This window comes from Capra hircus, chromosome 9 (genome assembly GCF_001704415.2).
Source record: "Capra hircus breed San Clemente chromosome 9, ASM170441v1, whole genome shotgun sequence".
NCBI lineage: Eukaryota > Metazoa > Chordata > Mammalia > Artiodactyla > Bovidae > Capra > Capra hircus.
In genome coordinates, this window is record NC_030816.1 from 50,054,934 (window position 1) to 50,127,022 (window position 72,089).

Here is a 72,089-nt window from a genome sequence, read left to right on the forward strand (position 1 = left end):
AGATACTGCTTTGGCAAAGGTCCATGTGTTCTCTTACTTGCTGCAAGTGATAATAAATACTTCCTTCTCCTGATCTTCGGTTTGGTTGTGTCTAGTGGCTCGCCATCCACCAAGAGGCAAATCCAGTTTTCAGGTAACAGTCCTAGTGTCTTTAGCCAGTCTACCTCTTTGTAATGGGCACTGGGGATTTTAGCAACGGAAATGGTGTCTGGTGTTAAGGATTTTGTCCCACTTTTTGCGACTTCATGGACTGTAGCCTGCCAGGCTTCTGTCCATAGAGTTCTCCAGGCAAGAATAATGCAGTGCATTTCTATTTCCTTTTCCAGGAGATTTTCCTAACTCAGGGATTAAACCCAGGTCTCCTGCATTGCAGGTGGATTTTTTACTGCCTGAGCCACCAGAGAAGCCCCTTAGCAAATGAGAGGCAACAGTTAATGAATGAGAGATCTGGACATCTCATCCACAAGCCCTACAAGTTATCCAAAGAAGGGGGGAAATAAAGCTGCCAGGTATGGGATAGTCCTGTCAACAATATGTGGAAGCAACTACATAAAATTGTTTGACTTTAAAATGTTTTTGTTAATAGTACTTCACCCAATTATAAATAAAAATTGTATTTTCCCAGTTAACTAAAATTTAATTTCCCAAATTATAATTAAAAGTAATATGGGTTCTATACTTTAAAAAGTATAGAAAAGTATAATTTATACTATATTAACATAAAGATGTTTTTCTAAACTCTGAGGACAAAGGCAGAGTTTCCTCCAATTTTATATTCTGTTCATTATTTTAAGGAGAATTTGGGCAGGGATGGGAAGTTAATGTATTTACTCATGTATACATAGGCTATGTGTAGAAACATATATAAGGAATTGGAAACATTACTACAGAGTAGAGAAACTGGGATCTGGGGTCAGGAAGTGGTCACATGTAGACGGAATTGTTTTTTGTTTTTAAACTTATTTATTTTTAACTGGAGGATAATTACTTTAAAATATTGTGTTGGCTTCTGCCATACATCAACATGAATCAGCCATAGGTATATATATGTCCTCTCCTGCCTGTACCTACAACCCACCTCCCAGAAGGGATTATTTTTGACAACTCTGTTGTATAATTTATTTTGCCACATTGTGTTAAAAAACTATAAACTCTAAAAAGACTATAAAATGTTCATATGAATCCCCTAATATTCTTCATTCTTACATAGAAACATGTGAAATAAAAATGGAATCCATAACTAATCATAAACCAAATGAAAATACTTTTAATAAGATCACACAAGAAACATAAATTCTACTTAATTTTCCAGATACAAAAGAAAGAAGTTTTGAAAGAAGGCAAAAATGGAGGGGAGAGACTAAGATAATGGAAAGTGAAATGACTGAATGACTATAAGGGAGGGAGGGAAAAGGAATTTTTCCATAAGACATAAAAGGCTTTCTTCTCCTAAAGCTATAAAGGTTCTAAATTTCCAAAATAAGCCTGCTATTTTGAAAATACACTGCCAATCCTTTGGCATTTAAATGCAGAAATTCATGAAGAATGGTGATACCAGTCATCACCAGGAAAAGGAGAATAGGGGATTTACCTGGTGGTCCAGCGGCTAAGACTCTGCACTTCCAGGGCAGGAAACTGAGTAAATCCCTGGTCAGGGCACTAGATGACTTGCTCTGCTAAAGATCCTGCACTTCCCACAGCTGTGACCTGGCCCAGCCAAAAAATATATATATTTTAAAAGTGAATGGATAGAGTAGATACTGGAGGAAACTGTGGAAGGAGAGTATGGAAATCTGAAAAAGGTGGAAGAACTGAAAGTGAGGGAGGAAACAGACAGAAGAGGCTCCATCTTGAAAGTAGGACTCCACCTTGGGCCGGACTGTGAACTTTGAGCTGTATGCCCAGTATCAGTGGAAAAGACATACCGACTGGAAAACCAGACCCCCTGCATGGAAGAGCCCCAGGCTTGTACCTAGACTCTCCATCACCTGAATGAATACCCTAATTATCTGTGTAACTAAATGGAATCATAAGTTCTATTACGCTTATTGGGGTATGACCACAAGCCTATTGATAATTGTCCACTATTAACTACCTAGGCTTAAGGCATATGAATCATGGGTTAACTTTGATTGTATCTTCATTTTCCTTTGTTCAGACTTTTCAGGGAATTTGGGGAGGTGCGTTTGGGCACGTACACTTAGGGTATATAAGGTTTTCACAGAAACTGGTCAGGGTCCTTGGCTTAGAGGAGATTCTGCCTGGGGCCCACAGGGGTAGTAAACTTCACTCCACTCTCTGCATTGTCCTTCTGAGTGAGTTTGGTTCCCGGAATGCATGGCTACAACAAAACCAATCAACTTATTGGAGATAAGAAGCCACAGAACAACTGTTTTCTTTGGTCCATTTCTTCATGTTAAATGAGAATTGCTTTTCGTGTTTACAGGGATCTTCCCCCAGGGTAAGTATTTGGTAGTTTGTGTCTAAGTTCTTACAGAAATGGCACTAAGCAGAATAGATGGAGGCAGGAAGGTTTTTTAGGATCATAACCCTAAAGGCAGGATAGAAGCAGCCCTAATAGGAGCCAGAGGCTCTTGGTGAATTTTAGGCATACACTGTACTGGGAATCTTGGGGCAAAATGTTCCACAATTGACAAGCTGTGACATTTACGTATTTTTCTCTTTGGGAAGAAACTGAGCTTTACACAAGTAAAGTGAGGGGGAAAAGGCACAAATATTGAGAACCAATCAGTCCTTCTCAGCATCGCCTTATACCTTCTCCATGCATCCTTATTAAAACCTGATGCACGTTTAATTTTAGAAAAGTCTAAATACGTGTATGTTTTCTTTTCCTGTTTTCTGCTGGGATAATCTTGTAAGGCTAGAAATGCTCTGTAGCTAGAATCTGAATTTTACAGCTCTGCTTTTTTAAGTAAACATCAGGTACTTAGCTAATTAAATGTAATACTTGTAGGATCTTGTTTATAGGAAAGTGTCAACTTTCAGGATGTTGTGTATAAGTCTTGATACAATTATGTAGAAAATAACAGAGTACTCTTGTTTCATAGGCTGACCTTGCAGGCAACACCATCTGAAAATGGCTCAAAACAAAAAATAATCTAAAGGGCTGAAACAAGATAAGAGAAAATTGATGTCATGGTAATTATGTGAAGTACCATTCAATCATTGGGTGGAATTTACTGTTGATCCCTGGACTTAGATGTAGGTGGGAACATGCAGCTTTTATGACTCTGCTGGTATATAAGACAGGTGAGGACTTTATTAAAAGCAGTTGCTGAGACAAAGCTAAAATTCTTCTTCAGATCCACAATCAACTCTGCTGACTACATTCTGCAAAAAATCCAGAGGACGGTAATATGAATGAAATAATTTGGGGGATTTTAATTGAGGGGTAAAATATTTGAGGAAACAAGGGAGCTGGTTGTGCATAAACCCTAGTAAGAAGAGAGACAGGCATTTACGCATTCTCCTTTCAGCACTCATGATTGAATTGAGAGGAAGTCTGCAAAATAGTGGTCTGTGATCACAGGCTAAGATGTTATCTAACTGAAGCCAGAAACTAACTGTCTCCTGCTGTGATGTGTGAGTGCCTGTCAGAACTAAAAATCTTTCTCGAGAAATATTGGATGTCGTTTGAAAGGCATCCATTTCACTGGCTTCCAGGGGTCCAGTAGAGGGAGAGTAGACCTTATGTAAGTTGCTGATACTGTTTTGTCATCAGTTTTTAAATGATGCATAACTATATTCAAGCTGGTCAGTGGTAAAGCAGCTCACCTGTTCAGCTGAATGACCACAGCTTTCCATATCTTTTCAAATAGATGCTGTTGGGTAGGCTTGAATCCTAACACTGAAATCTCTTGAACAACATTGTTTCCTTTTTCTTCTTTCATAAAATGCCACGAAAATAAGTGTCAGTAGTATTTCCCACTGTTACTGATGGACTGTGAAATTCAACATCACTTGGCTAATTCAAATTTGTTTGTTCTGCTGAGAGTTTCCAGAAATGTTTGCTAAAAGTTATATTTGCATCAGTGTTACTTAGAATGGCAGCTGGTTAGGAAATTAAGACTAGAAAATAAAAGTGCTCCCCTACTCTTATTGTTTTTGAGAAACAGGATTTGGGCAAATGGAAGACTTATGAGCTGACACTACATGGGTCTCTCAGGAATACAGAAGCTCCATGTCACTTTCATGGGAACTATCTTTTCCTAAGCTCTACTATCCTCTCTCCATTCAAAAAGAAGATATTTTATTTTAGAACAGAGGAATATTTTTAAGTTTCTGAAGATGTCTTTTAAATAATTACTTGACTTAACACCAATTCAATTACTCAAAATATTGGTCACCCAATATTTTGATTCTAATACTTAGCTATAGTCTTGAGTTATTTTTAAGTGATAAGAACAATCACCATTTATGAAAAGTTTATGTGTCTTCATTTTAATTTTGACTTTGGTTTAAGTTTCTTTTTCCCCTTTTCTTTCTTTTTTTGCAGTAATAGAGTTGTTGAAATTTTGAGTCATATTTCTCACCATTTCTTGCTGAAAATAGTAGCATGTGAACAGTGTTAGAAAAGCAATTTATTATGTTCCAGAACAAATTCTCAGTTTTATTGTATATTTCTCAAATTTACATTAAAACTCAAAGTAAGAGCTAGGAGACAAAATAGTAAAATTAGAAGGTAATGTGCATTTTGTTCAAAAATAGAGCAAGATATTCTGCTTTTACAAAGAGAAAATGTACAGGAATCAATTCATATTTCCATTGAGAACAGTATGACCTATAGCACCAAACTTCTATTTTTATAGATTGTGAATCCCAGAGTAGTTTACTATCAACTTATGATCCTTGCAAATTCTGGTTTGGGTGTGTAACATTTTAGCATTACCCATTGTTGTTGTTGCTCAGTTGATAAATTGTGTCTGACTCTGCAGCCTCATGGACTGCAGCACAACAGGGTTCCCTGTCCTTCACTATCTCCTGAAGTAGGCTCAAACTCATGTTCATTGAGTGGTACCATCAAACCATCTCATTCTCTGTTGCCCCATTCTCCTCTTGCCCTCAGTCTTTCCTAGCATCAGGGTCTTTTCTAATGAGTCAGCTCTTTGCATCAGGTGGCCAAAGTATTGGAACTTCAGCTTCAGCATCAGTCTTTCCAATGAATATTCAGGGTTGATTTCCTTTAGGACTGACTGGTTTGATCTCCTTGCTGTCCAGGGTACACTCAAGAGTCTTCTCCAGCACCGCAGTTTGAAAGCATCAATTCTTTGGCATTCACATTCTATATGGTCCAGCTCTCTCATTTTTATGTGACCACCAGAAAGACCATAGCGTTGACTATACTCATTGTAATACTGTAGAAAAGAATCCAGTAATTTCTTGATTCATCAGGCTCAGAGATAACATTATAGAAATGCTCTAGCATTCTTTGTTCACTGGGGTCTGAGAAAGAGAGAGGGAGAGCGATTGAGAGTGCACTGAGGCTAGAGTGGGAGCTGAATCAAGGGCAGTGTTATGAATTGAATTTGAAAAGACAACAGCATGATCCATGCTTAAATCAGTGCTCTAAAGAGTTTGGATTACCTGTGTGCTTCTAGGCAGGTGAAGGGTACTATCTTAGGATCAGTTCACTTTCCAGATGATTTTGGCAAATCCTTTTACTTTTCTGAAATAGGTGCCATAATGCTTTCCCTATAGAACTCTAGAGAGAATGGATATGAAACTTCATGCTTGGGACTTCCCTGGTGAAACAGTGGTTAAGACTTGACCTTCCAATGCAGGGGTTATGAGTTTGGTCCCTGGTCAGGGAGCTAAGATCCCACATGCCTCAAGGCCCCAAAACAAAAAAACGTAAACCAGAAGCACTACTGTAACAAGTTCAACAAAGATTTAAACATGATCTACATAAAAAAAAAAATTTTTTTAAAAGCCAATGATTGTCCGCTTTTCCCACTCTAGTTAATCAGGCACTAGTCCTCATAACTCGATCAGGTATAGATAGTCTCTTTATCTGAATGAAATCCCTTTCTTAAGGTTGTTCTGAAGAAGGTGAAGTCAGAAACATTTGCAAAATAAAAAACTACACAAGCAAATGATCTTTAAGCTGGCACAACATAATGTTGCTCTAAATGAAAAGACGTCAGTATTTTATTTATGTGTATGGTTGTGCTAGTGGTAAAGAGTCCTCCTGCCTATGCAAGAGACATAAGAGACACGGGTTTGATCCCTGGATAGGGAAGATCTCCTGGAGAAGGAAATGGCAACCCACTCCAGTACTGTTGCCTGGAGAATGCCCATGGATAGAAGGGCCTGGTGGGCTACAGTCTGTAGGGTTGCCAAAAGTCGGACACGAATGAAGCAACCTAGCAACTGTAGCATATCACCTGATAAAACCATTTAAGAAGTCCATTGTGGAATATAAAGATTTGAAGGCAGTTTAGGAATATGGGATTCAGAGCCTGTAAAGAGTTGTAAAGAGACCTTCTAAAATCTTAGCTCTGTCAGTGATGAATTTTATAAACTTGCCTGGGTTACTTCACTTATGGAATTTCTTTATCTGCCAAAATGAGATGAATACCTCACAGTGTCACCATGAGTATTAAATACATTTGTGTGTTCAAGGTGCTCAAAAGAATACCTAGCACATACAAGTACTCAATTAATGGTAGGTTTTCTTTTTAAAGTGGAAGTTATTATTGTTACTGAATTCAGTATGGCAGATACAGTGTACGATTCTAAATCCAAGTTTTTCACACTTTTCTCCCTAATAGATTAACTGAATGTGTGTCATATAAATTACACCTCACAAAGGAAAAGTACCAGAAGAAAGAGGAGAGACAAGACGAGGGTCCCATATCTCAGACCTTGGAGGAGAGGTTTTTGTTATAAGAGAGAACAGTTGTTCTGGTTATGTATTACTGTGCATCACAGTACTGAAAAACTTAGTGGGTAAAAAGAAAGTTTTATTATCTCTCAAGTTTCTGCAGGTGGATTGGGCTCAGTTGGGCAGTTTTTATTTAAGTGTCTATTGAATTTGTTACAATAAAGTTTCTGTTTTATGTTTTGGTTTTTTGGCTGCGAGGCATGTAGGATCTTAGCTCCCTGACTAGGGATCCAGCCCGCAGCCCCTGCACTGGATCTTAACAACCAGACCATCAGGGAAGTCCTTGGGCAGTTCCTAACGTTCGTTTCTCATGCATTTGTGATCCAACGGTGACTGGGGCTGGAGTAATCTGAAAGCTTGACTGGGCTGGTCATCCAGAGGGCTTCTTTACTCATTACTTTTTGGCCTCTTTCTGTCTCACCATGTGGCGTCTCATTCTCCAGGGCTGGTCCACGTGGCTCATAGCCTCCTCACAGTGAGGTGGCCTCAGAGCAGTAGCACTTCTTGCATGGCAGCTGGCTTCTAAGACACAGGAAGCAGGAACTGCCAGCTCAGTGCAGGGCTGCTCCCGTGACTGGCTCAGTGCTGTGCTGGTGTAAGGGGTACTCTCACAGCTGCCTGATTCTCTTGGTGTCAGTAGTCACAGAGCCCACCTAGAGCAGTGGGATACAAAGACAGACACACCACTTTTTGATGTGGAAGTAGCAAGGTCATACTGCAGAGTGAAAGTAGACCGAGAGATATTTTTGTGTCCATATCTTGGGAAGTACACTTGCCATAGCAGAGGAAACTTAGGGGCAATAAACGATAAGGGAACTGCTTTTTGCAGTTCTGTTCTGTCTTTATCACAGAAAAATAATGCTTATAAAGTAAGGCACCGGGAATGAGAAATCTATAATCTCAGGGCCATATCACAGTTGAGAGGCTTTAGGGCAATGTCTGTATAACTTAGTGCTTGTAAGTGTAAATCCTAGTTGCCAAATGCATGAAAATAGCTCAAAAAATATTAAAAATGTTTTCACAAATTTTGAAAGTTACAAGGAGGATTCTTATATTGCTACAATAGTGCTCTGTGTAAAACTGTCTGGCTTCTGGATGTTTTACTTTTCTGTGTGATAAGTTGACACTATTCAATGTTTTGTTCCTGATAGCACTTATAACTGCAATAATGTTGAATTTTTTAAAAAAATGAGTATTTTTAAACAACAAATATTTGAATTTCTCATTTAAAACAGTATTTTTATGGTGCATAGAATTTGTCCCATCTAAATTTCTTGCTGATTTAGTTTGTAGACAAGTTAAAAAATGCTTATGTGCTAGAAAAGCCAGAAGGGTAATGGTAGAGCTAAGATTTTAATTACGTAATTATGACAACAGTCTAAAGTGCCTTAATATAACAATTAAAGTAGAACGTGTACATCTTATTTTAAGCCCCTTAAATTTAGTCAGTTAAGAAAAGAAGCTTCTCACATACAGATGGTCAACAAACACATGAAAAGATGCTCAACATTGCTCATTATTAGAGAAATGCAAATCAGAACTACAATGAAGCATCACCTCACACCGGTCAGAATGGCCTCATGTATACACATTACTGTATGTGGCATAGATGGCAAGTGGGAATTTACTGTGTGACACAGGGAGCTTAGCTCAGTGCTCTGTGACAACCTAGAGGGCTGGGATGGGGTGGGAGATGGGAGTGGGGGTTCAGGGCTGAGGGGATAAAAGATAAGGAGAGTATAATACAAAAAGTAAAGAAAAGAAGCTTCTCAAAATATGACTCTTACAAGAATGATCATACAGGAATTGAAATTTTTATAGTTCTATGAGCATTTCAATTCCCTTCTAAATACTGTCTGCTCTTTTCCTTTTTAAAAAAAATATTTAAAGGCCATCTTTTGTTCTTGTTTGTATGGAAACCCCTGTTTTTTTTGTTTGTTTTGGTTTGATTTTGTTTACAAAGTATAGTTGTACACATTGTACTTTGTATGTCTCTTGTCTCTGAGACCGCCCCCTTTTTTTTGCTCTTTCTCTTCATTTCATGTGGAAAATAAATTGAGTCCCTTTTAGAATTTTGCAAAGCCACAAAGCACTGTTAAGTGATTGATCAACAGAAATCCCATCCCAGATACGGTGGCAGAACTCTATGACTTCACTGACTTTCCTCTGGATGCTGGAGCAATTTGTGACCACAGTATTTGCAACCTCTGTGATTAGACTGGGGAAATTATGAGGAACAAAGCTTCAGAACAAATGTCAAAATGGTAAAATATCTATTTACTACTTTCATGGCTTTTTCCCCAGGAAGCATGTGTTCTTTATTCTCGTTAGCTCTTCACCTCTCCATTTTCCTGTCCCCAGCCTATCAAATGTTTCAACATCTACAAACGTTTTTACTGCAGCATTCGCCACTCTAATTCATCGTTATTCACCTTTGTATCTGGGTCAGAGAGCAGGAAACTTACTCGTATTTGTGTCACTCATATGTGGCCCAGTGCCTGGTGTGTAGCAGGTACCTACTCAGTCTTTAAATCTTTCAAAGGTTCAAGTTGGACCTTAAATCTTGTGTTTCACAATGTTGAACTGTCAAATCTTCCAAAACTCAGATTTTCATATATTAGAGAAAATATTAATTATCTATATCAAAGAATGGTTGAGGGGATTTGAGACAGATCTTAGGAGTATTAACCAGTTTCACTTCATTCCATCCCCCCAAACTCTCAGCCATCCTTTGACCATCAGTGATGCACTGCTGGGTCTCAAGGTCACTTTGGTGCCTAGGAGCAATTTCAATGTCTACTTGGAAGAACTGAGAACTTGGAGGATTTGGGGCTGGAGCATGGGATCGCAGAATACCCACACTGCTGGACCTGGGACTCAAAATATGTTATAAGAACAGGATGAAAAACCATTTACTGAAACTAGAGCACATGAAGAAAGAAAATGAGTAGTCAAGGCTACTCCAGCTGAGCTTCCTGAGCACTGACCAAGCCATCCAGCAAGAGACAGTGGTGGTCAGTTGATAGGAGGTAGAGGTGAGCCTGTTCAGGGATCCGTTCCCTGGAAGTTGGTGGGATAAAGGATGAAGGATGCTGAACATTCCACTTACCCCTGCGACTGTCCACCTTCTGATCTTTCATCAAGGCTGAAATATTGTTTTTCGCTGTTCCAGACACAGGTGGTGTTAGTGTTAAAGAACCCACCTGTCAAAGCAGGAGACATAAAAAAAGCGGGTTTGATCCTTGTGTCAGGAAGATTCCCCTGGAGGAGGCCATGGCAACCCACTCCAATATTCTTGCCTGGAGAATCCCATGGATAGAGGAGCCTGGTGGGCTATAGTCCATAGAGTCACAAAGGGTCAGACACAACTGAAATGACTACATGTGCACGCACTTGCCAGGCAAGATGTTGAAACTTACAGACCTCTCTTCAGTTTAACAAACATGCCTTGAATACCTATCTCATGCCAGGCAGTGTGCTGGGGATTAAAGGCTTTTCTTTCAAGGGTCCTTTTCATTAGTGATCCTTCATTGAAGGCAGCCTACTTTTCTTCTTCTTGGTTGTTAGCTGGGCTAGATGGGGCTAATGAGGTGAAACCTTAGGTTAACCCTCTAGAAATCAGTTAGATTTAATCTGTTTTGTTAACGAAGAACTATGCCTCTACTCCTAACCAGTCATCTCAAAAGTGTGCTATGAATCAGTTGTGCCTCCTTGTATGAAGAGTATGGATGAGTCACCCCATCTATTACCACCTTTAGAAAAATTGAAAACCTCACTCTCTGGCTGTGGGGGGAGAAATGACAGCATCTTTGCAGATAAATGAAGGGCAGGATGTCACCTTGAACCAAAGACTTGTCATCTTGGAACAGTGTAATGTACATATATATGTGTTCATGTACATACATGCATGTACAAACACATCCACACATACCCACATATGTATTACGTATGTAAATATACATATATAAATATATATACACACATGTGTATACATATATAAATATACATATGTAATATGTATGTATCTATGTACATTTAATTTGCCTTGAAGCCTTTTAATAATAGGATAGATAGACTAGGATGATAGATTTCTCAATCCTGGCACCTTACTTTATAGACACTTTTTTTTTTCTGATAAAAATTGAGTGGAGGAGCTGCAAGGAGAAGCCTTTCTATTGTTCATTGTCCCTAAGTTTTCACTGCTGTGGCAGGTGAACTTTTCAAAAATGGCCCCCAAAATGCATGCGGGTGTGCTAAGTCCCTTCAGAGATTAGTATATTTAATTTAGATCAAGCATGTTTGGCAAAATCGCATAAATCCCAGCTGAACCTAATTATTGTTCCTGCCCTGGATCTTAATGTTTTTTAATATATCGTTGCATAAAGTGACTCCTATCTGCAGCATATTCAACATTTACACATTCATATATTAGCCAGCTACAAATTTTACAGCCAAATGAGAATACATTGTCTCTAATGAATTTATTATCTGAAAATATTTTATGCAATTAAACATTTATTCTAAGTTGTCATTCAAGAGTTAGCTTGTTCCTCAGTATGAATGACAGCTCTACACAAGCAAGTTTTGATTGATATTATTACTGATCTAAAGTCCCAGTGGGGCTTCCCAGTTGGCGTAAGTGGTAAAGAACCTGCCTGCCAATGTAGGAGACATAAGAGATGCGAGCTTGATCCCTGGCTTGGGAAGATCCTCTGGAGGAAGCCATGGCAACCCACTCCAGTGTTCTTGCCTGGAGATTCTCATGGACAGAGGAGCCTGGCAGGCTACAGTCCATGGGTTCACAAAAACATTGAAAAGGACTGAAGCGACTTAGCATGCACGCACACAGTCATGGTACAGCAAAACCGCATCTACTCTAGGCCGTATGCTAGGAAGGGGGTGGGTTGGGGCCACAGATTTTTCCCTTAAGAAGCTTCACATGGATGGAAAGACAGACGTACATAACTGGCTAGTATTCAGGACAGATTGTGGAACTTTATCTAAAAATTATAAGCAAAGTTATAGGTAAACGCAGTGGAGAGTTATTTATTCTGCCTTTGAGGTAGGATGAAACCTTCACCATGAAGCTGGTGGCTGGCAGCTCCTTAAACTAAGTCTGAGGTGGATAGGCTGAGAAACAGGAGGAAGGCCTTACAGGTCAAGTTGAGCACACCACATTTCCTTGGCCTCATGTTACTTTGATGGGGCAGGTGGCAGGAGCGGAGGGCATGTTGAGTGGATGTTGAGATGGACTGTGGCGTTGGATGTCTAGAGTCTGTGATGCCTGCTGTGTCCTCACTCAGAATACGGAGAGGCTGAGATTAGTATATCTGATTTAGATCAAGCATTTTTTGCAAAATCACATAAATCCCAGCTGAACATAATTATTGTTCCTGCCCTGGATCTTAATGTTTTTCTTCCAAATTCCCAAACAGAAAGACCTAAGGGTGATTAGACTGATGAAAATGTTTGTTAAAATGTTTTCAGAAACACCTAGAATTTGAGAGTTAATCCGTTTTTGCTTGGTTAATCTCATCTCTTTTTAAAATAAAGACAAAGCCATTTCTGTTATTAAAAGCTAAAGCGATGGTGACTTGGTTCTGCTTTTTAAATCTTCCCCTCAGCATAAAGCAAATCCTAAAATGTGCAGCAGCTTTGTGCTCTCACTTTCTGCCATCGTTATAAATGCTTCTCTCTGAATTAATTCTGATATAATTGTTCACTGCATAATGCTGAATTTTCATAATATATGAGCTGCAATATCAAAGCATGAAAATGATACTAGTTTAAAAAGGAAACCCATTGCAATTCTGATATTTTCCCTGTGACTTTGTATATCACTTAAGAAGTTTTTCTCAAACTTTTGAATCTTAGAAACAGTTGATGGTCTTAAAAATTATTGAAGAGCTCAAAGGATTTTTAAATGAAATTATATTTATTAATAGTCTTTGATTTAGAAATTATGTTATGAGTTTTAAAATATTTATTCTTTTAAAAACAACTTAGAAAATATGTCAACATAGATAAAATATATTTATTAAAAAATGATAGTCTCCAAAACAAAAAAGTCAGTGGGAAGAATGGAATTATTTTACCTTTAAGCAAACATTTAAACAGCACTGAACTAATAGAATATGGTTACATTCTCACGTGCTTCTTTATTCAGTCTGTTACAATATCATATATTATATAGCCTCTAGAATATTTCACTGAACATTCGTGAGGGGTTAAGGGTGAAAAACCCAAACAACATCTTGGTGTTGTGAAAATAATTTTGACCCCCCAGATCCGCTAAAACTCTTTAGGATCCTCAGATCACTTGTTGAGAGCCACTGACTTAGGACAATATTTATTCAGTGTTAACCATGGATGAAGATAAATAAAACCCCTAAATACTAGGCATAAGTAGATAGATCAGGTAGAAATAATGACAGACATATGTTTTAGCCTTACCAATATGTACATAGTCTGCTTTCTGTTTTATAAACTGTTAGTTCTGCTGTCTGACAAATTACTCTTATAAAAGGTATGGGTTTATGTAAACATCTGGCAAAAACATGGTCTTATTATGGCAGTCCACATGAAAAATAACCACAAGTTTTGAATCACATGAAATTTTAAGACTCATTCTGAAAAGTCTTTTTTTTTTTTTTTAAAGAAACTTTTGGTTTTGATAAATTATAGATTTAGAGGAAGTTGCAAAAAAATACACGGGGAAGTCCTGAGTACTCTTTAGCTGGTTCCCCCAGGAGCACTTCCCAGGTGGCTCAGTGGGTAAAGAATCTGCCTTTCAATGCAGGAGACACAGGAGAGAAGGTTTTATCCCTGGGCTGGGGAGATCCCCTGGAGGAGGAAATGGCAACCCATTCCAGTATTCTTGCGTGACAAATCCCACGGACAGAGGAGCCTGGCAGGTCCATGGGGTCTCAAAGAGTTGGACACAATTGAGCACTGAGCACACACACAACAAACGCAATGATAATACCTTCCATAACTATAGTACAAAGGGAAACCCAGGAAATTGACATTGGTACAACACACAGAGCTTATCTGGATTTCATTAGTATTGTGTGTGTTTCTCTGCAGTTTCACTCGGAGCGTATTTTAATGTATCCCTATCATAATCAAGACAGGCTCCCTGATGCTATCTTTGTATGAAAGTGAAAGTGAAGTTGCTCAGTCGTGTCTGACTCTTTGCGATCCCATGGACTGTAGCCTACCAGGCTCCTCTGTCCATGGGATTTTCCAGGCAATAGTGCTGGAGTGGATTGCCACACTTATTTACTCTCATCAACTCCCTCTCCAATACTAACTTCTTAAAATTGCTAATCTATTCTACATCTCTATAATTTTATTATTTCATAAGTGTTATAAAAATGGAATCATACAGTATGCAGCCTTCACTCAGCATGATACCCTTGAGATCCATCCAAGTTGCATGTCTGTCAATAATGTGTTCCTTTGTGCTGCTACACCATGTTCTCTGGTAAGGAGGTACTGTTGTCTGCATAACCAACCATTCATCTCCATCCACTGGGGGGCATCTGGATCATTTTCAGTTTGGGGCTGTTATAAGTAAAGCTGCTCTGAACTTCTGTGTACAAATTTTACTTGAACATAGTTTTCATTTCTCTGAGACAAATGCCCAAGTGTAACTGTTGGGCTACATGATAAGTACATGTATGGTTTTATAAGAAACTTCCAAACTATTTTCCTCAGGGGTTGTACCATTTTATATTTCCACCAGCAAAGTTTGAATTATCCTGTTTGGTGTTATTTTTATTTTATCTGTTAGGTATGTAATATCTCATTGTGGTTTTAATTCACATGTCCCTAATGGTTAATGTAGAATATTTTAAATGTGCCTATTTGCCTTCTATATGGGCTTCTCTAGTAGCTCAGCTGGTAAAGAATCCACCTGCAATGCAGGAGACTCTAGTTCGAGTCCTGAGTTGGGAAGATTCATTGGAGAAGGGATAGGCTACCCACTCCAGTATCTTGGGCTTCCCTGGTGGCTCTGTTGGTAAAGAATCTGCCAGCAATGTGGGAGACCTGGGTTCAATCCCTGGGTTCTATATATATTTTCCAGGGCAATGCCCATTTTCCAATTGGATTTTTTTTTCTACTGACTTTTGAGAGTTCTTTATGTATTCCAAATGCTAGTCCTTTGTTAGATATGCAGCTTGCAAACGTTTTCTCCAAGTCTGTATCTTGTAGTTTCATCCTCCTTGAGAATTACCTCATAATTTAGATGAGGTCCAATATATCAGTTTTCTTTTTATTAATTTTTTTGACTACTCTAAAAACTCTTCACCTAGACCCTGCCCCCCTCAATTTTTTTCCTAATAATTTTATGATATCACATTTTACAGTTAAATGGATGGTCCATTTTGAATTAGTTTTCTCTTTCTTTTTTTAACTTTTTGAAAAAAATTATTTCTAATTGGAGGATAATTGCTTTACAATGTTGTGTTGATTTCTGCTCTCCAAGAACATGAATCAGCTACAAGTATACGTATATTCCTTCCCTCTTGAGCCTTCCTCCCCCACCCCAGGGAATTAATTTTCATATAAGATGTGAGATTTACATTGAGGTGTTTGTTTTATGTTTTATATGTTCTGTTTCTGTGTTTGTTTTGCCTATGGATGTCCAATTTTTATAGCAGCCATTATTGGAAAAGCTGAACTCCTCTGTTAAATTGCTCTGACATCTTTGTCAAAAGCCAACTGGATGTATTTGTGTAGAGTCTATATTTTGGTTCTCTATTCTGTTCCATTGGTCTAGGTATCTATCCTTCTGCTAATATCATGCTATTTTGATTACTGTAGTTATAATATAGTAAGATTTAACACTTAACCAGGAAGTCTGGTTCCTCCCACTTTGTTTCTAAAATTGTTTTAGCTATTCTAGATCCTCCACCATTCAGTAATCATAAACTTCTCTGCGTCTACAAAAGCTGCACTAGGATTTTGATAGACATTTCATTAAACATAGAGATGAATTTGAAGAGAACAAGAATACACAGAAGAACTGTACAAAAAAGATCTTCACGACCAAGATAATCACGATGGTGTGATCACTCACACTCACCTAGAGCCAGACATCCTGGGAATGTGAAGTCAAGTGGGCCTTAGAAAGCATCACTACGAACAAAGCTAGTGGAGGTGATGGAATTCCAGTTGAGCTGTTTCAATTCTTGAAAGATGATGTTGTGAAAGTGCTGCACTCAATATGCCAGCAAATGTGGAAAACTCTGCAGGGACCACAGGACTGGAAAAGGTCAGTTTTCATTCCAATCCCAAAGAAAGGCAATACCAAAGAATGCTTAACCTATCGCACAATTGCATTCATCTCACATGCTAGTAAAGTAATGCTCAAAATTCTCCAAGCCAGGCTTCAGCAATATGTGAACCATGAACTTCCAGATGTTCAAGCTGGTTTTAGAAAAGGCAGAGGAACCAGACATCAAATGGCCAACACCCATTGGATCATCGAAAAAACAAGAGAGTTCCAGAAAAACATCTATTTCTACTTTATTGACTATGACAAGTCTTTGACTGTGTAGATCACAATAAACTGCGGAAAATTCTGAAAGAGATGGGCATACCAGACTACCTGACCAGCCTCTTGAGAAATCTGTATACAGGTCAGGAAGCAACAGTGAGAACTGGACATGGAACAACAGACTGGTTCCAAATAGGAAAAGGGGTATTTCAAGGCTGTATATTGTCACCCTGCTTATTTAACTTATATGCAGAGTACATCATGAGAAACGCTGGGCTGGAAGAAGTACAAGCTGGAATCAAGATTGCCAGGAAAAATATCAGTAACCTCAGATATGCAGATGACACCATCCTTATGGCAGAAAGTGAAGAGAAACTAAAAAGCTTCTTGATGAAAGTGAAAGAGGAGAGTGAAAAAGCTGGCTTAAAGCTCATGGCATCTGGTCCCATCACTTCATGGGAAATAGATGGGGGAAATAGCAGAAACAGTATCAGACTTTTTTGGGCGGGGGCTCCAAAATCACTGCAGATGGTGATTGCAGCCATGAAATGAAAATACGCTTACTCCTTGGAAGAAAAGTTATGAGCAACCTAGATAGCATATTGAAAAGCATAGACATTAGTTTGCCAACAAAGGTCTGTCTAGTCAAGGCTATGGTTTTTCCAGTGGTCATGTATGGATGCGAGAGTTGGACTATGAAGAAAGCTAAGTGCCGAAGAATTGATGCTTTTGAACTACGGTGTTGGAGAAGACTCTTGAGAGTTCCTTGGACTGCAAGGAGATCCAACCAGTCCATTCTGAAGGAGATCAGTCCTGGGTGTTCTTTGGAAGGAATGATGCTAAAGCTGAAACTCCAGTACTTTGGCCACCTCATGCAAAGAGTTGACTCATTGGAGAAGACTCTGATGCTGGGAGGGATTGGGGGCAGGAGGAGAAGGAGACGACAGAGGATGAGATGGCTGGATGGCATCACCGACTCAATGGACATGAGTCTGAATGAGCTCCGGGAGTTGGTGATGGACAGGGAGGCCTGGCGTGCTGCAATTCATGGGGTCACAAAGAGTCGGACACGACTGAATGACTGAACTGAACTGAACTGACATCTGTACTATGCAGAGTCTTCCAATCCATGAACATGATTTGTCTTTCCATTTATTTAGGTCTTCTTTGATTTACTTCATTGATACTTTGTAATTTTCAGGGTACAAATTTTGTTCATATTTCATTAGATTTATACTTAAGTATTTTATTTTCTTTGGAGTGAGTATAAATAGTATTGTTTTAATTTGTTTCCACATTATTGTTTTTAGTATATGGACATATAGTTGATTTTTGTGTGTTGTTCTTGTCATTCAATCTTGCTTGCTGAACTCACTAATTAATTCCAGGACCTTTTTTTGTAGGTTCCTTGTTTTGTTTTTTTAAATGTAGATGATCATATCATCTATAAATAAGGACAGTTATACTTCTTCCTTTTAAATTAGTGTTTATGCGCTGGCTAGAATGTCTACTACTATATTGAATAAGAGTAGTGAGAATGGACATCCTCATCATGTTTCTGAGCTTAAGAGGAAAGCATTCGGTTTTTCACATTAAGTATGATATTATCTGTAGGTTACCTGTAGGTTTTTATAAATGCTGTTTATCAAGTCTTTATCAAGTTGAGAAAACTGTTTTGGTTCTTGTTTGCTGAGAGTGTTTGTTGTGAAAGAGTATTGGATTTTGTCAAATTGGTATAATCATATGGTTTTTTTCTTTATTATTTTGATATGGTGGATTACAATTAAGTGATTTTCAAGTATTGAACTGGTCTTGACTATTGCAAATTATTTCCAGTTGGTTGTGTTGAATAATTTTTCTTATACATTACTGTATTCAATTTGCTATTATTTTGTTTAGGATTTTGCCATCTAAATATCATGAGATAAAAAAATATATTTCATGAAATGTACCAATCTCTTGTTTTCTTTTTTTGTTCTGTATATTTCTGGCTTTTGTGTCAGGGTAATCCTGCCCTCTTAAATTGAGTTGGGAACTGTTCCCTCTTCCATTTTATAAAAGTGATTCTGTTAAATTGGTGTTAATTCTTTAAGTGTTCTGAATTGTCTTTTCATAGGTAATTGATTCTCTGTCTCTTATCTTTCATGGTTTGAACATAAGCTCTTTAAATAAACAGGGATAAAAATTTGTCCCTTTTATCTTACATGAGATTTTTTCTGAAACATGTAGAGATAAAACCCAATTCTTAAATGTAGTCAGTATCTGGATATGATCAATCATTCAGCTGACCTTACTTAACATGATCTCATGCATTCAGAATGCTAAGGTAAAGCTGTACTACAGGTATAAATCAATCAGGAAGTGCATTTAGGAAAACTTTGATTAATACTACCTGCTGTCTATTCTTGCCACATTGTTAGATTAGCATTTACTTTGCAATTCATAACTAGCCTTACAACTCAGCTACCCCCAGTGAATAAAACACAGGAGAGGCATTGTTATTTCCTTCTGTTCTCCCACATGGAACTGGGAAGGATGGGCTCAAATACTGTTTATTTTATAAATCATATTTAAGCTTGTCTATTTATCCACCCATCCATCCATCATATAGATATCCTTAGATATTATCTATTGAAGTTTCATATTTTATAAATAAGGTAATTAAAGATTCTTAACAGGATGTTAAGATTTTGGAAACAATTTCTTATTGTTATCATTAGGCCTGGTTATACTGGTTGATATAAGAAATGAGAAGAGTCAATTCTCTACCTCTTTCGTAAAGAGAAATTGCTTTTTTCTACATGGCTTTAAAGTATATTGGGAGCTGTAGGCCAAGGGGTCAAGACATTGATGACTTAGTTGCAGCAATGTTAAAACTACTGGTTGTTGTTATGCCTGTTAAGCCAATTTTATAGTAACTTTTTTTTCCTATGTCTGTTTTGCAGAAGAGCCATGGATTACTACAGAAAGTATGCAGCTGCCATTCTGGCCATATTGTCTCTGTTTCTGCAAATTCTCCATTCCTTTCCTGATGGAGAGTTTACAATGCAGGGTATGTAACCAAACTTGGGTTTACAGTAACAAGAAAGCACGCATTTCTAAATGTACATCAATAACTCCATTAATTACATTTCTACCTCCTTTTCAAATGTGATGAATCTTTGCCATTGGGTATATATCAAGGCACTTTTAGATTGTGAACATAAAATTAAATTAGGTTCTAAAAATGTACAGTGAAAATGATATCTTACATGTCCATTTAAATAGCAGCTTGTACATTTCCATCTGAAATAGATTCCTGATTACTCTTTATCTGAGTTTTACAAGCAAAAAATGCTCCTTATTCAGTTTAGCTTGTTGGTTTTTTTTTTTTTTTACATTTTTCCCAGAAGATTTGGGATTATTTTAACATTGCCTTTGTAGATGAATTTTCATATCAGTTAACAAGTTAGAAAACAAAACCACTTTATGCAGTAAATTTTTTTGCTCTATTTTCTGAAACATCTCATACAGTAGCTGATACCACCCCATCTGCTATGAAACTGTGAGCTACTATTGGTAATGGTTTTTCTCTAGACAAGTGGTAATATTTTAACCCCTGTTCCCAAGTGCATATGCCAGATCTAGTAGCAGGCTGTCCCACTCACCAAGCTTTCTTAATTCTGACAAGTTTTCCTCTGTCAGTATTTGGAGTTTCTATGGGGGAAAGAAATAGTAGGTTCTAAAGTGCAAAATATTTTGCCTCTGGGGAAAATTCTTCTTTTGGACGAGCATGGTGTTTTCATCTGTCAAGTCTTGCACTACCTATAGACATACTGTCAGCACTGAAAGTTAGAAGTCATTCTTAAAGAATCTTCTACTACTGCGCTGTCCCATGCTTCCTAGCTGCAAAAATTATTTTCCAATGAAAATAACTGTAGTCAGGACAAAGAGATATTGTGTATGAAGATGAACATACAACCAAAAAGCATTTATTTATTTTAACTTCCAATAGAAAAAAAGCATATTTGTTGTCCTATAGTAAGGAATCATTCTTAGTTTTTTTAAAAAAATTCTTTCTGGATTATTTTACTCTTTGCCTTTTTCTTTCTCTCTTTTTTTTTTTTTCTCTCTCTCTCTTTTAAAAAAATTTTTTTTTTTTTTTTGGTGATAGGTTGTCCTGAATGCAAGCTAAAAGAAAACAAATACTTCTCTAAGCCAGATGCTCCAATTTATCAGTGCATGGGGTGCTGCTTCTCCAGGGCATACCCCACTCCAGCGAGGTCTAAGAAGACAATGTTGGTTCCTAAGAACATCACCTCGGAAGCCACATGTTGCGTGGCCAAAGCATTTACCAAGGTGAGGACCTAAAGGGCCCCAGAAACTTTCTAACAGTTCAGCCAGAGAAATGTCCTCACAGCACATCCATGGGCTTCATGCCAGGGGTAGCTAATGACCAATCCTTCAATGGCATTTGTAGAGCGAAGGGCTGAGCTTGTCCACTTTAACCAAGACAGTCAGCAACCTTGTGGGCAGAGGCTGGATCTATCCAGAGTGAAGAAAGTGGACAGAGGTGATAAGGGGCAGGCTGGGAGAGAACATAGAATACTTATACAGTGCAAATCTAAGCTTTCGGCATGAAAATATCAGCTGAAAAGGAGATTGGGCAAATATAGCAAGTATCTGTTTTTTAAAGTACTTATTTATTTCTTTGGCTGCACAGGGTCTTAGTTGTAGCACTCAGTATGTGGGATCTTTAGTTGTGGCAGGAGGATCTAGTTCTCTGACCAGGGATGGAACCTGGGCCCCCTGCACTGACAGCTAGAGTTCCAGCCACTGGACCAGCACAGAAGTCTCATATAGCAAGCATCTATTCAGTTCAGCTGGCTAGAGACAATTTTACTGAACAGTTTTCAATTTTGCTAGCCTACCTATCTATCTATTGACATCTATCTATCATCTATCTCTTTCTCCCTTCCCCTTTAGGCCACAGTGATGGGAAATGTCAGAGTGGAGAACCACACCGAGTGCCACTGCAGTACTTGTTATTATCACAAATCTTAAATATTTTGCAATGGGCCATGTTGATGATGGTTGATTTGCTCAAAAGGAAAATTAATTTGTCCAGTGTCTATGCCTTTGTGAGATAAAACCCTCCTTTTCCTTGCCATACCATTTTTAACCTGTTTTGAGAATATACTGCAGCTTTATTGCTTTTCTCCTTATCCTACAATATAATCAGCAGTCTTCATCTTTTCATTTGGAATGAAATATGGCATTTAGCATGACCATAAAAAACTAGTTCTACTGGAAATAAAGTCTTTTAAATCATCACTTTTATCACTGAATTCTAATTTTTTCTGAAAAGTTTCAAGCCAGTTACTTTTGATAGGATTAATGGAAGGGAGTGAGCCACTGGGTGAGCTGGGTTCCCATGTAGTCAATGGCCTAGTACTGGAGAATCTTATTCTAACCAAGCCTTCCAGAGCAAGCTGTGAGCCCCTCAGACAGTGGGCTACTCATGAGACAATCCACTGGGGTGAAGGAAGAAAATATAACTTTTATTTCTATTCATTTGCATATTGTCTTTAGATGCCCATTTGGGTGAGTTTTATAGAAGTACAGATACATTAAAAAATAGAACTGATAACAGATAAGGCTTTAAAAAAACTTCATTCATCACCCATTTGTCAAGATTCCATTTCAAAGTGTAAAACCAATTTCTAACAGGTCGGTAAACACAGCAGATGGCAGGGTGAAAAATTAAAGTGAGTGCCTGTACCTTTAGAGAAACACTGAAATGTGCACACATTACGTAACTTGTTCATTCATTTATTTACATATAGTCTTGGGTGTATAAAATTTATAAATAAATACATATGTGGATATTGGGGATGTTTGGTCACAAATGTTTTTACTGAAAATTTTAAATTAAAAAAAAAAAAAAGGAAGATCACTGCTCTAAGGTTTGGTAAAGCCAAAATCATCCCTAGTCTGAAGCTGCTTTCCACTGGCTTATGCCTGACCACAGTTTCTGGCAGCCAGGTTATAACCAAACAGTGGCTAAGGTAAGGATAACATCCTCTCACATTCCATTTTTACATCCAGATGGAAATGAGCAAGTTATGAACAAAGAATTCACTGAGTGCTTAGCGCCCTGCCTCAAAACCACATTTATTGTGCATTTATACTTAGAGATAGTGGGTTTTTACCCGCTAAATTATATTAGCTATGGTAGAGATCAAAGCCACCCAAAAGTTCAATTCCTAAAGGAGCCAGACTTAAAAATATATATATATATCACACTGGTTACAGATAAGGTTTTAAAAAAAATTCATTCATCACCAGTTTGTCAAGATCCCATTTACAAGTGAAAAATCAATTTCTAACAGGTTGGTAAAAACACCAGGTGTTAGGATGAAAAATGAAAATGAGCACATGTACTTTTAAAGAAACTCTGAAATGCACACACTTTAGCTTATTCATTTGCTTATTTAGTACACATTTATTTAATGTCCAATAAGTGCTGGCCTCTGATTAGATGTTGGAAATTTAGAGATATCAGGATTTTGCTTATTTATTACACATTTATTTAATGTCCAGTAAGTGCTGGCCTCTGATTAGATGTTGGAAATTTAGAGATATCAGGATTCTCTGGAAGGTAAGATTGAGAAAACAGAATGCAGCTTAAGAAAACCACGGTGCTGATCATGGGTTCATTCAAACACTTAACTGATATTCACTGAGAATCTACACATGTCAGGTCTTCAGAGCTTGTTTGGAGGATACAGCAGGAGAACAAAGCTAGGGATCCACCATTGACTGGAGAGCTCCTGTCCATCTGAGGTTCATCTTATTGGACAGAGGGGATGGAATGAGTAATGAGAGAGGAACTGGACATCCCCATGGCCATTCAGGGCAGCCAAATCTACCCTGGAGAACACTACAGTAAGATACAGACTGCCCTGAAACAATCCACAGTCAGGTAGGGAGGAGAGACATAGAAAAGAACTAAGATCAAGTGAGACACAAATCAGGCTTCCCAGGGGCTCAAGTGGTAAAGAACCTGCCTGCCAATACAGGAGACATTAAGAGATATGGGTCCTATCTTTGTGTCGGGAAGAGCCCCTGGAGGAGGGCATGGCAACTCACTCCAGGATTCTTGCCTGGAGAATTCCATGGACAGAGGAGACTGGTATGCTATGATCCATAGGGTCACATAGGGTTGCAGTGTCAGACTCAACTGAAGCAACTGAGCTCGCGGCAAGCATGCACAATATGCAAATCAGGTGCTCTGTGACAACCTAGAGGGGTGGGAGGAAGGTTCAAGAGGGAGAGGGCATATATATACCTATGGCTCATTCATGTGGATGCATGGCAGAAACCAACACAATACTGTAAAGCAGTTATTCTACAAATAAAAATAAATTAAAAACAAAGATCAAGTGAGATGATGCTATGGGAAAGGTATGGGTTTTGGGGGCATTCAGGGAGGGATAGGTAACTCAGTCTCTAGTGGAGTTCATCATGGAGTGCTTCACAGGAAAGGTGATACTTGAGTTGAATCTAGAGGATAAGCAGATAGATGGGGGAAGGGTTTGGTCTGGGTTGAAGAAACAGCATACGTAAACAGGACACAGGTAAACGTCCTGAGATGTGAACCCGTGTGCTGGTCACAGAACGACAAGCAGTTCAGAGTGCCTGGACTTCACGGAGCTGGATGGAGGGCTGGAGCTGTAGAGGCACTTGGACACCTGTAGTCGAGTCATGCAAATAAAATGCAAAGAAATGGACACTCCAGCTTGGATCCATGCTTCTCAAACTAGGGGGCTTGAAAGTTCTGGCAGCCATAGCATTAAACATCCACCTTTCTAAAGATCAATTTTGCTTGAAGATTTGGGACGTGTTATTTTAATTTCAAAACAGAGATGTTATAGAGTAGAATGCAAAATTGACAAAATGAGTTTAAAAAGTGGGACTTGAAAAGAAACTTCACATTGTGGGTGGGGCCTTCTGGACTGTGCTCTTTTGACCCTTCCCAAACCTCCTGGGGTCTGGTTCACTCTTCTTGCATTAGGTGTACTTAAGTGGAGGAGTTTGAGAAGTCCTATTAAAGGAATAATAGGTCCCACTTGGCACTTTAGAAAACTCATTCTGGCAGCAAGTAAATGGTGATTTGAGAAGCTGAGAGACTGGTCACAGGATCTTGAGTCTGGTCCTTCATCAAACTGTCTCCGCAGGAGGTGGTGGTGGCTTACTGGCAGAGAGGGTGAGGGTAAGAGGTGGCGACTGAATTGGGAGCAATTAGGAGAAAATGAAGAGATGATTGTGGCCCAGCCTGGCTAAGAAAGTGGGCTGTGATGTCTTTGTTGTTTTTCAGTTGCTCAGTTGTGCCCAACTCTTTGCAGTCCAACTCTCCTGACTTCTTGGATCACTAATGACTGTTCCCCAAACTGGGAAATAAAAAAGCTGTGTGGCAGCAGAGGGGTGAAGTGACAGTTCAGATTGCAACATGCCGAGTTGAGGTGTCCAAAGGGTACTGGGTAAGCGTGTCTAATAGGCAGCATGAACAGCGCTAGACAGAGCTTAGGAAAGACCTCCAGCCAGGAGGTCTTTTCCAGCTTTGAGCAGGAAAAGTATGTAACAGGGAAACACCAGTTTCCCTGGTGGTGCAGTGGAAAAGAATCTGCTTGCCAATGCAGGGTTCAATCCCTGGTCCGGGAAAATTCTACATGCTGTGGAGCAACTAATCCCATGAGCTGCAACTATGGAAGCCTGTGCTCTGCAACAGAAGCCCCTGTAATGAGTAGGCTGGGCACTGAAACGGAGAGTAGGTCCTGCTCACCACGACTAGAGAAAGCCTGCGTGCAGCGATGAAGGCCCTGTGCAGCCAAAAACTTTTTTAAAATGTAAGAGGGAGGCAGGAGAGGTGAGAAGCATCCCTGGAGGAGTCTGTGGCCTCAAATGTGGCTGAACTGGATTAAAGAAGAAAGAAAAAGCTATAATTCTACTTGTTCCCACTTTGTCCTCCAACCACAATCAAAATCTAAGCAATCATCTGTAGTCAAGACCTCTAGACTACATAAAACCTTTGCATGAATGAAAAAAATGCCTCTCTGGGCAGGCAGAGCATTTGTTAAAAATTGAAATATAGTTGATTTATCATGTGTTATTTTCAGGTGTATAGCAAAGTGATTCAGTGTTGTACATATATAAATGAAATATATATTCTTCTTCAGAATCTTTCCCTTCATATGTTATTACAGAGTATTGAGTTTAGTTCCCTGTGGTATACAGTAGGTCCTTGTTGGGTATCTATTTTATATAGAGTAGTGTGTATATGTTAATGCCAAACTCCTAATGTATCCCCTAAGCCCTTTCTCCTTTGGTAACCGTACATTTGCTTTCTATGTCTATGAGACTATTTCTTTTTTGTAAATAAGTTCATTTGCATCATTTTTAAAGATTTCACATTTAACTGATATCATATGATATTTGTCTTTGAGTTCACTTAGCATGGTAATCTCTAGGTCCATCTATGTTGCTGCAAATGGCATTATTTCACTGTTTTTTTATGGCTGAGTAATTTCCATTGCATATATATACCATATCTTCTTCATCCATTCATCTGTCAATGGATGTAGTTACTTTGCGTCTATGTCTTGGTTACTGTAAACAGTGTTTATGTGAACCTTGAGGTGTATGTAACTCCAGCTATGTACCCAAGCAGAGCATCTTGAGTAAATGACTTCATACTTAAATGGCATAGAAGAGTGGATGCCAGGCAGTCCTTATCCCTTAGCTGGGTACCTCTGTGCAGTGCATACCCTGTGCAATCTTACATGGCAGCTCTGCCAACAATCTCATCATCCTACTATGACTTGTTGCATTTTGTAGAGATAATGTCTTACATTGGCAAGAACCTCAGTTGACATCTAAGATTCCAAATGTTGATGTCTTCATTATCCTTATACTGCTCAGAAACTTCTGGAGAAAATACTGCCCCAAATTAGTTTGTTTTGCTCTTGTCATCTCTGGGGAAACTAGAAGAACTGAACATAATCTTGTCCAACAGGAAGGTAAAACTAAAGAATCCACGTATAAATGACCACGAAACTGGCACGAAGAGGTTGGTTAGGAACACAAACCTCAGGAGAGGTCCAGCTGTGCTGTGCTGTGCTTAGTCACTTAGTCGTGTCTGACTCTGCAACCTCATGGACTGTAGCCCACCAGAATTCCCTGTCCATGGGGATTCTCCAGGCAAGAATACTGGAGTGGGGTACTATGCCCTCCTCCAGGGGATCTTCCCAACCCAGGGATCGAACCCAGGTCTCCCACATTACAAGTGGATTCTTTACTGTCTGAGCCACCAGGGAAACCCCAAGAGGTCTAGAGAGGTCTGCTTATTTGATGAAAAGTTAATCAACACCAAATTACCTGCCATTAGTATGGCGCCTTTACTTTCTTAGAAAGCCCTGCGATGATACCTCAATGAGTCTCACTCAGCCCTTCATGTACCAAAAGTCAAGGCAGGTGGCACCATCTCCACCTGACAGTTAGATAAATTGAGGCACAAAAAAGCTTCAGCTGCACAAGGACTGGGGATGCATGGAATTCTGGGTTTCCCCATCTCTAATTTTGGGTAGCTTCTTTTAAATTCCATTGTTTTCTCAAAGGATGACAACTCTCTTGGGGGTTTGCCCAGGGTAAGAAGCCATCATACTAAAAACAATTGAAATTTGAATTGTAATTGTGACTTGTCCATTGATGTTCTATCTCGAAGTGTGAACTTCAGCTTCACCTTTCTCCTCTTGACTCACTCAACACCTCCTCCAGGAACTTTCTTTTTGAACTTAATTAGGATAAACACAAAGAAATTTCTCTGTTCTGAAAGCCAAGTAGGATTTCCATATTCTCCTCTTCAAAACTATGTAGCACATGGAATTGTAAATATTAAACACTGCTGTTTTCACGAAGAACTGAAGCTGGGTCTGAGTTTCCTTGAATCGAAGAGAGAAGTTAATTATTGCATGCAACTTCAAAACAGGAGACATAAAAAGGAAATAACTGTTGAATGTTTTTAATGAATTCCTTTTTTGCTCCCCAGAAAATACATATTCAGAAAAGTATTTTCCCACTGAACTTGACTCCCAGGACTTACTTGTCTGAAGGACTTGAAAGCTGAAGTTTTGGGAAGAGAGTGAAGAAAATGGGGGTCAGGTAGAACACTGAAGCGGCCAAAAAATTGGCAGGTGACCAAAAGTTTCTAAGAGGGTTTTCAAAGGAGAGATTCTGTCTTTTTAAAGCCATTTTCATTAATGGAATGTTTTAAAAATGGAGGATAGTAAATGGCAAAGCACAAAAAATGTATCAGTTTTCTCCAGATGCTCTTGATCAGAAAGTGCGTTTGAAATGTAATCACGTATTCAATTGTAAATTGCCTGTGAATGGTAATTGATTTTCAGCTAAATTGACAGTAAGTAGAATTTCAGGATGTGCAAATTTCCTTCTACACACCTTTTTCTCAATTGCCATTCATGTTGGAGATAATTAGAAAAAGCCAGCATTAGTGGTTGGACTAGGAAATGGAGGGCAAAAGGGAGGCAGAGGAGAAGTAGCAGTTTGCCCAAGGCAGCTCCTGAGGAAGAAAGGAAGTCTGAGCTTGACACAGAAATGCACCCAGCTTGGACGAAATGCAGGAAGTGGGAAGGGCATGTGGATTGCTGGCAGACACTTGGACTGATGATGTGGTTGTTGTTGTTCAGTCACTCACTCATGTCTGACTCTTTGTGACCTCATGTACTGCAGCAGGCCAGGCTTCCCTGCCCTTCACTATCTCCTGGAGTTTGCTCAAACTCATGTCCATTGAGTCGGTGATACCAACCAACCATCTCATCCTCTGTTGCCCCCTTCTCCTGCCCTCAGTCTTTCCCAGCATCAGGGTCTTTTCTAATGGGTTGGCTCTTTGCATCAGTTGGCCAAACTATTGGAGCTTCAGCTTCAATATCAGACCTTTCAGTGAACATTCAGGCTCGACTTCCTTTAGGATTGACTTGTTTGATCAAGTCAAAGGATTGACTTGTTTGATCTTGCAGTCCAAGGGACTCTTAAGACTCTTCTCCAACACTGCAGTTCAAAAGCATCAATTCTTTGGCACCCAGCCTTCTTTATGGTTCAGCTCTTGCATCTGTACATGACGGCTGGAAAAACCACAGCTTTGACTATACAGACCTTTTTTTGGCAAATTGATGTCTCTGCCTTTTAATATGTTGTCATATCATAGCCTTCCTTCCAAGGAGCAAGCATATTTTATTTATTTCATGGCTGCAGTCACCATCCACGTGATTTTGGAGCCCAAGAAAATAAAGTCTGTCAGCGTTTCCATTGTTTCCCCATCTATTTGCCATGAAGTGATGGACCAGATGCCATGATCTTAGTTTATTGAATGCTGAGTTTTAAGCCAGCTTTTTTACTCTCCTCTTTCACATTCATCAAGAGGCTGTTTAGTTCCTCTTCGCTTTCTACCATAAGGGTGGTGTCATCTGCATATCTGAGGCTATTAATATTTCTCCCGGAAATATTCATTACAGCTTGCACTTCATCCAGCCCAGCATTTTGCATGGTGTACTCTGCATATAAGTTAAATAAGCAGGGTGACAATATACAGCCTTGATGTACTCCTTTCCCAATTTGGAACCAGTCCATTATTCTGTGTCCAATTCTAACTAACTGTTGTTTCTTGACCTGTGTATAGGAGGCAGGTAAGATGGTGTGATATTTCCATCTCTTGAAGAATTTTCCACAGTTTGTTGTGATCCACACAGTCAAAGGCTTTAGTATAGTTAATGAAATGGAAGTAGATGCTTTTCTGGAATTCCCCTGCTCTTTCTATGATCCAACTGATGTTGGCAATTTGATCTCTGGTTCCTCTGACTTTTCTAAATCCAGCTTGTACATCTGGAAGTTCTTGGATCATGCACTGTTGAAGCCTAGCTTGAAGGATTTTGAGCATTGCCTTGCTAGCATGTGAAGTGAGTACAATTGTGCGGTAGTTTGGGCAGTCTTTGGCATTGTCTTTCTTTGGAACTGGAATGAAAACTGACTTTGTACAGATGAACATTATATTCACTAATGTATAGCACTAAACAAATTATAGCTTCATTATTTAAACTATTTGATAAGCTAAAGTAAAGTTCAAATTCATTCACATTAATATACAGATTTCAATATGTAGTTTGTCAGTGAGAGAAAAGGAAAATCCCTTAGATTCCTTATATATATTTTAAACTATTATAATGTTTTGAATGATTGTAAAATAGTGGTTTTAAGAATTTTTTGGTTACCTTCATGCCCAAAGTTTTTTGCAGGTAGTGATTATCAAGGGCCTCCTAGGTGGTGCTAGTGATAAAGAACCTGCCTGCCAATGCAGGAGACATAAGAGATGTGATTTCAATCCCTGGGTTGGGAAGATCCACTGGAGGAGGGCATCGCAATCCATTCCAGTATTTTTGCCTGGGAAATCCCATAGATACAGGAGCCTGGTGAGCTACGGTTCATAGGGTCATAAAGAGTTGGACATGACTAAAGCGACTTAGCACACATGCTTGACTATCAGTAATTTGAAGACAGAATTGTTAAAAAGTCTTGATAAATTTCATGTAGCTATTTTGAAGGTAAAGCTTGACAAAAAGCTATAAAGAAATAACCTCACTTTCCTCAGTGAAATATCTGAAAGTATTTTATTTGAAATTTTATACAAATCTGATATTTTTTGTATCAAAAGTATTTTTGTATTATTATTTGTATTTTTCTCAGAACCATAATTATCTTTCTTTTTTTCTTTTTCATCAAGCCCCATATGAACATCCCCAAATATCTTCCAGTTCACCCTGTTTTGTCCTAATTTTTATTTTTTATTGGAGCATCATTGCTTTACAATGTTGTGTTTCTGCTATACAAACACCTGAATCAGCTCTGTGTGCACATATATCCCCTCCCTCTAAAGCCTCCCTGCCCCCCAATCCCACCCCTCTAGGTCGTCGTAGAGAACTGAGCTGAGCTCCCTGTGCTACACAGAAGCCTCCCACTAGTTATCTATCTTACACATGGTAGTGTACACATGTCTATCCTACTCTCCCAGTTCATCTTTTCCTAATTTTTGTGTGCCACCCATGCCAGTACTCTTGCCTGGAGAATCCCAAGGACAGAAGAGTCTGGCAGGCTATAGTCCATGGGGTCACAAAGAGTCGGACACGACTGAGTGACTATCACTCACTCATATGAGAAGGTAGGAAACTGGAACAGATGACCAGATTAGAAAAAAAAAAAAGGTTCTTTGGTTGCCATCCATCACAAAGCAAAGCACACACAAAAGCATTTACTGAACATTCAGGAAAGGGAGATCCTGAGAAATGCTTAGCAAACTAAGGATAGAGAATAGAATTAGTTATGTAATCACTGTTATTACTAATTTGAGATGTGTGGAATGCTTCTAACTTTATCCTCATTTGGTTTGCTGTCTTCACTGTCTTACAAAGTAATGCTCAAAATTCTCCAAGCCACACTTCAGCAATAGGTGAACCGTGAACTCCTTGATGTTCAAGCTGGTTTTAGAAAAGGCAGAGGAACCAGAGATCAAATTGCTAACATCCGCTGGATCATCGAAAAAGCAAGAGAGTTCCAGAAAAACATCTATTTCTGCTTTATTGACTATGCCAAAGCCTTTGACTGTGTGGATCACAATAAACTGTGGAAAACTCTGAAAGAGATGGGAATCCCAGACCACCTGACCTGCCTCTTGAGAAATCTGTATGCAGGTCAGGAAGCAACAGTTAGAACTGGACATGGAACAACTGACTGGTTCCAAATAGGAAAAGGAGTACATCAAGGCTGTATGTTGTCACCCTGCTTATTTAACTTCTATGCAGAGTACATCATGAGAAACGCTGGACTGGAAGAAACACAAGCTGGAATCAAGATTGCTGGGAGAAATATCCATAACCTCAGATATGCAGATGACACCACCCTTATGGCAGAAAGTGAAGAGGAGCTAAAAAGCCTCTTGATGAAAGTGAAAGAGGAGAGTGAAAAGTCGGCTTAAAGCTCAACATTCAGAAAACGAAGATCATGGCATCTGGTCCCATCACTTCATGGCAAATAGATGGGGAAACACTAGAGACAGTGCCAGACTTTATTTTTCTGGGCTCCAAAATCACTGCAGATGGTGATTGCAGCCATGAAATTAAAAGACACTTACTCCTTGGAAGAAAAGTGATGACCAACCTAGATAGCATATTCAGAAGCAGAGACATTACTTTGCCGACTAAGGTCCATCTAGTCAAAGCTATGATTTTTCCTGTGGTCATGTATGGGTGTAAGAGTTGGACTGTGAAGAAGGCTGAGCACCGAAGAATTGATGCGTTTGAACTGTGGTGTCAGAGAAGACTCTTGAAGGTCCCTTGGACTGCAAGGAGATCCAACCAGTCCATTCTGAAGGAGATCAGCCCTGGCATTTCTTTGGAAGGAATGATGCTAAAGCTGAAGCTCCAGTACTTTGGACGCCTCATGCAAAGAGTTGACTCATTGGAAAAGACTCTGATGCTGGGAGAGATTGGGGGCAGAGGAGAAGGGAACGACAGTGGATGAGATGGCTGGATGGCATCACGGACTCGATGGGCGTGAGTCTGAGTGAACTCCAGGAGTTGGTGATGGACAGGGAGGCCTGGCATGCTGCGATTCATGGGGTTGCAAAGAGTCAGACACAGCTGAATGACTGAACTGAACTGTCTTACATTGGTGAACATAAAAATATTTAGAAACACCTTCATAGGTTCATTCTGCTGAGCCCCTTTTCTCTCCTGTGGTTGGGAGAATGGCCACTCTATTTGTTTTTTCTTATCTGTGGGCTCATTGACTCACGTTTCTTATTTGGATTTGACCAGTTTCTCTACTAATATTCTTTTTCTCTTCTAGGATCCAGTCCAAGAATCCCACTCTTCATTTAGGTGTTATATCTCCTGAATCTCCTCCCATCTGCGACAGCTTCTCATCTTTCCTTTTCTTACCTGACTGTGACATTTAAAAAGAAAACTGACCAGCTATTCTCTAGATTGGCTCTCAGTTTGGAGGGCCAATCTGGTGCTTCCTCTTGATCAAATTGAAGCTGTGAATTTTGGTCCTTCTCAGTACATCATTCTGGGGGCTTATAATGTTGATAATGCCAGGTTTCTGGGGATGTAAACCATGATGTGTTGGTTAAGGCAGAATCCATCAGCTTTCTCCACTTCTCCAAAGTTGTCATTTATTACTTATTGCTACTTTCCTGCAATCTAACATTATTTCAAAATAAAACATCAATAAAAATCCTCTTTATAATCTGACTTCTTCTTTTTTTTTAAAAATAATCTGACTTCTTCATCCCCTACTCTAATGTCCTGAGTCTCTCAATGGTCACTGCATGCATGTTAAATCACTTCAGTCGTGTCCAACCCTATGCGACCCCATAGACGGCAGCCCACCAGGGTCCTCTGTCCCTGGAATCCTCCATGCAAGAATACTGGAGTGGGTTGCCATTTCCTTCTCCCTCAATGGTCACTACTCATCTGTTTATTTGGCAAATTCAAAAGCTTTGGTCTCTTCGAAGCATCCGACACTCTTGGCCTCTTCCTTACAATTCTCTTTTTCCCTGCCTCACATTACACTTTCCTCTCTTGGTTTTCCTTCTCTTGGACTGCTCTGTTTAAATTCATTTTCTCTCTGCTTCCTCAGAAAGGTATTTCCCAGAGTTTTGCCATTTGTCCCCCCTTTCTTGTGTCTACTTGTATTAAGTTTGCCTTGTAAATTAAAATCCTCTCTACTTATAAGATTCATTTTTAAAAATTTATTTTATTATTTTATCAGTTGCACCGTACTACACGTAGGATCTTAGTCCCCTGACTAGGGACTGAACCCATGCCCCCTGCATTGGGAACATGGAGTCTTAACCACTGGACTGCCAGAGAAGACCTACAAGGTTCTTGGGGGAGAATGGATGCAAGTATATGTATGGCTGAGTCCCTTTGCTGTCCACCTGAAACTATCTCAACACTGTTAATCAGCTGTATTCCAGTATAAAATAAATGCTCAAAAATTAAAAAAAAATACTCTTTACAATGGGCTCCGATCCATCCCTTTGCCTTATTTCCTCATTTCCTCATATAACTCTGCCAACCTGCTGGTCACACCCAGCTTTTGTTTCACAATTGTGTGTTCCCTTGCCCTGGGTGTTCTCACTGCCTTGAAAGCTTTCCTTCTTCACAGCCCAGGAAATTCTTACTAATTTTTCCACACTCAGTTCATGTATCTCCTTCTTTGTGATACCTTCTTGGATCTTTTTTTTTTTTTTTTGGCTGCTTCAGGTCTTAGCTGAAGCACGCAGGATCTAGTTCCCTGACCAGGGATCAGACCCAGGCTCTTGCATTAGTAGCACAGTCTTAACTACTGGCCCATCAAGGAAGTCCCTTGGATTATTTCTAACAGTATTCATTCTCTTTTCCCCTCAAGGCATGTTGGACTCCCTTCTATTATATCACATATTCATTTGTCCAGCCATTCATTAAGTGACAAGGATTTTTGAGCAATCTGTGCCAGGCCCTGTTAGGCTGGTGAGTGTTCACTGGTGAGTGAAATAGCATAGTCCTTTCTTTGAGCAGTTTATAGTTAGCAGGCAAAGACAGAAAATCAACAAATGAATAAATAGGTGTATGAGTACAAATTGTGGTCAGTCAGTTCAGTCGCTCAGTCGTGTCCGACTCTTTGTGACTCCATGAATTGCAGCACGGCAGGCCTCCCTGTCCATCACCAACTCCTGGAGTTCACTCAGACTCACGTCTATCGAGTCTGTGATGCCATCCAGCCATCTCATCCTCTGTCATCCCCTTCTCCTCCTGCCCCCAATCCCTCCCAGCATCAGGATCTTTTCCAATGAGTCAACTCTTCCCATGAGGTGGCCAAAGTACTGGAGTTTCAGCTTTAGCCTCAGTCCTTCCAAAGAAATGCCAGGGCTGATCTCCTTCAGAATGGACTGGTTGGATCTCCTTGCAGTCCAAGGGATTCTCCAGAGTCTTCTCTGACACCACAGTTCAAAAGCATCAATTCTTCGGCGCTCAGCCTTCTTCACAGTCCAACTCTCACATCCATACATGACCACAGGAAAAAACATAGCCTTGACTAGACGGACCTTAGTTGGCAAAGTAATGTCTCTGCTTTTGAATATGCTATCTAGGTTGGTCATCACTTTTCTTCCAACGAGTAAGCGTCTTTTAATTTCATGGCTGCAATCACCATCTGCAGTGATTTTGGAGTCCCCCAAAATAAAGTCTGACACGGTTTCCACTGTTTCCCCATCTATTTCCCATGAAGTGATGGGACCGGATGCCATGATCTTTGTTTTCTGAATGTTGAGCTTTAGCTCGTAAGGGTGTAGAAAACTAATGGTATGCAGTGGTAGAGAACAATGACATGGGGAAATGTGGGCATTTTTAGACAAAAGAGTCACAGGAGAAAAAAAAAGTGCCTGAGGAGGCTGCTTTAAAAATGGGTATTAAAATATCTTCATTAAAAAACTCTGTCAATATGGAAAAATGCAAAAGTTAATCATAATTCTGCCACTCACAAACAATAATTATAATCAGATATATTTTAGATATATAGCTATATTTGTACATGTATATATGCGTACATATATATATATATCCCAGGTTCGATCCCTATGTTAGGAAGATCCCCTGGAGAAGGGCATGGCAACCCACATCAATATTCTTGTCTGGAGAATTCCATGGACAGAGAAATCTGGCAGGCTACAGTCCATGGGATCACACAGAGTAAGACAATGACTAAGCAACTAGCACACACACATATATTTTTGACCATACTGTGTGGCTAGTGGGATCTTAGTTCCCTAACCAGGGACTGAACCCAGGCCACCTCATTGAAAATGTCAAGTCCTAACCACTGGACAACCAGGGAATTCCCAGATATTTTAATATATATAATATATTAAATATACTTATATACAATATTTTACTTATAATATAAATATATTTGTAAGATATAATATGTTAAAATATAGTATAAATACAAATATATCCATTTATAATAATTTATTATATATGTATGTATATATATATATATATAGAGAGAGAGAGAGAGAGAGAGAAGGATAGGGCTTCCCTGGTGGCTTAGATGGTAAAGTATCCACCTATAATGTGGGAGACCTGGGTTTGGGAAGATCCCCTGGAAAAACGCATGGCACCCCACTCCAGTATTCTTGCCTGGAGAATCCCCATGGACAGAGGAGCCTGGTTTGTTACAGTCCATGGGGTCACAAAGAATCGGACATGACTAAGCGACTAAGCACAGCACATAGAGGATAAATATCCAGGCTATCATGATCATACTGTATATATCACTTAAAAATAAAATACATTTAGGGAACTCCCTGATTGTCCAGTAGTCAGAACTCTAAGCTTTCACTGCTGATGATGTAAGTTCAATCCTTGGTTGAGGGACTAAGGTCCTACAAGCTGGTGTAGTATGGCAAAAAGAAAAAACAACTGCCCACAAATCCATTACATTTAACTTAGTTGGATTCAACCTAGTTGAAAAAGATAGAACTTTGAATTTCAAATAAACACATAATAGATACTAGTCCTGAGACAATGATTCTCAACCTCAGCTGCCCCTGAGTACTCCCTGAGGGGACTGGCGCAGGTGCAGGGGTGGGGTAATTGGTTCAACTTAGGGCAGGAGTTTGAAGCAGGTACCACTTTAGGCAGGTGAAACTGTCTAAGCCAGGCTTCCCTGCTGGTTCAGTCAGTAAAGAATCTGCTTGCACTGCAGGAGAAGCAGGTTCAATCCCTGGGTTGGGAAGATCCCCTGGAGGAGGAAATGGCAACCCACTATGGTATTCTTGCCTGGAGAATCCCATGGACAGAGGAGCCTGGCAGGCCACAGTCCATAGGGTTGCGAAGAGTTGGACACAACTGAAATGACTGAGCATGCATGTACGCGTGCACAATGTCTAAGCCGGGCTTTGCCCCATAAGCATGTCTTTACAAGGCAGAAGAGGAAGATGAAGGAGACTTCAGTCAGAAGCAAGAGGTCCATGTTCTCTGAGGCAGGACATTCCTGTGTGAGGCAGTGGTCCAGTCCTCAGAGCTGGGGGCTCTGAAATGTGGGAGCCATAGCCAAACATATAGACGAGGCCCACATGACAAAGCGGCTGGTCTGTGCCGCTAAGGCATTTAAGTATTAGTTGCTCAATGTATCCGACTCTTTGCAACCCCATGGACTGTAGCTCACCAGACTCCTCTGTTCATGGAATTCTCCAGGCAAGAATACTGGAGTGGAGTGCCACGCCCTCTCCAGGGGATCTTTCTGACCCAGGGATTGAACCAATATCTCCTGCATTGCAAGCGGTTTCTTTACTGTCTGAGCCACCAGGGAAGCCCAATCTATGTAAGGGAGTTAGCAAAAGAAATATCCATGTTTTCATTAAAAAAAAAAAGTCAGTAGTTAAAGTCAGTTAAGCTATTTAAATGTTTCTTAATCAAAGACTTCTGTAACAAATTTCTCCTGACTTTCAACTCATGAAACATTTATGGAAGATAGTTGTCCATATGTATTAAAGCAGAAGATGAATCCCATGAAAATCAGCTTGTTATTCCTTGACTTTAGTTTTGAGGAGACTCATAGCCAGAGAGGGGGCCTAATTCAATGCCTTTCCAGACTCTGAATATGTAGCTAGAGTGGATCTCCAGATTTCAGTGACTTCTGAATTTCCGGGGACCAGATTCCCCCAAACACTCCTTACTTTATGGTAGAACTCCCTGAAACTGAGCAGACAACCCTCAGTGCAGCACGAGTTCTTCCAGACAGACTGGACTGCTGTAAAGCCCAGCGCTGCATCCCTGCCCTGGTGCCTGCTCCATGCGAGCAGCCGACTAGTCCATGTTCCTACCCGTTCAGGCCTGTTCTGTCTAGAGATCACCTGATGTGTTGAGGCAGAAAATGTTGGCTGGTGTGGCTGGGATGAGTGAAGGGAGACAAAGGCTACATCACACAGAAATTGCTTTTGCCTAGATAGGAAGAGAAGATAAATGCTAATTATCTTGCTGTCACAAATTGACAGTATGCTCATAGCTAGATAGGGGCCATACACAATTCAGAGAGGAACTCTGACAAGCAGAATTTAATTATCACTTATAGAGTGGTAAATAATTGGGAATGATTATGGGTTAAGAAAATCCCAGGTGTGATTTCAGCTCTAATAATGGCTCTTTTGGTGGTGATGAGGTGTGATCTGTGGTATGCATGGTGGTCTGACTCAGTTTCCCTATTTGAATAAATGGAGGATGTATTAGTGACTGTAAATTCCATTGAAGAATAAAATGCAGAATGCCACTTTCCTTTAGGTAACAGAGGTCATACCATTAAAACTGCTTCCTAAGTAAAAAAAAAAAATACATATATATATACACACTCATATATATTTAATAAAAATATTACACACACATATTCTTTTTTTTCCACACATATATTCTTATCTAGGACTTTAAAAATTGCAGATGCTTGTGCCCTCAAACTCATTGAATCGGAATCCCTGATGCTTTAGTCCCAGTGTAGGCACAACTTTAAAACTCCACAGATATTTCTAATGTGCACCCTTGATTGAGAAATCCTTTTCTAGATGATGATAAAAGTCCTCAAATAAGAATAAGAACTCAAGTAAGAATGGGGACTAGTGTCATCTTTTTTTTTTTCCTGTGCTTTTGAAATTCCTTTCCCTAAGGATGTTAGTCTTAATTTCAAAGCACTGCTTGAAAATCCTATGTTTTGTATTTCTTTCCCCTCAACTCTCTTGAATAAACATCTTGAGCTAAGCATCAGTAGGAGAAAGTAGCAATGATTATTGCTTTTGGTCTCTGGAGTTTTGGCTTCACTCAAATGAGAGGCATTTCTTAGTAGATTCATTTGTCATGTCACTTCACATTTTTTTATGTGAAGAAAGCTGGTTATGGGGTTCTTATTCATGCATGTTCTTCCTCTTAGGACACGGGTAATAAAACAAATCACTACCACTGCAAATAACGATTTCATGAAGTCACAGCACAAAGGAAAATGTTGTCTTTACCTTTGCTTTCAAGCAAGTAAACTCCGATGTTTATTGTCTGACTATTCTCCACTCAGAATGTAAAGAGATAATGCCACATTCTGTAGTTGTTCCATTATGGCTCAGCTGGTAAATAATCTGCCTGCAATGCGGGAGACCTGGGTTTGATCCCTGGGTTGCAAAGATCCCTGGAGAAGGGAAAGGCTACCCACTCCAGTATTCTGGCCTGGAGAATTCCACTGGGGTCACGAAGAGTTGGACACGACTGAGCGACTTTCACTTTACTTCACTGTTCCATTAATCAACGTATCAAAGAAGGCCTACAAGATTATTTTAACTCAAAGAGACAGATGTTGATGTGGCTTGGAAGGAATTTAATCTCTGATCCAGGAATTCAACACACTGAGGTCATCCATTTGTACTCTCGATTCTCCCCATATGTGACTTATTTAAGCAGATTGTTGAGTCTTCTATACCTTTTCCAGAAGACATGGACACTGATATCCACTAGAGCAGAAATGCAGGGCAGTGTGTCTAAGACATCTGGGGTAAACTTATCCTCTTAAAGATAGGTGGAGCCATGTGACCACTTCTGGTCAATGAGCTGTGCGTGAAAGAGTGACCTGTCACTTCTGGGCTGGGGTGAATTCTCTTTGCCTTCCATAGGGACTGTTCCAGGGCAATGTTCCAGATGATGGAATCTCTATGAGCTTGGGTCCCATAGTGACCATGAGCAGCAGGACTCCCCATATATATCCATGCAATGGATATATAGCATGAAGAAAGAGTTAACCTTTATTCTATTGAGCTTATGCAGTATTATCCACCCAGGATGACCAATGCAGGTATTATGAGGTGTCAAATAACACCCCAAGACATGGGCTCCCTTGCTGTATTTTCTTCAGAGTGATCAGTGCTTGGAAGATCAAAATCAAACCTCTGGGAAGCCATGCAAATTTAACCAAGCACACATTTTATTTTATAAACTTTTTGACTAGGGGACTCTGGTAATTAATTAGAGAATAACTCCTTATTCAAAACTGTTAAAACCATTTAAAAATACACACACACACATATAAAGTATATTCTTTCTTGGTCAGTCCTAATATTTCTTGGTGATAGCACACTTTCTTATACCCTAAGAGGTTGCTGAGTGTTTCATTGACTAGTGCCTGCTAAGTTGCTTCAATTGTGCCTGACTCTTTGCGATCCCATGGACTGTAGCCTCTGACCATGGGATTCTCCAGGCAAAAATACTGGAGTGGGTTGCCATGCCTTCCTCCAGGGGATCTTCCCAACCCAGGGAATGAACCCATGTCTCTTTATGTCTCCTGCACTGGCCGGTGGGTTCATTACCATTAGCACCACCTGGGAAGCCCCTTCATTGACTAGAACCTTTAGGAAAAATTTATCTGCTCGGAACTTGGTGCCAGTGAGGCTGCTATTTTTCTTTAGGACTTCTAGCTGTACTTCACTACTTCAGGAAATCTAGACAGACTGAACATCTCACGCCCACCTTCTTAGATCTTTCCACTTAAATTTTCAGGTTCTCAGGACCACAAATTAAGATTCCTGTTAGGCTGAAAGGGAAGTTCTCTCCAGCTTTGTTCTCCTGAAAGAATGCTTCAGAACTTCTCATATCCTAGTTTAGGACCTTTAGCTACAGAAATTAATACACAGATATGAGGATAACCATCATGGTAATTGCAGTAACCTGGTCCATATTCCTCTGGAAGCATCCATTTCTCTAGTTCACTTAAAAGAAAATACACATTCAATAGAAAACATACTTCACCTTTTGAATTTTGGTCTTTTCCTGGACTGGTGCGATGAGGTATGATCCTCTGCCTGGATGCTGGGCAGAGGCAGTGTGCCCCAGCTCCCAGCCAGCCAGGCGATCACCAGGGTAAGTAACTAATAACGCTCACAACTATCCTGTGCCCTTACGGCCATCCTCTTTTTCACTTTCAGTACAGTTTTCAATAGATTACATGACATATTCAACACCCTGTGGTAAAATAGGCTTTGTGTTAGATGACTTGCCCAACTGTAGGCTTATGTAAATGTTCTGAGCACATTTAAGGTATGCGAAGCTAGCTGTGATGTTCGTGAGGTTGGGTGTATCAAACGGGCTTTCGACTTTGGATATTTTCAACTTATGCTGGGTTTATCTGGATATAGACCCTTCACAAATTGAAGGAGATGTGTATACAATTTCAACAATCACTGCCTTCAATTTTCTTATAATCTATCTGAGAAAAAGAAGTGGATAACAGCAAAACACATGAATAAGCGTAGAGAAATAAATGAGTGGGCAAAAGAGAAAGCTATGGGGATTCTTACTAGAAAAAAAGTTGCTTCAGGCTGAGGGAAGAGTAAGATTTAACCTATGGCTAAACACATGTTAACTTTTGACAGATGGAAATGGGCATATTGGCATATGTGTGGAGTAATGTGTACAACTCATAGGGTGGTAATGAGGCTGGAATAAAGAGAGAAGAACTGGGGACAGAAGCTTGCAAAGATAGGTTGGGAGCAGACTGTTGAAAGTATTGGGCTGTGGACTAAGAATACAGATCTTTAGTTTCTAGAAAATGTAGAGTTATGGTTAAAAAAATCTTTTTTAATTATGGAGAGTGTCATAAACCTAGTGACATTATAGTGGCAATAGTCTGCCAGCCAACTGCTAGGTTCTTTGGAGAGCAAGGGACCTGGAAGTGAAAATGCTTTCCTGGTAGACCAGTAGTATGTATGCTTTCATGGTAGATCAGTAGTATGTGTGGTGGCAGCGAAAGAAAGGTTGTGATTTAAAAAGGGGTGCAAATCTTGAGCTGCTGAATTAATGATAATGGTCACGATCAACATCTATTAGCTCATAGCCTGTGCCAGGCACTGTTGGAAACATTATATACATACATGTGCTCAGACCCTCAGTTGTATTATACTCTTGGTGACCCTGTGGACTGTAACTCATCAGGTTCCTCTGTCCATGAGATTTTCCTGGCAAGAATATTGAAGTAGGGTGCCATTTTCTCTTCCAGGGGATCTTTCTGAACCAGGGATTGAACCCACATCTCTTACAGCTCCCGCATTGGCAGGTGGATTCTTTACTACTAGCGTCCCCTGGGAAATGCATTATATATACCAAGTGAGCTCATTTAATTCTCACAAAAACCTTTCAGGTAGGTATTGTTATTATTTGTGTTTTGAAGTTTTAAGAACAGAAATGAGGGTAAGTAACATGCCCCACGTCTTACAAGTAGTAAGATTTGGAGTACTCTCCAGTCACTGCCATGGGATGGAAATGGAGGTCCGCAGAATCCCAACTGTCTGATGAGACTTTCCACTGGCTGCAGAGGGCATGCCGACATGCTGAACTTATGACATGCTTAGGGGTGAAATATCCCTTTGGGAAGCTGGGATGTGGTCTTCTTTCGTCCTCAGATTGCAGTACTGCTCTGTGGAACCCAAGGACTAATGGGGCAGGGCCAGAAAGGTAGCTCTTAACCAGGACACCTTCCCTGAGACTGAGTTCTTTAACTAGGACACCCTGAAATCTCAGTTAAATGTTCTCGTAGAAAAGGAACAGCATGCACTTTGGTGCAGAGATTCATCTGAGTCAGGCACCGCGTTTCCGAGCCATCCATCCTTGTGCAAGTTACGTAACCTTGATAAGGCTTCATTTCCATACTTGCAAAGTGGAGATAATAATTCCTTCCTCATAGGGTTGTTGTATTAAAGGGAGTGAAGAGGTAAATTGTTCAGCACCTGGCATGTACAATCTTATTAAGTGTCAATTTTTTTTAAATTGCCTGACACTATCAGCTATTTTAGTATTACCCAACTACATTTTGTTAAGCATGTATTAGATAAATCTGTACAATAAAAGGAAACTGAACATTGGAAAAATATTAGCATAGCTACAAAAGAAAATGCTAAAAAAAAAAAAAGAAAAAAAAGAAAATGCTAGAGCCAGTCAAGATACACTTGATTCCCATCTTCTTTTCATCAAATGACCTTTCAGCACAGGCTCTGTAGATAATGGAAAGCTCACTACTCTTTCCTCTTCTGGTTTGCAACCCTTTCTTTCAGGGGTTTGACAAATGGGGGAAAGTGCAAGTCGCCTTATCTAAAGCAGTGCAATAATTGGTTGTTTGAATAGCATTTTATATTTGATTTTCCCAAGGGGAGAGTTGCTGGAGCCAGACAGATGTCTGGGCCCCAAGGGCAACCCTTGGCCTTTTTTGTAGGAACGTGTTTAACGTAAGATGCACAAGTCCACACAGTGTACACATGCAAAATGTAGCTGCAGAGAAGGCCTCTGTGCAACTAGAAAAGCTGATTAAAAAAAAAACACCTCTGTGCAAGGACTTTGATTCTGTCATTATTGTAAGCTGCCAGTCATGCCCTCAGTCAAAGGAGATTGAACATTATTGATTTCTGGAAAGTTGTTTCAGCAGCCTCTTTCCTAGTTGGCTGGTTTTGTTTTGTTTTTCACAGTTGCAAAGATGCTTTTGTTCTTTCTAAAGATAGCCACTTCCTTCCCTCGGTGTTTGTGCTTCTTTATGCATCAATACAAGAGAGAAAATATTTTAAATGTTTTGTTCATATGTCTGAAAACCAGTCAGCGGCTGCCTGCTTTTTAATTTGCTCCCTGCAGTTCCAAGATGCTACCGTGGACTGGGAGCACCACCCAGTGGCAATGTGTAGGCAAAACCTTAAAAAAAAGAATGATTAGTTTTCTTTGAACTAGAGAAATGGTGTTTTCAAAGCGGGGATATGACCAGGTCATTGCAATCACCATGATTGATAGCCTGATCTTTCTTTTTTTCCCTTCTTGCTTTTGTTCCTTTGGTCATTTCATGCCATTTTAATATATTGTTGTGCCACATGTTTAAAAAAATAATTTGTGATGATTTGTAGTACTTATTCCTGAAACAGAGCAGGACCCTATGGGGCCTTCCCAGGATAGATACTCCCATCTCCCCTCATGCCCGCATCATGTCCTTCTGCCTTTTGTCTGTAGAAAAACTGTAGCCAAGAAATAAACTTAAGAGAAATGAGAAAATGCAGAAGTAAAGGAAAAGCAGCCAAACAGGACAAAATGATGATAGTTTAGTCATTTAGCAAAGTGAGGGATAGTTAGTTCCTCCTCAAGGGCTCTAGAGAATATTCTGGGCCATATCCTGTGAACTGTTCTGTAGATACTGAAACCCTCATCAGGTGGAAAAAGTTAACTATGTGATGACCAGACTGTAGCCATGGCAAAAGCTGCTGCAGTTCCAAGAACTGGCCTCAAAGGAGCCTCAAACTGACCCTGAAACTAAAGACTAATTGTGCTTGAAACAGTTCAGATGCTGCTGACCAGACCACTGAGTGACTGAATTCAAGAGACTGTCATTTAGAATATATCATTTAATTTTACTTATATTTGAACTTATAGAAATGGAAACAATGTATCCCTTTTTCCCTCTGACCTCCTTTATTCATTCCAACATTACTAATGAGATGCATCCTGTGGGTGCCCAGTGGTCCACTCATGGCTGAATGGCGTTCCACAGTATGCTCATGACACATGTATTCATCAGCCCTCCTGTTGATGGACATCTGAGTTGTTTCCAGTTTGGGGTTATTATAAACACTGTGCTGCAAATATTCTGGTACCTAGAACAGTGGTCCCCAATCTTTTTGGCCAGGGACCGGTTTCCTAGAAGACAATTGTTCTATGGATGGGGCTGGGGAAGATGGTTCGGGGATGATTCAAGCACATTACATTTACTGTGCACTTTATCTCTCTTGTTATTACATCAGCTCCACCTCGGATCATCAGGCATGAGATTCTGGAGGCTGGGGACCCCTGTCTTAGAACACATGTGCCGTTTCTTCTCTGTGGAGAGCATCAAGTGCTGTGCTCAGAAGTCCTTCTAGAGAACCCACCTGAACAAGCGTGGCTGGTGGTGGACAAGCCCTGTGATCACACCTCTGGGTCAACCACGCCTCTTTTCCTTTACTTCTGCATTTTCTCATTTCTCTTAAGTTTATTCCTTGACTACAGTTTTTCTACAAACTGCCTCTGCCTCCTCTACCTAGCCCCCAGCTGGTGACTGAGCGCAGTGTAGGAAGCATAACCGTCCTACAAAGAGCTGCCCTAAGGAAGAATCTTAGCTCAGGGCCTTACCATTAGCCTCGCTGAAATTTCTCAGAGCTGCCTTGCAGTCCAGGGCTCTTTTTAATCAACCTTCCCCTTCTCCCCTTCCTGCCCCCCAATTAGGTTCTTGGAGAGTAGGTTAAGAGTTATCATGGGAAACGCCGAGGAAAACATCTGAATCTGCTTTCTTGCCCCACTCCAGCCACTGGTCAAGATAGTAAGACACAAATCATATTGAATTTCAGGGGCTGGTTCCATCACTGAAGAAAAGATTCAGACATGGTGGTCCCTATGTTCACTGGATTTGTGGGTATGATTGTCATGTGTGTGCAAGCAGAAAACAGACAGCAGCTATGTTTGGGATGGTCTTGAAAAATCTTCCCAAAGGGAAATTTTTTCCTTTTTGTGTCTTAGATCTTTCATCTGAGGTAGTTTTCTTTCTCAGTAAAGTACAAACTTTAGAATTTTCTTTGAAGAGCAGCCATTGGTGCCAGTTTCTCAGTTTTTGTTAGTCTGAAACGTCTTATTTTGCCCTAATTCTTAGAAGTATCTTCTTTCTTCTTTCGCTCTGCTCCCCCCTCCCTTTCTCCGTTCTTTCCCCCCTTCCTTTGTTCCTTCCACCCTTCCTTCCTTTCATTCTTGGGTTGGATGTTCTAGGTTACTTGTCAGTTTTGATCCACATATTTGAAGAAATTATTTCACTGATTCTTGGCATCTATGGTTGCTGTTGATAAGTCAGTTTTAAAAATTCTAGCTGCTTAGGCTGCTTTAAAGTTCTGTAATTTCAATGCAGTGCATCTATCTGTGTGTAGTTTTCGTTTATTTTTTAAGTTCTTGGGATTTGTTGGTTTCTTAAATCTGTGGATTGCTGTATTCACTCAGTTTTGAAATCTTTGACTATTACTTGTGCCCCATATATCTTTCCTCTTGACAATCTGGGGGACTGAATCAGCATGGACAGCCAGTGTTCAGATTTCAGAGAACTGACTTCTCTGAGAAATATTTTTATTTTGTTTTAGAAATACTTTTATTTTGATGGAAAAAATGTATAAGTTTTTGAATATGTCTTTTAGTTCCCTGATAGCTCAGTTGGTAAAGAATCTGCCTGCAATGCAGGAGACACCAATTTGATTCCTGGATCGGGAAGATCCACTGGAGAAGGGATAGGCTACCCACTCTGGTATTCTTGGGCTTCCCTGGTGGCTCAGCTGGTAAAATATCCACCTGCAGTGCGGGAGACCTGGGTTCAATCCCTGGGTTGGGGAGATTCCCTGGAGAAGGGAAAGGCTACCCTCTTCAGTATTCTGGCCTGGAGAATTCCATGGACTGTATCGTCCATGGGGTCACAAAGAGTCAGACACGACTGAGTAACTTTTACTTTCACTTCAGTTTTTAAATATAAGGCATGGACCATCATATTACCATTTCTTGCAGTGGGGAGCAGGAACTGGCTTTTAAAAACTGAGCAGAAAAGAGTCTGAGTCTGTTAAATATTCAGAACTTTGCAAGCTGATTGTTAAACTATTAGTAGCTTGAAATCAGCCATAGTGGTAGTAGCATTTACACTAGAAGTCAGCAAATGCTAAAATTAAGGCTTTCTGTTTTGGGTTAGTTTGATGGGGGGGAGGGTGGTTTGTTGTCGTTTATTTGTTTTGGTTTCTGGTTTTTGGGGCCTTTGCGTCTATTTGGCTTTTGAGAACCAGTCTACCAGCATCCCACTGGCTATCATGCTTTAGTACATCCTCCACACTGAGTGAACTTTAATTAATGATCCATCTGTTGGGTTGTTTCTTGTTCATGACTTTCTTTAACCTCTAGGTGGGTGGCTCTACATTTTTTTAGCCTAAAGCGGAAGCACCAGGAGTGACTTTTGCCAGGGCTTTACCCCTTCTAGAATCTCCATGAGTCTTTCTCCCTTATTTGAGTCTGAAACTTGATATTTGCACATTGACACACAAAGCCACTCTACTCCCCTTACAAGAAGATGACCAGGTGGTCTTTTCTGGCTCAAGTCCCTCCCTCCTCCCTTCCCATCTTCCACAGAAATAATATATTGTATTCCACTTGCTAGAGTTTGCATAAAAGAGCAAGTGAATATAGAAAAGAGCAGGAGTCTCTTCTCTGAGAAAGTGCATAAGCTATAGTAGATCTATGGTATGAGACTCAATGACATATGGATAGGGCTTCCCTGGTAGCTCAGCCAATAAACAATCTTCCTGCAATGCAGGAGACCCTGGCTCAATTCTTGGGTCAGGAAGATCTGCTGGAGAGGCTACCCACTCCAGTATTCATGGGCTTCCCTTGTGGCTAAGCAGTAAAGAATCCACCTGCAATGCGGGAGTTCAGTTCAGTTCAGTCACTCAGTCATGTCCGACTCTTTGCGACCCCATGAATCGCAGCATGCCAGGCCTCCCTGTCCATCACCAACTCCTGGAGTTCACTCAGACTCATGTCCATCAAGTCAGTGATGCCATCCAGCCATCTCATCCTCTGTCATTTCCTTCTCCTCCTGCCCCCAATCCCTCCCAGCATCAAAGTCTTTTACAATGAGTCAACTCTTTGCATGAGGTGGCCAAACTACTGGAATTTCAGCTTCAACATCATTCCCTTCAAAGAAATCCCAGGGCTGATCTCCTTCAGAATGGACTGGTTGGATCTCCTTGCAGTCCAAGGGACTCTCAAGATTCTTCTCCAACACCACGGTTCAAAAGCATCAATTCTTTGGCACTCAGCTTTCTTCACAGTCCAACTCTCACATCCATACATGACCACTGGAAAAACCATAGCCTTGACTGGTTCAATTCCTGGGTCAGGAAGATCTGCTGGAGAGGCTACCCACTCCAGTATTCATGGGCTTCCCTTGTGGCTAAGCAGTAAAGAATCCACCTGCAATGCTGGAAACCTGGATTTGATCCCTGGGTTGGGAAGATGCCCTGGAGAAGGGAAAGGCTACCCACTCCAGCATTCTGGCCTGCAGAATTCAATATATGGGTATTGGCTGCTAGGTGACTTTTTAATCTCCTCTTTCTTAGCGGTGTTTGGAGTATGTGATGCATTACTTGGTCCTGAATTGCTGTTTTCGCTTCCTCTGTCCATGTTTAGCCCACCCTGGAAAAGTGTCACCGCAAGTTAAACCTGTTATTTCCTCTGCTGTATGACACTAACGTCTACAAGGAATAGCAGACATCAGCTTGACATTATGGGGAGAATGTCGGAAGCCTGGTGGTCTGAAAACGATAGGTGTTCTGCCAAAAGCCAGGGCCTTAAACTCCGCCTCCTGGGTCCTGACATTTTTGGTCATCTAGGCATATGCATGGTGTAATCCCAGAGAGGCCTGGTGAATATGAGCCTGCTGGCCTGGGAACCATATACATGTTATGTTTTACTGAGGTAAACCCAAAGGATACATTTCCCACAAAGGACACCAGTGGATATCATGGACATTTGGTGAGTCTTTTTCATTAGTGTTAATATCAGAAAAGTTTTAATGATAGAAAAGGCATAGGTACCAGCCCAGTGGGGAAGCTTCTAGATGGGCTGTCACAGCTGTTAATCCTTCAGTTTTTAGATTTTAAGGTGACAAGCAGGGGATCAGAACAAAGGGCTAGGGCTGCTTTTAATTCCTTCCAGGACAAAGCTACCAGATTCACAGTAGCAAGGACTGTACGAAGTATGTACCTGGGGGACTTCCCTTCCTTCCTTGGTCCAGTGGCTAAGACTCCACACTCCTCATGCAAGGCTCCCAGGTTTGATCCCTGATTAGATCCCACAAGCCACAATTAAGAGTTTGCAGGCTGCAACTAAGAGCTGGTGCAGCCAAATAAATGAATGTGAAAAAAATACATACAAGAGATGCGGGAGAAGGGCTGGGCAGAGGGGCTTGCCAGCCATTCCAGAATTGTGCCTATCATACCACTAGAATTGCTTTGAGGATTTGCTGAGTAATGGCTAGAAAATACTCAGCACAGTGCCTGAAACAAATGTTATCTGTTATTATTATTGGGTTATTATTTCTTTGAGCCTTAATTTTCTCATTTGTGAAACAGAGATAAAAAGAATAGAGACATTCTAGGAATTAAATGCAGTACTGTAGGTGAATGAACTTTTTAAATTATAAAGAGTTATACAAATTTAATTACATTAATCTTCATGCAAGGAGGAGGATGAGTGGAGGAGGAAACACAAAGTCTTCAAGGACCCTAAGGAGAACTGATATTTCTATACAATGTGAGTTTAACTTGCATTGAGTGGGCCCAGGTTAAGCAGAGGAGATGTGGGAAGGGTTAGAAATGCCTTAGCTGACCTTTGAACTTATTGACTGCCATGTCCTCAATAGCAAAAGAGTGATTCTTTATGTCTGTGTCTCTATTTCTGCTTTGCAACTAAGATCATCTCTAACATTTTTCTAGATTCCACATATGTGCATTATATACACATATCTGACTTACTTCACTCTGTAAGCGAACAAATGTATGGATACTGGGAGGGGGACAACTAGGGGTGGGATGAATTGGGAGGTTGAGGTTGACATATATACACTATTGATACTATGTGTAAAATATGTAACTAATGAGAATCAGCTATAGAGCATAGAGAAATCTACTCAATGCTCTGTGGTGAACTAAATGGGAAGGAAATCCAAAAAGAGGGGATATATGTAAACATATACCTGTTTCACTTAGTTGTACAGCAGACACTAATACAACTTTGTAAAGCAACTAGACTACAATAAAAAAAAATAGCAACACACACACACATACACACGCACACACACACACACACACGAGTGATTCTTGTACCCTGAGTCAAATGGATGAGAATTAAGATTTATTCAAGAGGATGAGAATTAAGATTTATTCAAGAAAGACTCAGTGCCAAGTATTGTGCTAATAATGATAATTCTCATAGTAGTAATGATAGTATTGAAAAATAAAGATAACATATTGAGTACTTTGTAGCAGATACTTCATGTATATCATGCATTTTAATTTTCTCAAAATCCCTGTGGTGAAACAGAAAACCCACAGTTTGCTATAGAGGAAGCTAAGCCTAAGACAGCTGTTGAATCCAGGTCTGTTTCTCTTTTCGCTTGTCTCTGTGTTCAGTGCGTCTCATCCTCAGCACACAGACAGATAGCAAACCCAACCTCAAAAGTTCACGAAGCTTTTTTGTTTGTTTGTTTTTGTTTTTTGTTCAGCAAAATCTATTGGTAGACGTTGCAAACAATCTAATTCATGCTGAATTCAGTTGTGTGTGTTGTGTGTTAGTTGCTCAGTCATGTCTGACTCTTTGCGACCCCATGGACTGTAGCCCACAAGGTTCCTCTGTCCATGGAGTTCTGCAGGCAAGAATACTGGAGTGGGTTGTCATTCCCTTTTCCAAGGGATCTTCCCCACTCAGGCATCGAGTCTGGGTATCCTGCATTGCAGGCATATTCTTTACCCTCTGAGCCACCAGGGAAACTGATCATCATGTGGGTGGTAAATATCTCTTTCTCTACACAAAGTTTCCATTTAATTTTAAAAAGTAGAAGCATTACTGCAAGTGCTTCCTAAGTGCTAAAAAACTGGATATGTTTATTCATTTATTGGTATTAAGAGGAATAAAAAATTTTTTTAAACTAGTAGGGATCACCAAAGATAGTCATATATTGAGACAAGAGCAATAAGCAATACAAATTTCAATTCTCCTTGGTCAAAGAGAACTTTGACTTAGAAGCTCTGGAAACTTATAAGCACTGGAAATGTGAATTTCATTTAGATGGACTGCTAAGCTGTGATAGCAAGAAGAGATCCAGCATGAGCAATCATGCCCAGCAAGGTCAGAATCCTGCCTGCCTCTTGCTTGTGCTCTCTGAAAATTTTAGATAACATATATCTAGATAATTTGTTTTCAATGGTGGGTGTTTGATAAACAGTTTGGAATTATGAATAAGCTATATTAACTTTCCACTCAGTCTCATTTTAGGGAAAATTGCTTTGTTTATAAAATAGTTCTCTTTAGGATTATACCTTTTGAATGAAGTAGATGAATTAGATGCCAACCAATATGTATCCATGTTCTCTTTTCTATATGAAAATGACCTGAGAGTCTTAGCATCAATTGCTTTGTGATAGTATCTCAGCTGTGATGACAGGTTACTTTTTTTGAATCTCAGTTTCTTTTCATGATCCCTGTCAGCATGCTTGTGCAAGATACTGGCTGGCAATGGGGTCCATGGTGATGATGCTAAAAGGTCAGAGATGTAGAAAAGTATAGCTGGAAACATTTTAGATAGTATCTGTTTACGGTTTCTCAAACTGAATTAAAGCCCAGGCCTCCCTGAAGGGCCAAATTCCTTGCACTTTCAGTGTTGACTTAAACTCTATTATGATAATAGAGAAAAGTATGTACATTTATAAAACTGAGATGAAGACTAATTATCAATTTAGTACGAAAAATTTCTTTGTTGAGACAAAATTTATAACATTGAATTTAATATAAAAATATTTTAGATGTCATTTGTGGATTGGATTCCTTTGACCTTCAATGTAGTGGAACATCATTGGAGTCCTTACTATTATTGACATTGATGTCCTTTCAGAACATGTATTCATTTCAAATGGACCTATACATTTATAGTATATCCCAATATTAGAGATTTAGAAAGCTTTTTTCAACCAAAAGACTTCTCTGAGTTTTGGTTGCTGCATTTATTCTAACAGTGTATACATGTAAGCAACATGTTTCTTGGCAAAGTGCATTTGACTCTGATGCCGCAGTGTTATTTATTTCTTTTTTGTTGTTGTTTGTTTTGTTTTAAGTTCAGTTCAATCTGCTTTGTGATACCGGAATTCTAGGTACTCTATTCTCTATTCAAACTACTTTGTTTCCCAGTGCCACTGGAGTACCATAAAACCTACCTTGTTATACACTGAATCATTTATAACATTACATTTCTATCTATTTTCTTCCCATTAGCCCAAGGAATACATTTTGATGGGGCTTCCCCAGTGACTCAGCAGTAAAAAATTCACCTGCAATGCCAAAGTGCAGGAGACATGGTTTTGATCCCTGGGTCAGGAAGATCTCCTGGAGGAGGAAACAGCAACCCACTTTAGTATTCTTGCCTGGAGAAGCCCATAGACAGAGGAGCCTGGCAGGCTACAGATCATGGGGTTGTGAAAAGTCAGACTTGACGGAGCTACTGAGCATGTATGTACATCACGATGCTTTACTACTTTTCTTATCATTAAATCAATTTCAGTTTAATAAGTAAATTAAAGAAATAAATCTTGTTTTATTAAAAATATCTTTAAATTGTAAAGGAAAAAAATGTTTTTATCTGGTAAGCAAAACCAAACTAGTCTTTTGATGTTAGAATATGCCAACAGAATGGTGGTCACGCTTGTTACCCACCACATGTGTAAGATAAAGACCATGGTTACAGGTGGTCCTTAGGCACCATAAGATTGTAAAGTGTTCATCACTTTAGTCGTACCCAACTCTTTGTGACCCCATGGACTGTGGTCTGCCAGGCTCCTCTGTCCATGGGATTCTCTAGGCAAGAATACTGGAGTGGGTTGCTATCCCCTTCTTCAGGGGATCTCCCCAACCTAGGAATCGAACCCTGGTCTTCCACATTGCAGGCAGATTCTTTTACCATCTGAGCCACCAGGAAAGGCAAACACAAATGCAAGCACTGAATTATAGGGCAGTCTTGGTAATGAGAAAGTAATCCAGATGACTCAAAACATACTTTTTAAAAAAGATCATTGCTAAAATTGAAAGATAATGTGAACTTTCTTATAGTAAAATGGAGCAGGATCCTATGATCCTTCACCACCTGTGTCCTCCACCTGCCTTTTGTCTGTAGAAAAACTTTAGCCAAAGAGTAAGTTTAATCAGAGAAGTGAGAAAATGCAGAAGCAAAGGAACACAGTCAAACAGGACAAAATAATATTAGTTTAGTCATTAAGCAGAGTCAAGGACTTTTAGTTCCTCCTCAAGGGCTGTGGATAATATTCTGAGCCATATCCTGTGAGCTGTCTTATAAATACTGAAAGCCCCAGCAGGTGGAAAGGGTTAATTACATGATGACCAGCTACTTGTTGCTCTAAAGTCAATAAAGAGGCCAGGTTGGTGGAAAGGAAAGTGTGCTTTATTTCAAATGCTGGCAACCTGGGGAGGTGGAGGGGGGACTCCTGTCCAAAGGCCAACTTCCCCCACACTGGGAATCAGTGGATAAGAGCTTTCATAGGCAGAGAGAGGGGGCTACATGCAGAAACAGCACAGCCAGCAGAGAGTCAAATTGAAATTGATCATGTGGTGGTCTGGTCAGCATTAATTGTTTTAAGCACAGTTAGTCTTCAGTTCCGGAGAAGGCACTGGCAACCTACTCCTGTACTCTTGCCTGGAAAATCCCATGGATGGAGGAGTCTGGTAGGCTGCAGTCCATTGGGTCGCTAAGAGTTGGACACGACTGAGCGACTTCCCTTTCACTTTTCACTTTCATGCATTGGAGAAGGAAATGGCAACCCACTCCAGTGTTCTTGCCTGGAGAATCCCAGGGATGGGGGAGCCTGGTGAGCTGCCATCTATGGGGTCGCACAGAATTGGACACAACCGATGCGACTTAGCAGCAGCAGTCTTCAGTTCCAGGGTCAGTTTGTTCCCATTTTTGAGGCCAGTTCTCAGAAATGTGGCATCTTGTGCCATGGTTGCAGCCTGGTCATCATGTAAGTGGGTGGGAATGTTTACTCTGAATTTTAGATGTGTTTAAATCTGTAATCAAGGAACTCTATGAGAGACAAGATTGGTGTGGTTTTGAAAATCTAATTTAATTCTACTTTTTATAAAAGGAATCGGGTAAATCCTTCACAATGGCTTGAGGAATGAGATGCTTCAAGAGAATTCGCAATTGTTTCTTTATTCACCAAGTCCACTGAACTGGAACTGTGAATATTCTCTTACAATAGTTTCTTCTGCTCCTTTTTCTTTCAGGTTTCATCTCCATCTAATATGCAATTCTCACATAAATATACTTTCTAACAAAAGCTGCTATGTTGGGGTTGTATTATTTCCCTGGCCTATTATTTCTCCTGCTACTGATCTTTTAAATATATAAATCAAAATTGAAAACCAAGCTTTTAAAGGACAGTTGGTGCTTTGATGAAAATGTCATAAGGTAGAGCCATCTGTTGTAGGTGACATTTTTTCTCCCTTCATGCCTAACTAGAAACTTTCAAGTATTATTTAAGTTGGAGTTAGGACTCTGGACTAGAATTAATATTATTTTACTTTATCGTTTAGCACAGTCATCAGCTGAGATCTTGATTTTATCTTTGTAAAAGATATACTTTTTTCATTTAAGGAGACCATTTGTGATCTTGACTCCTGTCATTCTGTTAGTATGTTGACTCAATGAGGGTAACCTTTGCTAGTTAGTGTTAGAATGTGAGATACATACCTACTTATTCAACAAACACCTATGGAGAACCACAAAGTGTTTAATATGAGACAAAGATGCCTTTTAGCTCTTGTTAATTGGAAAAATGAAAAAAATTGAGATAAAGAAACAGAATGATCTCTTGCTAATTGACAATGAAAAAACTTACAGATAAAATTACAAATAAAATTACAGTTAACAATCCAAATGTAAATATAACACCAATTTTAATGAATTTATCACTTCTGTTTTTAGAGGCTACTCACAAGTTTGTGCTATTTAAATTTTTAAATCTTCTCTTATGTCATACATATGACCAAAGGTTCTCTTCCTGAGGTCACCAGTGACCTCCATATTGGTAAATTCACTGGACAGTTCTAAATCTTCATCTTGTCTCATCATCAGTACTTGGCAGAGTTTATCATCTCATCATTCTAGAAACATTCTTCATTTGGCTTATAGGATTCCACATTCTCCTGCATTTTTCACTAGCCATTTTTCCTCCATTTTCTTTTGCTGGCTCCTCCAATCTTCATCTTTTCACTTTGGTAATATCCTTGGGTTTCTTCTCTTCATTATCTCCTCATTGATTACTATAGACCCTTGAAAAGTACAGTACAGCAGCTGGCACTACTTAGCAATACAGCTATTTCACTGCTGCCTTTATGCTTGCTTCTGGACATCCTGAGCTTGAAATAAAGATACTGAACTACTGTACTCTGTAAAGAACACAAAAGCGCAACCGCTTGTAGAGGATGCACGCATGTGACAGTGCATGCCAGACGCATGAGCTAACCTACATGACTGGACATGCGAACGCATGTTCGAATATTTGAAAGCCTGCAGCTAGATGGTTCATATGTGGGGGGCTCACTGTACCTCAGCTCAGGGAGAAATGATGAATTATTGAATAAATGTTGCTGGTACAACTGGCTGTGTGAAAAATCAACTTGTACTCCCACCTTTATCTGCATCTGAAATTAAAGGAAAAAATTTCAAATCAGTTAAAAATTTAATATAAAAATATCAGTATCTGACAACAAAATCCTGGTGCTTATATGAAAAATCTAGGGGCTGGAGATACCTTACCCATGACTGCAAATCCAGGGACTGTTAAAGAAAAGATAGGATATTTGATTATGTAAATATGGCAAAAGATACTATAAACTAAGTCAAAATGCAAATGAAAGCCATGGGAAAATATCTGCAATACAGAGAATAGACAAATGTTTAATATTTATAATATTCAAAGACCTCCCGCAAATCAAGACAAGTTGCCAAAAGACCTCAATAGAGATATAATCAAAAAGCAATTCATTGAAGAGAAAAGTCAGATAGGTTGTAGCCGTACGAAGATCCTAAAACTCACTAATGATTCAGAGATGCAAATTTAAGTAACATCAAGATGTTATTTTATAACTCAGACAGATGGAAATTGAAAGCCCAATAATACCTACTGCTGGTGGGAATGCAGGGCAAAGGCTTCTCTCATTCACTGCAGGTGAAAATATACATTGTAGCCTTTTAGTAATATAACATCTGGCAACAGTATTAAAATTATAGATACAAATATACTCTGACCCAGAAATTTCACTCTAGGGAATCTATCCTGTATAAATAAGATGGGGAAATTTTATGCAGCCTGTACAAAGAATCTACCTATTAGAACCTACTTATTAGTTGATTCAGCGGGGTTAGTTATCAAGGAATTATGACTGTGAAAAGCAAGATGCCAAAGAGTGCATAAAAATCCAGTTTTTATAAAATAATTACAAATTCACACATGTCTATACAATTAATAGCTTTCTTATACGCTTGTATGAGAAGGAAGAGAATTATGGTAGACTGTTAAAATGGGCTCCCTAAGGCAAAAAGGAGGGGGGTAGGTGAGGAAGGGGGAGCCAGCAAAGAAGAAAAGCATTAACATGCAATAAAAGTTTGCCAAGACAGGGACTTCCCTGGTGGTGCAGTGGTTGAGAATCTGCCTTCCAATGCAGTGGGTTCAATCCCTGTGGGCAAACTAAGATTCCACATGCTACAGGGCAACTAAGTCCTCACGTCACAACTAAAGAAGCCCAAGGGCCGCAAAGACTGAGACTGGATGCCACAATGAAGGTGAAGACTCACTGCAGCCAAAATAAAAGATAATATTAAAAATTAAAAGACAGAAATAAAGTTAAACAAAATTTAAAAACTATGCTGATACAGTCACATTTGTGCTTTTAAGCACATTTCTATAGATTTTAAGGTGAAATGAAATGAAATCAAAAATGATGAATAAAATAAGGCAAAATTTATGGAATTATTCCTCCCACATCCTTCCCTCTTCTCCTACCAATTATCTTTATTCTAATTTGCTTATATAAGTAACAATTCTATTTTATAGCCTGGTAGTTGCCCAGCCCAGAAGTCGGAGTGGGTAGGTGTGATGCTGGGTGTGGGACTGGGGGGACTCATTTGTCACATGTGACTGAGACCAGCTTTATGAATATAGCACAGTCTGTGCTGGTTTAGACTAAGGGCTATATGGTAGGTTTTCCTCAGTGGGCCTACAACTGGGTCTGAATGATGAGCAAAAATAAGCATAAATTGTGCCCTTATTGAACCCAGGTCTTTCCTCTGAGTCCTGTTGAAGAATTCTATCCTATCACACAACATGAAACTTCCATTATGTACTCACATTTCATTCAGATAGTTCATACAGAGTTTCTAGTGCCTACTCTGTTAAACACTGGCTAATCACTATGATTCATATATAGGTAAATGATGCCTGCAGGTGGTTCTCAATGAGACTGTGGCTTGAGGTGAGAGATGAGCATTTAACAGTGGGAATGGCAACCCACTCCAGTACCCTTGCCTGGAAAATCCCGTGGACGGAGGAACCTGATAGGCTGCTGTCCATGGGGTCGCTCAGAGTCGGACATGACTGAGTGACTTCCCTTTCACTTTTCACTTGCACGCATTGGAGAATGAAATGGCAATTCACTTCACTGTTCTTGCCTGGAGAATCCCAGGGACAGGGGAGCCTGTTGGGCTGCCGTCTATGGGGTCGCACAGAGTCGGACACGACTGAAGCGACATAGCGGCGGCAGCAGCTGCTGCTGCTATAAAGCACAGGGAGCTAGGTCTGGTGCTCTGTGATGACCTAGCAGAGTGGGATGGGGATGGGGAGGGAAGAAGGCTCAAAAGGATGGGGATATATGTATGTATATAGCTGATTCATTTCATTGTACATCAGAAACACAACATTATAAAGCAATTATATTCCAATTAAAAAAAAAAAGATTAAATGGGTTCAGTTCAGTTCAGTCACTCAGCTGTGTCCGACTCTTTGCAACCCCATGAACCATAGCATGCCAGGCTTCCCTGTCCATCACCAACTCTCAGAGTCCACCCAAACCCATGTCCATTGAGTCGGTGAAGCCACCAACCATCTCATCCTCTGTCGTTCCCTTCTCCTCCTGCCCTCAATCTTTCCCAGCATCAGGGTCTTTTCAAATGAGTCAGCTCTTTGCATCAGGTGGCCAAAGTATTGGAGTTTCAGCCTCAACATCAGTTCTTCCAGTGAACACCCAGGACTGATCTCCTTTAGGATGGACTGGTTGGATCTCCTTGCAGTCCAGGGGACTCTCAAGAGTCTTTTCCAACATCACAGTTCAAAAGCATCAATTCTTCAGCGCTCAGCTTTCTTTATTAGATAAAAAATTCCTGCCCTCGGAAGCTTGCATGGAGCTGCTGCTGCTGCTAAGTCGCTTCAGTCTTGTCCGACTCTGTGTGACCCCATAGACTGCAGCCCACCAGGCTCCCCCATCCCTGGGATTCTCCAGGCAAGAACACTGGAGTGGGTTGCCATTTCCTTCTCCAATCTTGCATGGAGAGATATGCAGTAAACAAAATATGTAAGCAACACGTATGTTTTAGAAGTTGTAATTGCTATGGATAAGAGTAAGGCAGGGAGAGGGAACAGGGAATGCAGGAGTCTGATGTAGTTTGTGTTGCAGTTTTAAAGGGGGTGGTCAGGAAGTTCTCACTGACATTAGATAAAGACATGAAGGAGGCAAGGAAGCCAGCCATGCATACGAAAGGAAACAGTGTTTCAAACAGAGAAAGCAGCAGATGCAAAGGCCTGGAGGTGGGAAAGTGCTTGGCGTCTTCAAAAGACAACAGCAAGCCAAGTCTAGGCCATTGTCATGAATTTGAAAAGACGCAAGTAAACATATGGATAAATAAAGGAGTTAAACACAGTGATGGAACAAACTTCCTGGAATTTGAGGGAAATGTGAGCTGGTCATATAGATGCAGGACCAACTCCAAGACATGATGGCTGAAGCCAAGAGAACAAGGAGAGAGGAAAAGAAAGGCCAGTGAAGGACAGATTAATAGGGGAGTGAAAGGACTTTCTGCGGTCCCAGTTGTAAGATGTGAGCAGAGGTAGAGAAACCAGGGAAGGATGCTGAGTAGCTGGAGAGGGCTGGGATGTTGCCATGAAGACAGTATGTAGTTCCACATTCAAATTTCTTTACTTAATGAATTTATAAGCAATGATGGTTAAAAATAATAGTGTATTCAAAATTATTCTGCAAAATATTCTATCCTATAGGATGGGATCTTAGCTAATTAGAGAAAGCTTTGCCAAAATGTTAAGTCTAGCACTGGCAAAGATTCCATCTCCCTGCAATTTCTTTCAATTCTGTATGTTTTCCTTTTGTGTCTCATATTGTTAGCTTTGAAAACAGGAGAATTAGGTTATTCTGAGCAGTTACTAGGTAAGCACAGATGGTTTTGTGTGGTTGCTGGGTGGCCAGCCCTGTGGCACAGATCTATACTCATAAATCGAGTTTGTCGAAAGCAGGGGGAATATCCACCTCTTTACAGGAGCTGTATTTCACCAACCTGATTTTCTTTTCTCTCCCTCAACTACAGCGAAGCACCTGAGTGAACTCTCACGTATCATAATCAATAATCTCTTACTTGCTCCTGGGAACAACATATTATTTTTTGTTTGTTCCTGAGCATTTTTCATATGCAATAAGCCCAGCTGACATATGTATCCATTAATTAAGCGTGTCAAAGTTTAATGACTGAAGGAAGATAAGAAAGTCTCACTAGGGGTCAGGTCTAATAAATTGCGTGGGTTTATTTGTAGTGCCAATCAACTGTTTTTGGTCTCTCTTTTTTCAGCCAAGGTAAGCGTGAGTTACAGTGCTCACTACTGTAGCACATACACTAAAATCAAAATGATACAGAGAAGATTAACATGCAACCTGACCAAGTATGATATGCAAATTTGTGAAGCATTTCATTTTTTTTTAAGTGAGTTACAGCCACAAAATCTAGAATCTTCTAGTTTCCTCATTGCTACTTCTTTCATTAAGAGGAATTTACTGGCTAAGAATGTGGTCATTGACAAAACCCGTTTTGGTCTTCATTATTTGTAAACTGCATGATCACAGGCAAGTTGTCTTTCTCCTTACCCTCAAGTTTTTCATCTGTCTCAAAAGAGTCGTTTGTGACGCTTGAGATAAAGCATGCAACACATAATATAGGGTCAATAGTGATTAAAAGTTTGGAAAAACTTATACTTTCTGTCACAAACTCATACCCACCAAAAAGAAAGCCCTACAGAGTCGCTTTAAAGTCAGCCTAACTACTGGATTCTGAATAAAGAGGTTATCATTACTTCTTACTTGTTTAAGTATCCTGAAGGACTGTGTTTGCATATGGATATAATGTAAACTTCCCAGGCGGTGCTAGTGGCAAAGCATCTGCCTGCCACTGCAGCAGACACAAGAGCCAAGGGTTTGATCCCTGTATCAGGAAGATTCCCTGGAGCAGGAAAAGGCAACCCACTCCAGTATTCTTGCCTGGAAAATCCCCTGGACAGAGAAGCCTGGTGGGCCACAGTCCACGGAGTTACAAAGAGTTGGACAGGACTGAGCGCACACGCACCCTATAATGTAAGCTACAGAAACCCCAGGCTGCACAGACCGGGTCTTCTCTTTTTCCTCTAGCTCTGAAATATTTTTCTGGCATGAAGGAGGTTCTTTGGATTATTTATTTTTATCATGTGAGCCCAAGCCTGTGATCTCGTGAGACCCGGTTCACTATCTAAATGACAGGAAGTTACAGTGTTTCAACCTAGAAAAGATAGAGTATAATTTTTAACAAACTTCTTCCTGCAAGTGTCAGTATTGGTTTCTAATAATCATGAATTAATGTTAGTCTGTCCTCTCTTCAGTTCAGTTCAGTTCAGTCACTTAGTCACTCAGTCACTCAGTTGTGTCCAATTCTTTGCAACCCCATGAATTGCAGCATGCCAGGCCGCCCTGTTCATCACCAACTCCTGGAGTTCACTCAGATTCACGCCCATCGGGTCAGTGATGCCATCCAGCCATCTCATCCTCTGTCGTCCCCTTCTCCTCCTGCCCCCAATTCCTCCCAGCATCAGAGTCTTTTCCAATGAGTCAACTCTTCGCTTGAGGTGGCCAAAGTACTGCTTCAGAATCATTCCCTCCAAAGAAATCCCAGGACTGATCTCCTTCAGAATGGACTGGTTGGATCTCCTTGCAGTCCAAGGGACTCTCAAGAGTCTTCTCCAGCACCACAGTTCTCTTAGGATCTAATAAACTATTGTTGTTGTTGCTTAGTCCGACTCTTTTGGGACCCCAAAGGCTATGGCCCGCCAGGCTCTTCTGTCCATGGGATTTCCCAGGCAAGAATACTGGAGTGGGTTGCCATTTCCTCTGCCAGGAAATTTTTGTGACCCAGGAATCAAACCTACATCTCCTACATTGGCAGGCAGAATCTTTAACACTGAGGCAGCAGGGAAGCCCCTAATAAGCTATTAAATAATGTCTAGTAATTAGATGATGGGGTGAGAAATCCATTTTCATATTTATTAAATGTTTGCCCTTAAATATTCTGTCCATTTTTCCCTCAGTGACCTTTCATCATCAAGCACACAAGGAAAATTATTCCTGTTTTTGTATAAAGATTTGAGATTGTTCAACTTGAGAATGGCAATGCTGTACTTACTCCACCAAACTTCTAGTTTTCAAAAAACCAAATGATTGGCTGGTAGTTACAAACTTCTTATATCTAACTGACCTGCCCATCAGACACCTGATTTTTAAAGGAAATGCTTCTTACTTCCAATCATTTGACATTACAGGAACAGTTTCTGAAACCCTGATGGAAAAATATTCTTCAGAGGAGAGGTCCAATATTTCACTCCAGCTTCCACTGAGAATATTAAATCTCTTTTTCTTTTTTTGGGGGGGGGCAGCTGAACAAAAATGCCTTTTACTTGTGATGTACAAATACAACCAGTTCAAAAATAGATCATTTTTCACCTTTGATTCCAGTGATAACAAGTTACTAAGGGAAAATATATATATATCAAGAAGGAGTTCATCTTCAAAGTTTTCTCTGAAGAAACCCTAGGAAGGGTTAAAAAAAAAACCCATAAACCTGTCATATATACATCTGATATTAGCAAAAATAACCTGAAAGGAGGTAAAATCTCAAAATTAATATTTTAACATGCCCCAAATAAACAAACAAAAAAGCCTAGTTCAAAAGTCCTGCTATGTTTCTCAAAACTAAGACCTTGGGGGAAATGGAGAAAGACTGATAATTCAAAACTGAATGGGCTCAAACCAGTGATAGGGTGACCTGTGGATCTCAGGCAGTCCTTTCTCCTCTAACAGTCTTTAGGAAGCAGCAGAGGGGGCTGGATCAGCAGGGCCCAGCACCATCTGCCCACCTACCAAGGGGCTCAGTGTCAGGTGTCCAGCGAGCAGAAAGAGAGGATATACACTGAGCTCACCTTAGGTGGGATTTACACTGGGGTCCCTTTTGGTTCCTTTTAGTGGGAGGTATCAGAAACCCATCGGAGAAGGCAATGGCACCCCGCTCCAGTACTCCTGCCAGGAAAATCCCATGGACGGAGGAGCCTGGTAGGCTGCAGTCCATGGGGTTGCTAAGAGTCGGACACGACTGAGCAACTTCACTTTCACTTTTCACTTTCATGCATTGGAGAAGGAAATGGCAACCCGCTCCAGTGTTCTTGCCTGGAGAATCCCAGGGACGGAGGAGCCTGGTGGGCTGCCGTCTGTGGGGTCGCACAGAGTCAGACACGACTGAAGCGACTTAGCAGCAGCAGCAGCAGAAACCCATAAGCTCTTAAAAAATATTTAATAAACTTCCTTCGATGAGATGGTTAGATAGAATCACCGACTCAATGGACATGAGTTTGAGCAAGCTCCAGGAGAGGGAAGCCTGGCCTGCTGCAGTTCATGGGGTCACAAAGAGCCAGACACAACTGGGCAACTGAACAGCAACAAAGTTGGTTTGCTTTTTAAAGGAAAAAAAGAAAAAGAAATTCATGATCTAAGACAGTAAATATTCAGCATTCTGTGTCCTTTGAGAGAGAGTAGAGATCAGAGGAAAACCTCTTCTGAAATATGCTTCTATCCATCCATGATTCTTGGAAGGAGCCCTCCAATGCCCTTCCAGCCATTAAACTCTCCCCCTTGGGAACATGCCCTGTGAGGGGAGGGGCAAAGGTGGGTTTATGCCTGTGCAAAGCTGTGAAGCCCTCTCCAAGGGAAAGCCAGTCCACGGCTGGTGGGCCAAGAGCAGCTCCCAGTAGTCAGCAGTGGAGAGCTGGGCGAGGGAAGGGGGCTGTGTGCACAGCCACCTCCTCACCCCTGCAGGAATCTAGGGGAGATCTGCCTGCACTCAGTGGGTGGGGCCTGAGCAGACAGAGGTTAGAACAGACACACCTCCTCGGGAGGAACCTCAGGAAGGCAGGAACTTTGAGACACTCCCTACAGCAGAACTCAAGGTTGTCCAAGGGAAGGTGCGGGTGCTTCTTCCTGGATAAGGGTTTAGTCATTTTCTTCCTGGGAAGGGAAATAAGGTCTGGAGATCAGGACTCTGAATCTTTTGATCAGAACTCTAATTTGGAGATTAGAGTATAAGCTCTCTCTGTCCCATGATGGAGAGAAAGGCCTTCTCCTCACTCCCACCTGTGCCAGGTGATGCCACCAAGAAAAGCCACTCTCTGGCCTCTGAGAGGCCGTCTTGATGCAGCCCGTGCTGCAGGGTGGTAGCACTGATGCCTCTCTGTGGCAGTGAGGGGTCAGGCTGGGGAGAGCAGACAGAGGGGCCTGCTGCTGGCTGGGGGCACTCTAGAGGGGGTGGGGTACTGGGGAGGGACCTCCACTTTCTGAGAGCTATCAGAACCAAGATAGGATTAGAAATGGCACTAAATATGCCAGGAGCGAGGGGTCCTTCTTGGGGAAGACGAGAGCCTCCGCGATGTTATTCCCCCACCTCTTGAGAGTAGAAACATGGGTATCTGGGGTGGTGTGAGAGGCAGGGGGAGAAAAAGTGGTGAGCGTTGATGGAGAAGGGCAGGCAGGACCTCTGGTTTTCTTCGATGAATGAAAAACTTGAGTCGCTACTGTGAGATCAAGAGATTAAGATCAGGATGCAGCCAGGTTCAAAGGCCCAAAGAAGCCATAGGCCTCATTGACACTTGTTCCTGGTCCTCTTGGTCCCTCACTGACAAGCAAAGGAGAGAGGGTGGCAGCCTTCCTCCGGAGTCCACTGGTCCCCTGGGACAAATGCACGCTTGCTGTGGATCCGTAAAGGCACAGCCACAGCACCCAGCCACACAGCTTCCCTCTGTCGTGGAACCAAAGACCTTCCCAAGATCTTCATCAGAGCATCCCATACACGAAACAGGAGCCTTTTCAAAGCCTGTCTCCAGCGCCCAAAGCCTCCTCTTTGGGAACCAGCCAGACCCTGACCAAGGGCTCCAGGACTTTCAGAAAGGTGGGTATAAACACTCCATTTGTCCAAATATGTGGGTGTGGTGGAGGGGGTGGTGACCGTTTAGGTCACCGCAGGGCACTGAGTAGAGTTCCCTGGGCACTGAATAGAGTTCTCTGAGGACAGTAGGTTCTCATTGTTACCTGAAACACAGTATCAATAGTGTATATATGTCAATCCCAATCTCCCAATTCATCCTGTTCTCCCCCTTGCCCCTCTTAGTGTCCATACGTTTATTCTCTACATCTGTGTCTCTATTTCTGTTCTGCAAATAGGATAATCTGTATTGTTTTTCTAGATTCCACAGGTATGCATTAATATATGATATTTATTTTTCTCTTTCTGATTTACTTCACTCTATATGACAGTCTCTAGGTCCATCCACATCTCTCCAAATCATCCAATTTCATTCCTTTTTATGGCTGAGTAATATTCCAGCCATATTGCAATTAATATTGTACATATGTACAACATCTTCTTTATCGGTTCTTCTGTTGATGGACATTTAGTTTCCTTACATGTCCTGGCTATTATAAATAGTGCTGCAATGAACACTGGGGTGCATGTGTCTTTTTGAATTATGGTTTCCTCTGGGTCTACACCCAAGAATGGGATTGTTGGGACATGTGATAGTTCTATTTGCAATGTTTTAAGGAACCTCCATACTGTTCTCCATAGTGGCTGTATCAATTTACATTCCCAGCAAGAATGCAAGGGGGGGGGTTCCCTATTCTGCATATGCTCTCCAACTTATTTATTTATTTAAAACCATTTTGGGGGGGGTTAACTGTTTTTAAAATTGAATCTAACATCAGTTGTCAGTTTTGCCTCCTCACTGACTGATGCAATAAATCAGTACAAAATTTCAGTGGATTTCAGTCTGGAAATTTATGGAGAAATCTCTTTAAATGTCCTAAAGTTAAGCAAGAATAGTCATTAAATATGCAAAAATAAAAAATCATATTTTGCGACAGGAATCAGAAAAAATAGATGCCATAATAACTGCAGCTATAATAGCATCAAACCAATGATTTTTATCAGTGACATAAAAAAATGATTCGTTTTGAATGTACTGCAACTTAGATTTATTGTTCTCCCTTGGTTCCATTTTGGAATGTCTGGTACAAAAACTACAGATATCTGCGGGCTTTGATCCATGATGAAGCCAAATAATCACCCAATTTTTGTTGAGATGAATTGAAATTTGAATGCTTTATTTGTGGTTATAGTATACCACCTGCTTGCTGTACTAAAAAAAAAAAAAAAAAGGGGAAAGCTCTTGTTTTTTCTTGAAAGCTTTTATTTTTTCCCTGGATTTCAAATAATTTTGCTGTAAAAGATGTTGGACTTTGGTGCTTATGTTTCAGCCATCAGTGTATTTCACTCATTTGAAATATGTTGCAGAGATAGGACAGCTGAATATTAGTAAAACCCAGCTGGTGAAAACTATTCCTCTCCCATTCTCCCATTTATGAGACAATCTCTAAATTCTCTGAATTGGTTTACAGACTGCAATCCCATAATCCCACTGTGTTTCAGTAAAATGAAAGATCTAGCAATGATCTAGCAATTTAAACAAAGGATCATTGGAATTGAAGACAAAGGGTGAAGAGAATGGTAGGCTATTGTTTGAAATCTCATGGTGTGTCAGTTAGCTTTTACTGAATGACAAACACCCCAAAACTTAGTGGCTTAAAACAGAAGCCGTTTGTTTGGTTCACATTTTTTACAGCGGGAGTTGGAATGCACAGGGCAACTCTTCTGATTTAGGCTGGTTCTAAATGGCAACCCACTCCAGTGTTCTCGCCTGGAGAATCCCAGGGACGGGGGAGCCTGGTGGGCTGCCGTCTATGGGGTTGCACAGAGTCGGGCATGACTGAAGCGACTTAGCAGCAGCAGCAGTTATCTGTAGTTAGCCTTTGGCTGGCACTGCTTCCAGTGGTTGAGTGGAAGGAATGGGTGGCAGGAATGACTGGACCACATGCCTTTCATCCTTGATAGGCTTGTTTGGGCTCCATCATATGGTGGTGGTAGTGGTGGCGGTTAGAAGGGAAACCCCAAAAGCAGAAGTGCTTTTCAATCCTCTGCTTGCATCATGTTTGCTAGCATCCATTGCTCAAAGATGTCCCGTGGCAAAGTTCAGAGTCAAGTTTGCGAGTGCTCCATTGTTTGTACTTTGGCAGATAGCTTACTAAGTAAAATCAACCATTGAGTTAAGAGGGGACCGCTTGTTGTATAATTTTGGCACAATCCAAAATCTGTCATCTAAAAAAATATTTTGGGAGTTCTCTGGTGGTCCAGTGGTTAGGACTCAGTGCTTTTACTACCGTGGGCTTGGTTTTGATCCTTGGTTGCAGAACTAAGATCCCCCAGACCACACAGCATGGCCAAATAAATAAATAAAACATTTTAGAGATAGGTCAAAGACAGACTCAGTGGCAAATTGTAGATACGTTCAGCTAAAATTAATCCTTTGTCCAAAAACTTTGGGAAACATTGTCTGGATGAGTAGACACTGATTATGAAATTAAGTCAGAGGGAGCTGTGTGTTCTCTCTGCTCAGAGTTACTGTTGTCTATATTAAAAAAGTGCTGGGAATCCTTGCCTGGGTTCTAGAATGGCTTTCTTAGATAATTCAGTTCAACTCATCCTACCCTTGTGTGTCTAGAGTTTTAGTGAAAGTATGTGCTTTAAGTATGTATATAATTATACCATGAAGACTTTTAGTAGAGTTGTAGTTATAAAATCAAATTAGAATACGATATTGGAGTTCTAAAGGATTGAGGATTATTGATTCACAGAGCTGAGAGAGACAACTTTCCATCACTGCCTAAAATATTAGGGTGAGGCCAGAGTGTGACCACTGTAACTCATTCTTGGAAAACAGCAGAAAGTGCTCTCAGGTGATAGGATTCATCTGAAAAATAAAGTACAGTCTCTGTCCTCACCCCATCTATTCCAGCCCACTCTACCCAAAACCTTGCTTTAGTACTTCAGAAAATTCAAGAGGTTTGAATGTATTTGGTTTTAAGAAAAGAAACTAATTTAGTTCTTATCATTTAAATGCTTAGCACCAATGTTCATAAACTAAACTTAAATTGTTCTCCCACTTAGCATTTCAAGTGAGAGCTTTCTTTTCTGCATTAAAACGTCCCTAAATGACTCTCTCTGACTACTGCCTGGTGACTCTTTCCACCTCCTTGAAAGAATTTGTCAATTTTCCACTCTCTTTTTTATGTTTCTTTGTAACATACCTGTTGCTCCAGAACTGACTTTTGATGTCAGGAATGAACAAAGTGCTAGATGCAGCATGGCCTCAGTAATTAGCATTACTTGGGAAGATTGATTTGAAGCAGTGAAGGGTTTGAACTCAAGTTACTTTGAAGAAAAAAAATTTTATCGAGTTGTTTCCACACTGTTGAACTCCTTGAATGTTTAAAAGACAGTAAAAGTCAGCTGTACCTGACTTGAAGGAACTGACACTCCATTTCAAGAGCTTCTTATAAAAAAAAAAAAAGAAAGAAACTAGAAAGAAAAGCTGTATGGCATAGCCAGAGGGGGCGGAATGGATCTTGAAATTCAAAACAGAGCAGCTCCATAAAAATGAGTAAAAGTAGTCTTTCTTCAAGGAGGTGGGACTTGAGGTGAAGCTTATAGGGAGTAGAAATTTTCAGAATAAGAGTGACTGAGGAATTGAGATCCTAAATTATATAGCGGAGTATGAAGCATGGAGAATATCTCTATTTTCTAGATTCTGCTTGTAGCATTCACTCTGAAGTGTAAGATTTCAAAGCACCAAAGACAGAAGGTGGAAGCCTTCCCTGCAAGCCAGGGGCAAACTGGTATGGGATGCCCGTGAGCCAGAAGAAGAGTAGTCTGACTGAACTAGGGGTTCTACTGAAACTAACTGGAACCAGTGCTGGGTACATAAACAGAACTGGATTAAGGAGGGCCTTGACTATCCAGATGAGGATCCTAGTGTGATTTGTATGTATTAGGGACTCAGAAATGTTTCAAAAGAAACATAGGGACTTCCCCAGTGGTCCAGGGGTTAAAAGTTCACCTTCCCATTCAGCAGGTGTGGGTTCAATCCCTGGTCAGGTAGCTAAGATCCCACATGCCTTGGAGCCAAGAAACCAAAACATAACAGGAGCAATATTATAACAAACTCAATAAAGACTTAAAAATAGCCCGTATCAAATAATCTTTAAAAAAAATTGCTTCCTTAAAAAAGAAAAGCAATGTATTTAATGTCTTTAAAGATTAGAGTATTGCACTTATAGTTATTTGACTGCAGTGGGCAATGAGTGCCTGAAGAGAAAGCCCACTAAATTGCTTTTATGACCAGTTAAGGGTAATTAGAAATCGGTTCACTTATTTATATATCACTGGCAAACATTAAATTTATTCTCTATTAGTTCCCCAATTCTGCAATCTTGTTAAGACTTGCAGATGCCTCAATTATTCTTTTTGTATATATGGTACCAGTGAAAGCTTCAGATGCCCCCAGTCCAGATAGCACCAAATTCAAATAAGTGGTATCTCAGTCAATAAAGCATTCCTTATGGATATCTCAGAACGCTGAAGAGCTAGGAATTCTGCATTTTGATCTCATGCTGTATTAACATTAACCAGGGTGTTGCTATTGCAGAAGAGGTAAAGATATAGACTGAACTGTGTTTCCTTCTCCTCCAAATTCATATGTTGAAGCCCTCACCCTCAGTGTGACTGTATTTTGGTGGGCGAGACCCAGGTTTGATTCCTGGGTCGGGAAGATCCCCTGGAGAAGGAAATGGCAATCCACTCCAGTACTCTTGCCTGAGAAATCCCACGAATGGAGGAGCCTGATAGGATACAGTCCATGGGGTGGCAAAGGGTCGGACACGACTGAGCGACTTCACTTTCACTTTCACTTTAGGGTGATAGGACTAAGCGCGGGCGTCTGCGACCTAAGCGCAGCAGAGGGGAGCTACCTCATGTCCGAGGTCAGGGGCAGAAGCTGGCGATGGCTGGGAGGAGCAACCCTACGTCCAAGGAGCGGTGGCTGTGCGGGCACAGGAGGGCCTAGAGGAGCCATCCCACGTTGAAGGTCAGGAAGGGCGGCGGTGAGGAGATACCCCTCGTCCAAGGTAAGGAGCCGTGGCTGCGCTTTGCTGGAGCAGCCGTGAAGAGATACCCCAGGCTCAAGGTAAGAGAAAGCTAAGTAAGATGGTAGGTGTTTCAAGAGGGCATCAGAGGGCAGACACACTGAAACCATACTCACAGACAACTAGTCAATCTAATCACACTAGGACCACAGCCTTGTCTAACTCAGTGAAACTAAGCCATGTCCGTGGGGCAACCCAAGATGGGCGGGACATTGTGGAGAGGTCTGACAGAATGTGGTCCACGGCAGAAGGGAATGGCAAACCACTTCAGTATTCTTGCCTTGAGAACCCCATGAACAGTATGAAAAGGCAAAATGATAGGATACTGAAAGAGGAACTCCCCAGGTCAGTATGTGCCCAATATGCTACTGGAGATCAGTGGAGAAATAACTCTAGAAAGAGTGAAGGGATGGAGCCAAAGCAAAAACAATACCCAGCTGTGGATGTGACTGGTGATAGAAGCAAGATTTGATGCTGTAAAGACCAATACTGCATAGGAACCTGGAATATCAGGTCCATGAATCAAGGCAAATTGGAAGTGGTCAACAGGAGATGGCAAGAGTGAACGCCGACATTCTAGGAATCAGCAAACTAAAATGGACTGGAATGGGTGAATTTAACTCAGATGACCATTATATTTACTACTGTGGGCAGGAATCCCTCAGAAGAAATGGAGTAGCCATCATGGTCAACAAAAGAGTCCGAAATGCAGTACTTGGATGCAATCTCAAAAATGACAGAATGATCTCTGTTCATCTCCAAGGCAAACCATTCAATACCACAGTAATCCAAGTCTATGCCCCAACCAGTAACGCTGAAGAAGCTGAAGTTGAACGCTTCTATGAAGACCTACAAGACCTTTTAGAACTAACACCCAAAAAAGATGTCCTTTTCATTATAGGGGACTGGAATGCAAAAGTAGGAAGTTAGGAAACACCTGGAGTAACAGGCAAATTAGGCCTTGGAATGCAGAATGAAGCAGGGCAAAGACTAATAGAGTTTTGCCAAGAAAATGCACTGGTCATAGCAAACACCCTCTTCCAACAACACAAGAGAAGACTCTACACATGGACCTTACCAGATGGTCAACACTGAAATCAGATTGATTATATTCTTTGCAGCCAAAGATGGAGAAGCTCTATACAGTTAACAAAAACAAGACCAGGAGCTGACTGTGGCTCAGATCATGAACTCCTTATTACTAAATTCAGACTTAAATTGAAGAAAGTAGGGAAAACTGCTAGACCATTCAGGTATGACGTAAATCAAATCCCTTATGATTATACAGTGGAAGTGAGAAATAGATATAAGGGCCCAGATCTGATAGATAGAGTCCCTGATGAACTATGGAATGAGGTTCGTGACATTGTACAGGAGACAGGGATGAAGACCATCCCCATGGAAAAGAAATGCAAAAAAGCAAAATGGCTGTCTGGGGAGGCCTTACAAATCGCTGTGAAAAGAAGAGAAGCAAAAAACAAAGGAGAAAAGGCAAGATATAAGCATCTGAATGCAGAGTTCCAAAGAATAGCAAGGAGAGATAAGAAAGCCTTCCTCAGTGATCAATGCCAAGAAATAGAGGAAAACAACAGAATGGGAGGACTAGAGATCTCTTCAAGAAAATTAGAGATGCCAAGGGAACATTTCATGCAAAGATGGGCACAATAAAGGACAGAAATGGTATGGACCTAACAGAAGCAGAAGATATTAAGAAGAGGTGGCAAGAATACACAGAAAAACTACAAAAAAGATCTTCACAACCAAGATAATCACTATGGTGTGATCACTCATCTAGAGCCAGACATCCTGGAATGGGAAGTCAAGTGGGCCTTAGGAAGCATCACTACGAACAAAGCTAGTAGAGGTGATGGAATTCCAGTAGAGCTATTTCAAATTCTGAAAGATGATGCTTTGAAAGTGCTGCACTCAGTATGCCAACAAATTTGGAAAACTCAGCAGTGGCCACAGGACTGGAAAAGGTCAGTTTTCATTCCAATCCCAAAGAAAGGCAATGCCAAAGAATGCTCAAACTACCGCACAATTGCACTCATCTCACATGCTAGCAAAGTAATGCTCAAAATTCTCCAAGACAGGCTTCAGCAATACATGAACCGTGAACTTCCTGATGTTCAAGCTGGTTTTAGAAAAGGCAGAGGAACCAGAGATCAAATTGCCATCATCCGCTGGATCATCGAAAAAGCAAGAGAGTTCCAGAAAAACATCTATTTCTGCTTTATTGACTATGCCAAAGTCTTTGACTGTGTGGATCACAATAAACTGTGGAAAATTCTGAAAGAGATGGGAATACCAGACCACTTGACCTGCCTCTTGAGAAATCTGTACGCAGGTCAGGAAGCAACAGTTAGAACTGGACATGGAACAACAGACTGGTTCCAAATAGGAAAAGGAGTATGTCAAGGTTGTATATTGTCACCCTGCTTATTTAACTTCTATGCAGAGTACATCATGAGAAACGCTGGACTGGAAGAAACACAAGCTGGAATCAAGATTTCCGGAAGAAATATCAGTAACCTCAGATATGCAAATGACACCACCCTTATGGCAGAAAGTGAAGAGGAACTAAAAAGCTTCTTGATGAAAGTGAAAGTGAAGACTGAAAAAGTTGGCTTAAAGCTTAACATGTAGAAAACGAAGATCATGGCATCTGGTCCCATTACTTCATGGGAAATAAAAGGGGAAACAGTAGAAACAGTGTCAGACTTTATTTTTCTGGGCTCCAAAAATCACTGCAGATGGTGACTGCAGCCATGAAATTAAAAGATGCCTACTCCTTGAAAGAAAAGTTATGACCAACCTAGATAGCATATTCAAAAGCAGAGACATTACTTTGCCAACAAAGGTCCGTCTAGTCAAGGCTATGGTTTTTCCTGTGGTCATGTATGGATGTGAGAGTTGGACTGTGAAGAAGGCTGAGCACCGAAGAATTGATGCTTTTGAACTGTGGTGTTGGAGAAGACTCTTGAGAGTC

General features: G+C 40.5%; 1 protein-coding gene across 1 annotated transcript; it reads left to right on the forward strand.

Moving 5' to 3' along the window:
• On the forward strand, window positions 3,284-21,724 carry CGA (glycoprotein hormones, alpha polypeptide). Its single transcript, XM_005684707.2, has 4 exons — window positions 3,284-3,372; window positions 19,355-19,461; window positions 20,563-20,747; window positions 21,375-21,724. Exons 2-4 carry the CDS (start codon window positions 19,362-19,364, stop codon window positions 21,450-21,452), a joined length of 363 nt encoding a protein of 120 aa, XP_005684764.1. The 5' UTR covers window positions 3,284-3,372; window positions 19,355-19,361; the 3' UTR covers window positions 21,453-21,724.

What these genes read in the sequence shown, in the direction of transcription:
- CGA (XM_005684707.2), top strand. Translation starts at nt 19,362, where the DNA reads ATGGATTACTACAGAAAGTATGCAGCTGCCATTCTGGCCATATTGTCT. An exon ending in TGGAGAGTTTACAATGCAGG is followed by an intron (nt 19,462 to 20,562) that starts GTATGTAACCAA and finishes TTTTGGTGATAG; the next exon opens with GTTGTCCTGAATGCAAGCTA. An exon ending in TGGCCAAAGCATTTACCAAG is followed by an intron (nt 20,748 to 21,374) that starts GTGAGGACCTAA and finishes CTTCCCCTTTAG; the next exon opens with GCCACAGTGATGGGAAATGT.